Raw genomic sequence first — 72,089 nt, forward strand, 5'->3', positions numbered from 1 at the left:
TGGTCCATTGCATACTTGGTCATTTTTTCAATAAGGATGGTGTGAGATACTTTGTCAAATGCTTTGCTGAAGTCAAGATATACTATATCTACAGCATTTCCCTGATCCACCCAGTCAGTGATTCTGTCATAGTAGGAAATTAAGTTAGTCTGACATGACTTGTTAGTTACAAACCCATGCTGACTCTGGTTAATCACTTCATTCTTATCCAGGTACTTACTTACATGTTGTTTAATAATTTGTTCAAAGATCTTTCCTGGTATAGAAGTCAGACTCACCGGCCTATAGTTCCCTGGGTCCACCTTCTTCCCCTTTTTGAAGATAGGAACAACATTTGCTCTTCTCCAGTCTTCTGGGACTTCTCCTGTTCTCCAAGAATTTTCAAAGATTATGGAGAGTGGTTCTAAAATTTCTTCTACGATCTCCTTCAGTACTCTGGGGTGTAATTCATCTGGACCTGGAGACTTGAACTCATTGATGTTAGCTAAATATTCCCTCACAATCTTTCTGTTTACAGATAACTTGGATTCCTCTATTCCTTTAAAAGGACAGTGAAGATCAGTTGATGTTACATTTTCTTTCTGAGAGAAAAACAGATGCAAAATAGGAGTTAAAAAGTTCGGCCTTCTCAACATCCTCTCTTACCATTTCTCCATTTTCATCCTGTAAAAATCCTATAGCATCTTTGACTTTTCTTTTACTTTTGACATACCCCCAAAATCCTTTTTTATTGCTTTTGACATCTCTTGCAAGCCTTAATTCATTGTCAGCTTTAGCTAACCTGATACGTGCCCTACAGGATCTGCAGACTGCATTATAATCTTCTTTAGATATGCCTCCCTCTTTCCATTTAATAAACATTTCTTTCTTTCTTTTTAGCATGTGTTTAAGTTCTGTGTTCATCCATCCTGGTTTCCTTAAATGCTTCCCATTCTTCCTACTTTTCGGGATTGTTAACGATTGTGCTTTGAGAATCTCATTTTTAAAAATTTCCCATCCTTCCTGGACATTTTTGTCCTTAAGGACATCCAGCCATTGGATCCGTCCTATTCTCTTTCTGAGTCTCTTAAAATCTGCCTTTCTAAAATCTAACCTTGAAGTTTGAGTCTTCACATGTTTCCTCCTCTAGTTATCCAAAATTCTATAATAGCATGATCGCTGCCTCCTAGGGTCCCAGCCACCTTTACCTCCTCAACCATTTCCTCCCTGTTTATAAGGATTAGATCCAAAGTAGCAGATCCCCTTGTTTTCTCCCCTACCTTTTGGAAGATAAAGTTGTCAGCAAGAGAGGATAAGAATTTGCTTGACCTGTTAGTTTTACTTGAGAGAGATTCCCAACAAATGTCTGGATAGTTGAAATCTCCCATGACCACTACGTCATATTTTTTGGAGAACTTGGTCATTTGATACATAAAGAGTTCATCCATATCTTCAGCTTGCCCAGGTGGCCTGTAGTAAATGCCTACAATGGTGTCCTTTCCGTTGTTCTCTCCTTGTATTCTTACCCAAACAGTTTCCACAGAACTCCCAGTCTCTGAAGCTTCAATCTCTGTGCAGATATACGCTTTTCTAACATACAATGCAACACCTCCTCCTCGTTTATCAAGTCTGTTTCTTGCAAATAAGTTGTATCCTTTTAGCCTTTTATTCCAATCATGTGTATCGTCCCACCAAGTTTCAGTGATTCCAATGACATCATATTCCTTTTCCTGCATTAGTAGTTCCAATTCTCCTTGTTTGTTGCCCATGCTTTGTGCATTTGTATAAAAACATTTTAGTTTGTGATTGGTTTCTCTTCCTCCCATATTTTTCTTATTTAAATAGTTTTGTCTTTGTTCTTCCTTTCCACTTCCAGTAGCAGAGATCTCAATAGTATTTGTCAGCTGTATGGCTTTTTCTGGCCTTTTGCTTCCCTTCCCACATTGTTCTAGTTTAAAGCTCTCCTGATGAGTGTAGCAAGGCGACTTCCAAATACATGTACAGCGTACCAAGAGAAGGCCCGAGGCAGCCGGACAAACGTAGAGTCACTGGTGGGGCACGGCCAGAGAAGGGAAGAGAAGGGAGCCCTGTGCCACGCTCTGGAATTGCCTGGGAGTTGGTCGAGCCCCTTGCCTGGTGGACGCAGCATGGCTTGGGCAGTCACCGCCGGTACCGAGGTGACTAGGACCAGTAAAGAACTGTGAGTAAAGCATTGGAAACCGCAACCACACGTCTCTGTGCTTCTTCGCCGCGCCAGCACTACCAGTGCTGGGACGCTCGTGCACCATCACTCCCATCATCCACACTAACTGCCCTGAGGCTATACTTCTCCCGTGGGGAGTCATCCCATTCTTAGCTGCACACATAACACCGGCCTCAGCGGTCTGCCTTGCAGCGGCGGCCCCCACTGACAGCAATCCACGGTTGGCGTAGTCGGACTATTATCTCACTAATAAGACTGCCACTGAATTGACCACCCTGGGCACGGACCGGGTCAGTGCCACGGAAACTACAACCCCCAGCGATCCGGCTCCGGGTATTCCCTGTACAACACAGGCCCAGGGGGCGCGTCATAGGCAGTGAACTTGCTGGAGGCTAAGTAGTGCTTGAACCTTTCTGTGATGGCCCAGACCAAGGCCAGGAACTCTAACTTAAAGCTGCTATAGTTCTCTGGGTTCCTCTCAGTCGAGCGGTGCTTCCTGCTTGCATATGCGATGACTTTCTCCTGGCCATTCTGCTTCTGACTTAGGACAGCTCCCAATCCTTCATTGCTGGCATCAGTATACAGCAGGAACGGTTGGCTGTAGTCAGGGTAGGCTAGGATCTCATCACCTGTCAGGATCTCCTTCATTTCTTGAAATGATTCAGCCTGTTCTTTACTCCAGTGGAATGGGGGATTTCTGCCCTTGGGGAACTGTACTACAGGAGGTCTTGCAGAGGCGCTGCTTTCTTAGTGTAGTCTTGTACAAACCTCCGGTAGTATCCTATCAGTCCCAAGAACTGACGCACCTCTTTGAGGTTCTTCGGCTCCGGCCATTTCTGTATGGCAGTGACCTTCTCCGGGTCTGGTGCTACCCCTTCTGGGCTGACAATGTGCCCCAGATATTGTACCTTTCTCTTGAGCAGGTGGCACTTTGAGGGTTTCAACTTCATCCCATACTGGGACAGTGACTCAAATACGTCTGCCAGGTGCTTCAAGTGGTCCTCATACGTCTTGGAGTACACTATCACGTCATCCAGGTATAGCAACACAGTCTCGAAGTTGCGGTGTCCCAGGCAGCTCTCCATCAATCTCTGGAACGTTCCAGGGGCATTGCAGAGTCCAAACAGCATACTGTCGAACTCGCAGAGTCCCATTGGGGTGGTGAAGGCCCTCTTCTCCCGATCCTCCTCAGCCACAGCTACTTGCCAGTACCCACTAGTAAGGTCAAGGGTGGAAAAGTAATTTGCAGACTTTAAGGCAGCCAGGGATTCCTCAATACGGGGTAAAGGGTATGCATCTTTATGTGTAATGCGATTTACTTGTCTGTAATCTACACACATTCTCATGCTTCCATCCTTCTTCCTGACTAGAACTAGGGGAGCTGCCCAGGGACTACAACTATCCCTTACTACCCCTGCCTTCTTTATGTCATGCAACATCTCCTTGGCTTTCTGGTAGTGTGCTGGAGGTATAGGCCTGTACCGTTCCTTGATGGGGGGATGGTTGCCTGTGGGGATGTGCTGTTGTACCCCCTTAATCCTCCCAAAGTCAAGTGGGTGTTTGCTGAATTCCTGCGCGTATTCCTGAACCACCCAGTGTACTCCCTGTTTCTGGTGGGCAGGAGTGGTGTCTGTCCCAACGTGGAGCTGTTGACACCAATCCTCAACCTGTGTTGTAGGATCATTATCCTCCACTTGGTCTGGGGAGGTTAAGGACTCCGCCGTGTGAATAGAGTTATTATTTACAGTGTAAAGTTTGGCAACAGTGGCATAACGTGGTAATCTGACCTCGTCTTCCCCATAGTTGAGAAGACGGACGGGCATCTATTACCCCCTGGCAGTTAAGAGTGTAGGTCTGTGTTCTGAGCTAAGGGGTTCTACTACCGCCTGGTAGCTATGTCCTTTAAGACCTATTGCTGCTCTACACCAGATAAGCATTTCACTCATTGGGGGAATCACAATGGGTACGGGGTCTGTTACCCACACCACCGGTTAGCTTTACTTGCTGCTGGTACATCAGGGCTCGAATCTCCCTCTGGAGTGCTCTCCGCTGCCCCGGTCTGGCGGTGTCAGCAAGCTGTTGGAGTAAAAACACAACCTCCTCCAAACAGTTACCCACAATGTTAGTGCCTAGTACTACATTCAGTCCATTTTCCTCATTGACAGTCTTCACTACAATGAGCCCCTGGTTCTTTAACTCCACTCTCCCCACTTTTACTGCTACATTCTTAACCCCAAGTAGGTCAAGAGGGAGGCCGTTAGAGGCATATACTGAAAAGTCTGGGTTTGGGGGTTGGATACTGTCCATGGACCAGTATTTGCTATAGAGGATATCTGGTATGATTGTTACCTGGGATCCGGTGTCCAGCAGGGCAGGTATCGCAATGCCGTCCAGTATGATGGATAGGAAAGGTCTTCCTCCCACGAACCTGTGGTGCCAGTCTGAGGGGCTTGCTGAGTCTATTCCTGGGTGTTGGCCCTCGGACCCAGAGTTTGCTTGTTTAAAGGACACTGGTGCACTGTGTGACCTACCTTCAGGCAGCGGTGGCAGACGAACTCTTGGTGAGGATGGCGCTGGTTGTTGGTCCTTCCTGGGGGCAGCGTTGTCCTCCTCCGGGTTGGCGATGTCCTCCTCCGGGGTGGCGACGTTCTCCTTCTCCTCCGGTTCATCCAGGGGACATCCTCAGGGCAGTCGGCTAGCAGGATATTTCCCTCCGTCTCTGGCTTCGTCCGTAGTTGCAGGGCACTCATTACAGTGGCCAGGTTTTTGGTCAGCTGACACACTTCTGAGCGCAGACAGTCCAGCTCAGTAGGGGGCGGTGCCTGCACTTTGGCTTCAGCAGCCAGTGGGGAAAAGGTGGGTGCTGCTGGCGTTGGAGTGGCCCCACCCTGGTAACGTTGGATTGCAGTATCTGCCGTCTCCAGGGGTTGCAGTCCCTTTATACAGGGCTACAGGCCCTGGTGATGGAGCGTCTGCTCCGCCTTGCGCGGCGGCGGCCGCAGGTGCATCATCGGAGCTGTCAGCCTGGGCCGCGACGTCGGGTTGTTGCTGCAACATCTTGGCACCCCCCTAGTGAACCATGGCCTACCTTCCTTCTGTAGGCTGCAGCTCCGCAGGTGACGGTCTTCTGGTAGGACCTTGCGTCCGACGTCAGGGCGTCCTCTGGCTCCTTCCAGGACCTGACGCTTCCTGATTCGACGTCAGGGGCGGGGCGTGTCCTCGACTTCGCGCGCTTCCAGCGGTTACGCCCTTCTTCTTCCCGCGCGGCGACCGGAAAGATGGCGGCCAGTGGCGGGAAACTTCAGAAAATGGCGGGAAAAGCTTCACCACTGTGAGTTTTACAGTTTCTTAAGGCGCACAGTACCCGGTGGCAACGGGCACGCAATCCTGTTCGTGACACCAGTTAGAGAGATGTGGCGCCCAGGGGATGGGGACTACTCGGTGCCCAGGCCTTAATGCCTGTTCTTGGGGTATGTCGCGGTGGTCGGCTCCCAGGCCCGTACCCTGGGGTCTCTTAAAAAGGGGAAAATGAAATGTCAAAGTTCGTGACGCCACCTGTGGTGTCTGGTGAGGATCACCAGCGCTGCGGCCGTCCACTGAGGCCGGTGTTGTGGCAGCTTAGATGGAATCGCTCCCCACAGGCGGATCGAGGCCTCTGGGCAGCGTAGGAGTTGGGGATGCAGAACAGAGGGGAAACAGCCAGGTCAGAGCAAGAAGGGGAAGCACACACAAAAGTCACTTCTGTACCTTTACTGGAAATAGTTCAGGAACACCCCGGAGCGCTGTAGGGTGAGGGGTGCATGTCCGGATTCTCCCGAGTGAGCGAGTGTATGGCCCCCTGTCTCTTGCCTCTCTGTAGTAAGTTTCTGACCTGCATGGAGCTAGGCCTAACTTGGTTTCTGTCCTGCACCGGTTGATCCTGTGGTAGAGTCTTCTGTTGGAGTACACCCCCCCTGGTATATGGGGCCTCGGTAACTCCTGACCCTGGTATAACAGTCAGCGTTTGGTATTCCTGGGACATGTAGTTCGCCAGGGGTTTCGGTTGTCCTCTGCTGGGTGTAAAGAATCCCTTTAGACTCGGACCCGTTGTCCGCTATATGGTTTCTGCGGTGAGCTGGTAAAGTCCCTCTGCTCCCAATGCTACTCGCTCCTCTAGCCTTCAGCCTACTCGGGCCTTTACTAGGCTATACACACTGGCAGTCAGGTGCTGCCCCTTCTGCTGCTCTCTGAGCGTCAGCAACGCTCCTAGCTCACTTAACTCGAGCTGCTTGAGTCTGACTGAGCTCCACTGCAGACTGACCTGTTTTTCTGTGTCTCACTCTGCAGAAACTGGCTGTGGACTCCAGACTGTTCTGTCTCCACTCACTTCCTGAGGAGAACAAACTCACAGACCGCCTCTGCCTAGCTCCACCCTCCGTATTTATATCCCTATCCGGGCTCCCTCCGGTGGACTGTGGTAGGGTGGAGGTGTGTGTATGCTCCGAGGGCCTCTTGTGGAGAAATCCTTTAATACACCCCTCCAGGATCTGTGGCTCCATGCACAGCAGGGCACCTCAAACCCCATCCTGGTGGCCGCAACACGCCGTGTGACAGCAGAGAGAAGCTCTGAGCTGAACCACTACACCTGTGAGTAAAGACTTGGATGACTTTAACCTTTGTCTCTGTCTGTTCCTTACTCCGCGGCTCTGCACGCGCCAATGCTCTATTCCACGCTCTCTCTCTCTATGATGCCCTGAGGCCTTGCTCCACCTGTGGGTAGCCGTACCATCTGAGCTGTCTGAACACCAGCCTCAGAGTACTGCCACAGCGCTGGTGACCCTCACCAGAAACCGCAGGTGGCGTAGTCAAACAACCACTCATCCAGAAGCCCATAATTTTTTATGTGACAGCCCTGGGCACGGACCAGGCCGAGGCCACGACGGCATCTCCCACAACTACAGGCCCGCCGTCCGAGTTCACCTTCCCAGGGAGGGCTGGAGCGTCACAACTTGGCGTAGTCGGCAGGATTTCGTGCCCGTGGCAACGGCAGAAGTCTATACCCATTGCCAACGGGTACTGTGCACCTTTCTAAAGACTGTATTTCCACATTCCATGTGGCGCCCGCCCAAGAAGAACGGACGCCATTATGTGCAGGGAAAACAACAACCTCTTAAGACCTCCCATCATGGGCAAGGTTCACAAATGGCGGCAAAAATACAGACCGCCCCTTGCTACAGAGACTGTCCGTATGGATGTGTCCGTCAAAACAGATGGGACGTCCCAAGGAATGCCCGTCTGCAAGCAGCCATTGAACCGCCCCTGAAAGAGGAGGAGAGAGAGAGGGAGACAAGGCGTGGTTCGAGCAAGTCTAGACAGACCACACCTGGAGGCCGCAATGGAAGGAGACCAGGAATCACCCTCCGCCACTGGCTCACCGCCAACCACCTCCCTCACCCTGGAGGGATACAGCGTTCGATTAGCACCGGAGGAGGCCGAGTTCCTCCGCGGCGAGATGCAGAACTTGACCCGGAGATTGGAAGAGGCCCAGCAGAGAGCAGTCGAGGAATGGAGGAAGGAGATGTGGGAGAAGCTTGCAGCCCGACACCCGGAGGTTCCGCGCCCTGTCAGCGATACTCCAGCCCCGGCGGAAATGGAACAAGACCAGGAGGCCGCATCCAGCCCAGGAGCGGGTAAGGAAACAACCCCTGCCCCGGGCGCCAAATGCGTCAACCTCCTCCTAGACTTCCTGCCGCCACCTCCATCCCCGGGCGCTACCGTTTGGGAGCAGCTACTAACCCCGGACCCTGAGGCCCAAGCTGTCGCAGCCTCCGGAAGCCTGCTGCGCCTCACACTCCCGGAGCCGTCACCACCTGCCCTCGCCTCGGTGTACTCACACACCAACCCGGACTGGTCCGCCAAGATGGAGGACCGACAGCGGCCCCCGCTAACACCGTTACCAACACCCCCGGTTACAAGCCCAAAGGGAGAGGAGTTTAGATGGGACAACCGGGGGGGGGGATCTAATGAGGTTTCCCCGGGAGACCCAAGCTGAGGCTCAACAGCGGGAGGAGTATTACCGGCATGAGCTCCTCCAGCTAGAGCGAGAACGGCATGCACGGAGGATCCATTGCGAGCAGCTGGAGGTGCGGTCAAAAGCCGCTAAGGCCCAAGCCCGCCAGACGCAGGCCTCCCGCTTCAGCCCCCGGGAGGAAGGACTCATAGTCAGATTCCACCAGGAGGCGGGATGGGACTTTATCCGCAGCCCTCAGTTCGCTCAAGACGTGTTTGTAAATAGGCGGGACGTGGAGCCCCATCTGGAGGAAGGAGACCCTGACCGCAACCTATACCCGGGAGACTTGGTCTCCTACACCCGCCACCACGAGGTGCGCGGGTGGTACGCCCTGGAGGTACGCCGGGTGTTTAAGGAAGACGCCTCTCCGCGTCCGAGTTCACCTTCCCAGGGAGGGCTAGAGCGTCACAATAACAGGGCCCTACATTGCTTATTATATATAGTATAATGGCCACACAGTGCTCCATACAGAATAATGAGCCCCACATAGTCCTACATACAGTATAATGTCCCCATATAATCCTCCATACAGTGTAATGGTCTCACATAGCCCTCCATACAGAATAATGGGCCCCACATAGTACTCCATACAGGATAATGGCCTTGCATAGTCCTCCATACAGTATAATGGCCCCACATAATCCTCCATACAGTATAATGGCCCCACACAGTGCTCCATAGAGTATAACAGGGCCCTACATTACTTTCCATACAGTATAATGGCCCCACATAGTGCTCCATACAGTATAATGGCCCCACACAGTGCTCCATACAGTATAATGGGCCCCACACAGTGTTCCATACAGTATAATGGGCCCCACATAGTCCTCCATACAGTATAATGAGCCCCACATACTGCTCCATACAGTATAATGGGCCCCACATAGTGCTCCATACAGTATATTGGGCCCCACATAGTGTTCCGTACAGTATAATGGGCCCCATATAGTGCTCCATACAGTATAATGGGCCCCAAATAGTGCTCCATACAGTATAATGGGCCCCACATAGTGCTCCATACAGTATAATGGGCCCACATAGTGCTCCATACAGTATAATGGGCCCCACATAGTGCTCCATACAGTATACTGGCCCCCACATAGTGCTCCATACAGTATAATGGCCCCACACAGTGCTCCATACAGTATAATGGGCCCCACACAGTGCTCCATACAGTATAACAGGGCCCTACATTGCTTTCCATACAGTATAATGGCCATACAGTGACAGTGCTCCATACAGAATAATGAGCCCCACATAGTTCTCCATATAGTATAATGGGCCCCACATAATCCTCCATAAAGTATACAGTATAACTGGGCCCTACATTGCTTTTGTGGCGCCCCTGAGGGTTCAGTCGCCACAGGGGTACTGCACCTCAGAATGAGGTGTTGTATCTCCTCTCTTAGGTAAGGATGGAGTACTGCACAGGACCCCAACCACACACTCGACACTACACCACTCCAGTTCTGAAGGGGGCCTAATGCACCATAGTGCTGCCCCGGGCCTGAATGGAGGAGTTGGGGGGAACCAAAGATTAGGGGGAACCAAGTAGTGAGTGAGGGTGGAGAAAGCATTAATCTAGAGCACTTAACTAGAATCATATATAATCAGAGGCCATTTTAGCAACAAGGTCTTTGGTCGTGGGTCTTTCGGTCAGCAAGTCAGCACAAGGCTGCGGCTGGCTGAGGGTCCACGGTTCCCAGTCTCAGGCCTCGAGACGGGGGGTCGGGGCAGAGTTATAACTGGCTCTGTCCCCGGTCAGGGTCCAACTAAGAAGGCCTAGGAGGGGAGCAGAGGAGACAAGCTCCACAGGCAAAAGGATCTCAGGGGGGCGGACGGAACGGAGTCACCACCTGCATAACTCATTCTGGCCCAGCCAGAGAGACCCTGCCGCAAGAGGGGTACCGGTCCCCGATTATCTGACTTTGCACTTCACGTCTCTGTCGGAAAAGTCTGGAGACTTATGTGGATCCCAGGGGGATACGGACGAAGTCGCCACCTGTATTCCCTAATCTGAGTTTATCCAGAGGGACCCGGCCTTACACCACGTTCTCACCACAAGTCACCAAAAAGGGCACCGAGTCGGTCCGGGAGCTTCAAGTTACCCTAAAAGGACATTGCAGTACCCGTACGGGACTCAGTGGGGAGAAGGAGAGAGAAGGAGATGTAGGAGAAGAAAAGGGACACACTAGAGTGGGGGTCCTGTCAAGTGCTCCTGAACTACCTGGAGTGTGCTGAGCCCCACCCTGGCGGCCGCAGCTCGCCGTGTGACAGCAGAGAGAAGCTCGGAGCTGAACGATCAAATCTGTGAGTAAAGACTTGGATGACTGCAACTACTGTCTCTGTCTGCTCTTTCCTCCGCGGCCCTGCACCCGCCAACACTTTACTTCACTCTCTCTTCTCTACGCTGCCCTGAGGCCCTGCTCCACCTGTAGGGAGCCGCACCAGCTAAGCTGCCTGAACACCGGCCTCAGAGGACTGCCGGAGCGCTGGTGATCCTCACCAGAAACTACAGGTGGCGTCACGAACATTCCCCTTTTTCCCACACAAACCCCCCCCCCTTCTTTTTCCCTTTTTAAAGAGTGACCCCAGTGTACGGGCCCGGGAGCCGACCACCGCGACATCCCACCCCCCCCAAGGTCAGGCAAACAACAACTAAGGCCCGGGCGCTGAGTCGTCCCTCCCCCAATTCCCTGGTCGCGTCATCTCCCATACAGTATAATGGCCCCACATAGTCCTCCATACAGTATAATGGCCCCACATAGTCCTCCATACAGTTTAATGGGCCCCGCATAGTCCTCCATACAGTATAATGGCCTCGCATAGTCCTCCATACAGTATAATGGCCTCGCATAGTCCTCCATACAGTATAATGGTCTCACATAGTGCTCCATACTGTATAATGGGCTCCGCATAGTCCTCCATACAGTATATTGGCCCCACATAGTCCTCCATACAGTATAATGGCCCCATATAGTCCTCCATACAGTATAATGGCCCCATATAGTCCTCCATACAGTATAATGGCCTCGCATAGTCTTCCATACAGTATAATGGCCTCGCATAGTGCTCCATACTGTATAATGGACCACACATAGTGCTCCATACAGAATAATGGTCTCACATAGTCCTCCATACAGTATAATGGGCCCCACATAGTCCTCCATACAGTATAATGGTCCCACATAGTCTTCCATACAGTATAATGGGCCTCAGATAGTCCTCCATACAGTATAATGGCCCCACATAGTCCTCCATACAGTATAATGGGCACCGCTTAGTCCTCCATACAGCATAATGGCCTCGCATACTCCTCCATACAATATAATGGCCTCGCATAGTGCTCCATACTGTATAGTGGACCACACATAGTGCTCCATACAGAATAATGGTCTCGCATAGTGCTCCATACTGTATAATGGCACAACACAGTGCTCCATTACGGACCTCCCTTGAAATCCTGATTATAGCCGTGCTTCAAAGGAGACCGTGATTTTCACTAACTGCAGCAATACTGTGGCATCGCTGTATATAGCACAAGCTATAAGTTAAAAGCTATTTTAAAAAGTTTTAAAAGATATTTAAAAAAAAAAAACCATAAAAGTTCCAATCGCCCCCATTTTCCTGCATTAAAAATAAAGATATTAAAAAATGTAAAAAATACACATATGCGATATCGCTGCATTCAGAAAAGTTTGATCTATCAAAATAAAACCACAAGCAACACGATTCATAAACACCATAAAACAGAAAAATATTCAAAAACGCCAAAATGACATTATTTTCTGCAATACCCCTAAAAATGCTGTAACAAGTGATCAAAATGTCATATCCATTCCAAAATAGTATCAATAAAAATATAGAAACGTTACGCGTCTCGGAAAATGGCAACAACCCAAAAATGGTTTTATTTCAAACTTCTGATTTATTTTCACCAGTAAAATAATGAAAGAACTGGACTTGTTTGGTGTCGCTGTAATCGTACCGATGAGCAGAATCACACTGCAAGGTCATTTTTACCACAAAATGTACACTGTAAAAATAATTTCCAAGAAACTATGTCAGATTGCGTGTATTTCTCAATTTCACCGAACTTGGAATTTTTGTTTCCTGTTTTCCAGTACAAGGTGGTAAAATCAATGGTATCAATCAAAATTACAATTTGTCCCCCAAATAACAAGCCCTCATATGTCTATGTGGACAGAAAAGTAAAAAAGTTATGGCTGTGGGAAGAAGGGGAGGAAAAAACTAAAGTTCAAAAACAGAAATTGGCCCTGTCAGGAAGGGGTTAACTGCTTCTGCACTCTGGAGCCCGAGAGATTAGAGCTTTGGGTTTGGGCATATTTAAGTATTTGTTGCAGCATTTCCTCGTACCAACAAAGTGAATGAGATTCCTGAGGCCTCGTGCACACGCTGCTTCTTTTTTCCTTGCAGATTAGAAGCAGTTTTATATTTGCAGCCTGTCAATCCATTCAGCGATTTTCATCAGATGCATGGGGGGGAAAATGCAAGTAAAAAATACGGTAAAAGTGTGCGAATTTATGTTATGTTGTGTTTTTCCTGCCACAAGACGCTTTTGGTGCAGAAATGTCTGCAGAAAGTACTTAACGTGTGCACATACAGTACAGACCAAAAGTTTGGACACACCTTCTCATTTAAAGATTTTTCTGTATTTTCATGACTATGAAAATTGTACATTCACACTGAAGGCATCAAAACTATGAATTAACATATGTGGAATTATATACTTAACAAAAAAGTGTGAAACAACTGAAAATATGTGAAATCGAAGAAGGAAAATTATATTATCCAAAAGATAATAGTCCTCTTCATATAGATCAGCCTGAACAATGTACGGCCATAGTCAAATTAGACGTCCTTACAAAGGGTTTTACTCTAAACATGGGAGATGTCTCAGGTAAGGGTCATGAATGTGAATGTTTATGGTGTTATCAAAAGAATGGACCACTGGAAGGCGATGTGAAGTATATCCATAAAATACACCCAGAATGTGCAAAGTATGGTGACAGATGGTGGAAAAGGTTTGGATTTGATGATAAACTTAGTTTGATGAAATGTGAAAATTTGGTGGAAGAAATAGGAAAGTGCAGTGAGAAATTAAAAAAGTCTGGACTTACAAGTGCAAGTATATGGTTGTGTGAAGCCTGAAAGAGAGAAAATGGCAGACATGCAGAAAAATATTATAAAGACAAAAAGAAAGATAAAAAGGGACTGGTGTTAGTAATACAGGATGGGTGTGATATTGTCCTCACACAGAAAGACTTGAATGAAGAACAGGGTTACAGAGGTAGGGGAGAGGTAGAGGAAGAGGTAGGGGAGCGGGCGACAAAACATCTTGTTGGCATTGCAGGAAGATTGGGCATTTTCTTCGAGAATGCCCTGACAGACAAAAAATAACCCAGATGGCACAAATGCCACAGAATATGCAGTAGTAACTCAGGATAAAGTCCTGATGGCCAAAGCCCTCCGAAACACCTATCAGCACAAGCAGCCACCGCAACATACTGACATTACATGAGACTAGTCTTATTGACCTACAAATCCTCAAAGAGATGCAACAAGCATCCCCAAAATCTGAACAAACTACATGGGTAATAAAAGGTGCTATCTTCAAAGATGGCATATATGTATCTGCAGAAAACAAATATATATTGCCCAGTAACCTCTTTAGATATGCTGCAGTATTGAGCCATAGCACAGGAGAGATGGTAAAGATCATAAAGTATTTACAGCATGCGACTTTACTAACTACTCAAAGTTTTGTCTCACCTGCTTTCTTGTCCATTATTGGAAACATTGTCTGTCGTAAGTGTTGAAGTAGAATACACCTGAGTGTTATTGTCACCTGGCATGTTATATCTTATACCAAATCTCTTAAGATGCCTGATTGACTCATTTCACAAGTTATTATATAATATTGGCTAAGTGTCTGTATGTCAGTGTTCATGATAGATATTGATTTTTATAGTTGTTGGCTATATGTGTGATAGGCACCGGAGCACAGGGCCTAGACCCTCCAGTATGCCGGGCATGGGTCGGATACTCTCTGCGGTCCCCTGGTCGCAAGGACGGTGGTGGCTGTGCCCGACGCCTGGAGCTGCAGAGTCACATTTTAAGGCGCGCTTGAAGACATCAGGGCTAGGCATCAATCGGATTGTCTGGGGTAGAGAACTGGCGCAGCACGAGAGAAGTCTTGGAGACGGAGGACCGAGGTTCGGATTATGGGGGATGTTAGTCTTAGGTCATTTGTGGAACAGAGGGCACGTGTAGGACGATAGACTGAGATGAGAGAGTTGATATAAGGTGGTGCAGAACTGTGGAGAGTTTTGTGAGTGAGAGCAATGAGTTTATAGTGGACCCTGTAGCGAATGGGTAACCAGTGTAATGACTGGCACAAGGTGGAGGCATCAGTGAAGCGGCTGGACAGAAATACGACCCTGGCTGCCGCATTCAGGACAGATTGGAGAGGGGAAATTTTGGTAAGAGGGAGACCGATCAGAAGAGAGTTGCAGTAGTCCAGACGAGAGTGAATAAGAGCGACAGTAAGAGTTTTAACAGTTTCAAAAGTGAGAAAAGATCGGATTCTGGAGATGTTTTTAAGATGCAGGTGACAAGAGCGAGTGAGTGATCGGATATAGGGAGTAAAGGAGAGGTTAGTGTCGAATATGACCCCAAAGCAGCGGGCGTGCTGCTTGAGAGTTATGGTTGAACCCTCCAAGGTAATTTCGATGTTAGGTAGAGTTAGGTTAGTAGAGGGGGAAAACACCAGAAGTTCAGTTTTGGAGAGATTCAGTTTAAGATAGAGGGAGGACATTATGTTAGACACAGCAGACAAACAATCCTTGGTATTTTGTATTAGGGTAGGGGTGATGTCAGGGGAAGAAGTGTATAATTGGGTGTTGTCAGCATAGAGATGATACTGGAACCCAAATCACCTAACTCTGGGTTAAGTTGTCTCTCTGTTTCCGGATAAATAGACCCCATGTCATGATACACTCAGGTGGGACAATGTTGACTGTACTGAAGGTTTTGCTCCGATCCTACACCTATTCCAACACATTTGGTTACCTTACTTTCTGTTACCTCAGCGAAAACCCTTCAAGAGAATAGATGTGGAATCAGACTGTACATTAGCAGAATAATTGGCTAAAATAACAACACTCAAATAAGTCTCTACCCCTAATTTTTTCTCAGGAGAACTGCTACCGAAAACTGAGGTTGTGAAATGTGCTGACTGGGTCCTTGTGAAGGTGATAAAGAAGAAACACTGGCACCAGCCTAAGTGGGAAGGTCCTTACCAAGTCCTATTGACCACTCCCACTGCTGTCAAAATTGCTGAATGTACATCACGGATACATCTGTCCCACTATTAAAAGGGTTGACGGAAGTCTAGGGAAAGTTAGGCAGGGAACAAACCCAGTCTCCTGAAGCATAAACCCGGCTACAAAGGGGGGTTCTCCAAAAGGGAGAATTCATCTCAAACCGGTGAAGACACCCACTTCCCTTTTCCCGGTGGACGGAGACAGGGTAGGCAGTAGAAGAAAAAAAAAGATGTACTAGGGACAGTTATTTTGGGAATCCTACACATGGTTATGGGAAATTGGAAGGTAATAGATCCAGCAGGGTGGGAAAGTCCAGAGGGTTGGAGAGGTTTTGGATTTAATAATTTAAATCTCACTTTTGAAGTAGGTCAGACTGTCACCTTTTTGATGGACTTCTGCCTCTTATATAAAGGACGTGAAGATGGAGAACAAGCTGCCAAACTAACTGGGTCAGAAAAATATGTTTGTGTTATAAACCAAAATAACAGGGGAGTCCGAATGTTTACTAGTTGGTCCCTTGCTGGATGGACAACCAAGACTATGGGTATAAAATTTATGGCCACACAGATTTGAAATCCAGGTTCCTCATTAGGAAAAAATAAACTTCCCGTTGCACAAAAAAGGATGATTGTAGCAAAATTAGTATTAATCTTAAAAAAAACCTAAGATGAGAGACCAAAGGTTATATGGTATTGGATCTGATGCATCAGGAACAGACCCAATAGGACATTTCTACATAGAAGTTCAGAATAATACCAAAACACGCCCCAAGGAAAGTATGTCAGAAAGAACCATAATGGAGTCCATGGGTCCCACAGTTGGGTTCACTAACTTAATCTATGAAGATAAACTAGCTCTAGAGACAATCTATGAGGAGAAAAATGAATGGTTAGAATTGCTTAGATATACTGCAAAAAAGCCTTAACAAACTAAACTGTGTAGCTTGAGCAACAGCCAGACCACAGCTAGGTACTGTCCCTTTTCCCCTACATGATCAGGAGGACCCAGAAGGGTTACAGTACATAATTAAACTATATGGAAAACTTCCTGTCCCCTCAGATAAGGAAAGAAAATGCAAAACATTATCACTTTTATTTCCCCCACTTAAAAAAAACAGATATCCAACAACAGGTGATTGCTTATCCTGGTAACTATACTTGTTTCAGTCTTCCTGGGAATGGACATGACGAACTCCAGGACGACTTTTGTAGAGAACTAATCAATGTTTCCCACAACATCAACTACTCAGTCATATGGTCAAAACGGACCACCCTGAGAGAAGACATATGGTGGTCATGTGGTGACAAAAGAATACCAGCCAGATTGCCGTATGGTTCTAAAAGGGATTGTGCGGTTATCCAGCTAGTCATGCCCTTCCACCTATTGTCAACAGGAACATGGTCAAAGGTATGTGGTGGGAGTAGACAGAAGCGTGACACCCCCCCGAGAATCCTTAGATTTTAGTGTATACATAGATGACATTGGAGTTCCCAGAGGAGTGCCCAACGAATACAAGGCTAGGAACCAGGTAGCAGCTGGGTGGGAGTCCATCATATGGTGGGTGACAATAAATAAAAATGTAGACTGGATAAACTACATATACTACAACCATAATAACATAATACAAGGATGCCTAAAGAGATGTGCTTCTGGAGGTGTTAGATAGAAATATATATATATATATATATATATATATATATATATATATATATATATATATATAAATATAAATTATTGTACCAACCAGAATAAAGGACCAGTATAAGCGAAAAGGACAGTCGGAAAAGCATAACGAGAAACAAGGGGAAAAAGAGGAACCGACCATAAAGTCCAAAATACCAGATGTAGTGAATAATATATTTATTGGTAACAGGTGACAATAATGTATAGCAGATCAAATACAATAATTAAAAACATCTAAAAGACAGGGGCGCGTATCCAGATGGTGTGCAAAATTTATGTGGGAAAATATTAATATACATAAAGTGCACAGTATTGCAGTATATATAAATATAATAAATAGTACTTGTAAGTGCTAGTGCTTTAAAGGTTCCCCTAAATTATGTGTAAAATATATAATATAAAGTAAATCAATGTCAGTATCTTCGCATATGTGCGATGGCACAATATGTATTGCACATGAATATGTTAAAGGGGGGGAAGAAAAAACCTGCAATAATCAATAACTGCAAAAAAATTAATCTGCACTGGAGCCAAAGCAAGTCAATGTGCATATAAGATATACAGGTATATAGACACAATTGGCATGTATCAAAAGTAAAAATTACTTACAAATAGTATGCTAAATTGCTCCCACAGACCGGACTGCGTCCACCCCGACGCGCGTTACGGCAAGCGCCTTCGTCAGGGGGTCATGGTCAAAGGTATGTGGTGGGAGTAGACAGAAGTGTGACATCCCCCCGAGAATCCTTAGATTTTAGTGTATACATAGATGACATTGGAGTTCCCAGAGGAGTGCCCAAGGAATACAAGGCTAGGAACCAGGTAGCAGCTGGGTGGGAGTCCATCATATGGTGGGTGACAATAAATAAAAATGTAGACTGGATAAACTACATATACTACAACCAACAGAGATTTGTTAATTACACTTGAGATGCAGCTAAAGGGATAGCTGAGCAGCTAGGACCAACTTCCCTCATGGCTTGGCAGAACAGAATGGCATTAGGCATCCTCTTAGCAGAAAGAGAAGATGTATGTAGTATGTTGGAGGATTTTGTTGCAATTTCATCCCTAATAATACTACAGCTCCTGATGGTAGCATCACCAATGCCCTTGATGGACTGACTGCCCTATCTAATAAACTGGCTGAGAACTCTGGATATGTTGACAATTTTTCTTCCTGGATTGAAGGATGGTTTGGGGAATGGTCTGGCCAGGTCACTTCCGCGCTGATATCTCTGGCCATTGTGGCCAGTGTACTCCCTGTTTGTGGCTGTTGTGCTATACTGTGCATTAGAGGACTCGCACAAAGACTTATTGACTCTGCCATAACAAAGACTATGTATCGAGGAATGGAGACTATGGAACCTGATGATAATGATTCTGAACATTATACCTTCCCCGAAAATAACCAAGACTCTGAAACCCGATGGGTCCTGTGAAAACCGTAATAAGAGAACAAAAGCCCTGATGGGTACAGAGATGTGATATTGAAATTTACAAAAGGGGGGAATGTTAGAATCATTTTTGGAATATAATGTGTGTATATATATGTGTGTGTGTATATATATATACAGTATATATACAGTATATATAGTGTTACTGAAAGGTCCTAGAATGAGTGGAAAGTAGACAGATGTTATCTTTGCGGTCAGAAACAACTGACTCTGAGATGTGTAGAGACACTAATCATTTCTTTGGAGAAACAGGATGCTTAGAATATAATCTATAGTCGGCTGCAAGAATTCATTTCCGTTGACTCTTATCTGATTTTACATTATATATATACTAGAAATAGGCCCGATGCTATTGCATCGGGAGTGCGGTGAAATGAGCCTCTGTGTACCCTTAGTGGTGCTAACAGGAGCAGTGGCCATGTGTCACACCATTTGCGCTTTCCAACATCCCTGTTCTATATCATCCTTCCGCATTTGTGTCTTGTATTTGTTGCATCATTTGACGTCGTTCACACCTGTGCACTGTCTCTTCCTTGTTGGGTGCTGTATTTTGGGATCTGGTGTTGTGTTTCTTGAGTGATGGTCACTATGTGGTGTCTCCTGTGTGCGGGTTTACACTATATGGTCTCTTGGAAGCTGTTGTGACTATAATTGGATGTGGTCCATTGTTTTGTGTAGTTTGATGTGTGTGTGATTGTCCGTTTCCAAGGTGGAGCAAAAAAACAGAAAGGAAGTGAAAGGATCCAATTTATTATCATGTCACAAATAATGGCAAAGCTTCATACTTTACATCATAGGAACAGAAAGACAATCCATAGAAATGTTATTAGATTCTATTTTTATGTATTAGATAGATAGATGGAACTATGACACTTGAAAGACATACTGATAGGATGTTTAGATTGTGAGCCCCAATGGGGACAGTGCTGCAAATGTATGTAAAGCACTATGGAATTAATAGTGCTATATAAATGAATCAATATTATTATATGATATAAATATATTATTTATGTATCTATAATGTCTCCTCAATCTATATATATATATGTATGATATGTCTAAGGGGTAGCGTTTCTCCTTATGGAGAGGGACACACCGGCTCTGGCACGTCAAGGTAAGGAGGCTTATTCGCCATGCAATGCTTCTCTGGGAAATTGAATATGCAAATTGCCTCTTCAGAGAAAAAGACCTCAGTCCACAGCCTCTCACCAGCCAAATCAGTTCTCATACTTTGCACTGACGAGGGCCAACAGCCCGAAACGCCGTGTCTGCAAATTGAGATTCTGATTTGGCTTTTATCCTAAGTCATATTGCACGACTCGTTAAAGGGTTGATTGTGACTTGTAGGATTGCTGCTTCCAATAGGTGGCGCTATAGAGTACAAGTCCTCTTTTTCTCTGAAGAGGCAATTTGCATATATATATATAACAACATTAACAAACATATATATGTATGTGTTTAGCTATGATGTATGTACTGTATGTACTAAAAATATAGAATTATTTAAAGTATATAATATCTATCATATATCTATGTATAATATATGTCTAAAATCTACAATTTTTTAAGATATAAATAGAGATATATATGAATATATATCTATGTAGCGATGTCTCTATCCACATGAATTAGAGCCAGAGGAGGAGATATGGTGAACAGCCATCCCACACATCTCTTCAGCTGTTCACAAAAAACCCAGCCCAGTGAAAAGACAAATAAGTCTCTCAGCATCTTTGACACTGTAGTTACAAATATGGGTTTCCATCACCAACTGTTTAAAAGTTGATGATACATATCTCCTCTGTGATGACCTTAAATACTTCTATATATATGTATTTACAACAAAATTAATGGTGCAAAATATATGTTATCTATATACAGTACAGACCAAAAGTTTGGACACACCTTCTCATTTAAAGATTTTTCTGTATTTTCATGACTTTGAAAATTGTACATTCACACTGAAGGCATCAAAACTATGAATTAACACATGTGGAATTATATACTTAACAAAAAAGTGTGAAACAACTGAAAATATGTCTTATATTCTAGGTTCTTCAAAGTAGCCACCTTTTGCTTTGATGACTGCTTTGCACACTCTTGGCATTCTCTTGATGAGCTTCAAGAGGTAGTCACCGGAAATGGTTTTCACTTCACAGGTGTGCCCTGTCAGGTTTAATAAGTGGGATTTCTTGCCTTATAAATGGGGTTGGGACCATCAGTTGTGTTGTGCAGAAGTCTGGTGGATACACAGCTGATAGTCCTACTGAATAGACTGTTAGAATTTGTATTATGGCAAGAAAAAAGCAGCTAAGTAAAGAAAAACAAGTGGCCATCATTACTTTAAGAAATGAAGGTCAGTCAATGCGAAAAATTGGGAAAACTTTGAAAGTGTCCCCAAGTGCAGTTGCAAAAAACATAAATTGCTGCAAAGAAACTGGCTCACTTGAGGACCGCCCCAGGAAAGGAAGACCAAGAGTCACCTCTGCTTCTGAGAATAAGATTATCCGAGTCACCAGCCTCAGAAATCGCAGGTTAACAGCAGCTCAGATTAGAGACCAGGTCAATGTCACACAGAGTTCTAGCAGCAGACACATCTCTTCAACAACTGTTAAGAGGAGACTTTGTGCAGCAGGCCTTCATGGTAAAATAGCTGCTAGGAAACCACTGCTAAGGACAGGCAACAAGCAGAAGAGACTTGTTTGGGCTAAAGAACACAATGAATGGACATTAGACCAGTGGAAATCTGTGCTTTGGTCTGATGAGTCCAAATTTGAGATCTTTGATTTCAACCACCATGTCTTTGTGCGACGCAGAAAAGGTGAACGGATGGACTCTACATGCCTGGTTTCCACCGTGAAGCATGGAGGTGCAGGTGTGATGGTGTGGGGGTGCTTTGCTGGTGACACTGTTGGGGACTTATTCAAAATTGAAGGCATACTGAACCAGCATGGCTACCACAGCATCTTGCTGCGGCATGCTATTCTATCCGGTTTGCATTTAGTTGGACCATCATTTATTTTTCAACAGGACAATGACCCCAAACACACCTCCAGGCTGTGTAAGGGCTATTTGACCAAGAAGGAGAGTGATGGGGTGCTACACCAAATGATCTGGCCTCCACAGTCACCAGACCTGAACCCAATTGAGATGGTTTGGGGTGAGCTGGACCTCAGAGTGAAGGCAAAAGGGCCAACAAGTGCTAAGCATCTCTGGGAACTCCTTCAAGATTGTTGGAAGACCATTTCCGGTGACTACCTCTTGAAGCTCATCAAGAGAATGCCAAGAGTGTGCAAAGCAGTCATCAAAGCAAAAGGTGGCTACTTTGAAGAACCTAGAATATAAGACATATTTTCAGTTGTTTCACATTTTTTTGTTAACTATATAATTCCACATGTGTTAATTCATAGTTTTGCTGCCTTCAGTGTGAATGTACAATTTTCATAGTCATGAAAATACAGAAAAATCTTTAAATGAGAAGGTGCGTCCAAACTTTTGGTCTGTACGTGTATATTCCATGCATTATAATCAGAGGTGTATATACCATGGTTTTTTTTCTATATAATATTATACATTATAACCTTTTCTTTTTCTTTTGTTATTTTAATCTAAATTTTTCAATATTATTTGTTTTTATTCTGTTATTTCGACAACCTATAATTTCTTTACTTTGAAAAATTGGGCGTGAGGAACTATCAACACGCCCATATGATGGGGCAGTCGAACATATAAATTGTAACTCCCTACATGTATTTGTATACTAGGATTAAGAACTTTTGGTGTTCGATACGCGTAGGTTTCAGTGTCTCTTTTTCGTTGAAGAGAAGGTGACTCCTACAGGATGAGATAGAAAAATGCAATGGGCCTAAGAACTAACAGGCAGGTAATTGCTTACTACCTGCCTGTTCTACCCTGTGGCGGCTCTGATCACACCTGAACTGCTCCAACAGCGATTCTGCTGCTTCACGTCAACAGAACAGCTCTTCCTCTTCCCGGCTGCTCTGTCAATGAGGCGAGACTGCCAACTTCATTCTCATTGACAGATGGCTCCCTGCAGTTAGGCAGCAGGGAGCTAGCTGTCAAGTCAGCATGACATCGGCAGTCACACCCCATCAACAGAGCAGAGAGGGAGCTGCAAAATCACTGTCAGGAGCGATCCGTGACCTCTCTGAAATGGCAGAGATCGGCACCGGGCCCAACAGGCATATAGTTAGCAAATACTTACCTTTTAGTTCTTAGGCCCATGGTAAAAAAAAAAATAAATAGTCGCGGACAACCCCTTTTAATAATTAGGAGCAGGAATTCTCTGAATGATGCTATAATCAAGAAAACATGAAATTCTCTCCTGCCCAGTCAGTCTGCCCGGTCTGTTACACCATGATTACCGAAACCTCGACTCAGTCCACCACCCATTTGTATTACCACTTACCCGGCTCTGCTTGGCCTCTGTTACCAGGCCATTGGCTTGTCTGCCTGCACTTACGTTTCGCCCTGGTACCACTTATCTGCATCTCCAGAAGTTTCCCATTTCTCTATTATACTTTTCAAATTACATTTTGAGACTTTCTCCTTCTGTTGTTGCACATATTTTTTTCCCTTCATCTGCACAGGTATCATTAATCTATCAACTATAATGGCCGTACCAGGTCCTGCAGGTCCTGTATCCCGTACACATGACGTGGGCAGTGCACGGCATGCCGCTAGTTTTTATTCTGAGTGCTCTTATATACGGTGGTAGTTTTACACAATGTTGAGCCTGTGATTTGCAGAGTGAAATGTCTGACTGCTAGAACAGAAGTATACGGCAGATTCTACAGCATGGATACATAAAGGACGTCCTGGGGGAATATACCTCCCTCCAACACTCGTCCAGTCACTGCCTCACACTAGAGACATTTATAATAACTCCAGGACTAAGGAGCTGGTCATTTTCTCATAATCTGTGGCCATTATTAGTGATCTCGCATTGTACGGTAATATCACCCTGGAGGTTGTGATGTATTTAGTGTAATAGCGCCATCTAGAATATACAGTATATATCAGGCGATACCATGCTTTCTATAGTTAGTCGTCTTATGTGCCCTCTATAGCTATCTATTATACTTTATATTTCTTTATAATAATTTATAATAAATTACTCGATAATTTTACAGCTTTATGATGTTTATTAATCTGCTGTAATTATAAAAGAAAGTCCAACCTTACAGTGGACACAGGTGGAAGTGTCCTCCATGATGGTATAGGGTGAGGTGGAGCAAGTATATAGTCAGTGGGGGATCAGGATGACCAATATTTCCCAGGGTTCCTTGTTATCAGGGAGGGACCCGGTGTATGCAATCAAAAGATCTTATCCTCTGGCCGGCTGTGTGCCATCAACAGGTAATGATCCTCTGTCCGGCTGTGTGCCATCAACAGGTAATGACCATCCGGCAGTGCGACATCAACTGGTCATCACCCTCCAGCTGTGTGCCATCAACAGGTAATGACCATCCAGCAGTGCGCCATCAACAGGTAATGACCCTCTGGCTATGGCCATCAATAGGTCATCACCCTCTGGCTGTGTGCCATCAACAGGTAATGACCATCCGGCAGTGCGCCATGAACAAGTAATGACTATCCGGCTGTGTGCCATCATCAGGTAATGATCCTCTGTCCGGCAGTGCGCCATCAACAGGTAATGACCCTCTGGCTATGGCCATCAATAGGTCATCACCCTCCGGCTGTGTGCCATCAAATGTTTTTATCTTCTGTCCAGTTTTGTGCCATCAAGAGGTAATGACCCTCCAGCTGTGGGCCATCAACAGGTCATCACCCTTCAGCATTTAGGCTTCTTGTCTTCTGTAAGATGCGATTCTTGAGTCTCCTGATGTTAAAAAATATTTAAAAATCACCGATTAAACTAATAATCTATCTAGTACATAAGCATCACAATTTATAATCTATCTAGTGCATAAGTATGACAATTTAGCTCACAGAACATACACTATGCTAAAACATTAGACCCTACAAGCAGAAATTTGCTAAACTAACATAAATATAGCTGACAAATCAGTAGAAAAATCGCTACCAATGGCACAGCTCTCTTCACATCAACCTGTAACCATAGTAGATAAGAAATAGAGGACAATGCTCATAGTCAGTTATCAACAATTCGGCATGGGGCATCCCACCAGAGACATTATAATATCTAGTAGATTATAGATGGCAATAGAATTTACCAACAAGCACATAGTACGCCAGACTCAAGTACATAGTATGCCAAACCTCGACACGTTTTCCTAAAATAGGTTCATCAGAAGCACATACTAGACAGTGATACTTAGCAAAGCGTTCATAGATATATGCGCCATATGATAAGGTGCTAAAGTGCAAGTGTGTGACAAAATATCCAGTCGATTTCAGGTGCAATGCTGCCTTGTATGTAGTAAGATGGTGCCCATCAGACAGCATGTATAGGACTAACCTGTGATGAAAACACGAGCAATGGGAAAGTTCAAGCAGTTGCCTTCTCAATCTTCCTCGCCTCTAAGACATCTAAGGAAACATCTCCTCTTGATTTTGGGTGGAGGTGTTGTAGGCATTTCAGGCTCTGGCATTCTAGGTTCTGACATACTAGGTTCTGACATGGTAGGTTCTGGTGTTCTAGGTTCTGGTGCTCTTGGCTCTGGAATTCTGGATTGTTGGCTTCTCTGAAAAATCAGTAACCTCTCTTTATGCTCCGTGGAACTTCGAGCTCTTCTTCCTATATTGTTGTGAGGGATCGTTCTGACCCAGACAATATCACTGAACGCCACTTTATAGTTGCAACTAGGAACCTTTTTCGCATCCTGCGGTGCAGGAGCCATGGATGGAGTAGAACATTTGCCATTGGGCAGGACAGGTGTTCTCCTGGAGTCTTGCTCCTGAATCTGAGGGATGCAAATCGGCTCCTTACAAGCACTTTGTCCCTTCAGAATGGTTTTGTTCTCAGGAGTTTTCTGATTGTTTCACCAGGTTCAGACATTGCCCACTTGCTCAGGACAAGACTTAAGGCCAAATACTCTAGTATTGTCAGTAGTGTTATCATCGCAACAAAAACTGCGTCACGGAAGAGCCAAAGAGGAAGATTGATGGAAGCTTGATAGGTGCTTCTCCTGAGATCCACGGGTAGTGGGTCATCCTATAATAAAAAAGAAAAAAAACATAATAAAGTCCTGTATATTTATACCCAATCCAGTCAAACAGAGAGCCCTTGTTATTCTACAGTGATGGATACATTATCAAGCAACTTTCAGAAATATCCCATTGAGAAGATCAGGAAGAAGTTTGGGATTCACCTCCAGGGTCCATGGAATATTATTTACAGTTGGACTTTCATATGACGGACGGTCACGTGTCCAGTATGAGAAGTCCTGCAAGAGGCGATATTCTCATTAGCTGATCCTTGTGACCTCCATATTGATGAGAACATACTCGCCCTCAGTGTACTGTAATGTGGGGGGTAGAGCAACGTAAAGCACAGAAATGATAGGGTTATACTCATCATCTCCAGAGGTCTCTCAGCACCAAGGTATGGTCAATGAGATACAAGCTGCAGATGGGCCGAGGCTTCTAATATACCCAGGGGTGACATCACAAAGCCCTCTGTGACATCATTGCACAGTTCTATCCATCATGTCACTGATACTTTGGACCTAACTAAATGTCTAAAAGAGAACCCTTCCACATGATTTCCAATCACGGAGCAGCTTCAGTTTTTCAAGAAAAGTTTAAAAAATATAATCTGTGCTGTGATTGGTCACAATGGCACATGAAGCAGAACGTCTTTAGATCTTTTAAAGGGAAAGTGTCAGCAATTTTTTTACAATTGTAAAATTGTAAAGTATTTATATTTATATATAAATACACATATATATTTAAAAAGGTTTCAATGGTATAAAATCTGAAAAAAATATTTTAACTGTTTTGATGTTTTCATCTTGTAAACACTAGGGGGAGCAGCTGCTGACATTTCCATGAAAACAGAATGCAGCTAGCTCGCATTACGACTGCAGTAAAAGTGGGCGGGATCTGCTCACATGGGTGTGATGTCACTCCTCCCCTTCTGGGCATTTGCAAAAAGGTAAATGAGACTGTAGTTTAGGATCACAGTGCGGAGCGATCACTGGTGACTGCAAAGTGATATATAAGGGACAACACCAAAGTCATTAATCACTACAAGGACAAAGCAGGAATGTGGGAGTCAGAGGGGTCACCCCACACTTATATCCCCTCTGACTGTCACTTCCTAAGCTCCTTTCCCTGCCATAACCTCTTATTCCCGCAGGTAAATTCTTACAGGACCCCCCTCCCCATCCCCTTCCCCTGCCGCAGCTGATTCTAAACGTCCTCCATATGTAATAATAGACAGGTACTCACCGGCAGCCTATGGTAATTCACAGGGTAGAACAGGGTACAGCACAGAAACAATATGGCGATCCTCATTGTCTCCAGGGGGTATCTCAGCACCAAGATATGGCCAATGAGATATGAGCTCCAGGTGGATGGAGCCCCCTTATATACCCCAAGGGTGACATCACAACGCCCTCTGTGACATCATCACCCACAACATTCCGTCACATGACATCACCCAGCACCAGCATCATGTGACCCAGCATAAATAGAAAGTCCTTGTTGCCTATAGCAACTATTCAAAACAAAGTTTAAACTTTTCCAACAGCTAAAGGCGGCTCTGTGATGGCAGTTTCTTCTTGTGGACGGTTGTGATAAATCTGCAGAACATCTACATAACGCGACATGTAGAAAATCCTGTCTTTTCCCCTCTGTTCTTCCTCTGGTGCTACAGAGACCGATAGAAGGAGCTTTTCCAGACCTTACAGTGCACAATATGGGACCTAATCACTGATATCCCAGATCTCCTCAGTACAAGCATGCCGCCAACCTATGAGGACTAGAAAGAGGGCGAAACCATGCGGCACGCGTAGTCTGACCACGCCCCTATCCACACCCCAAGCCACGCCCTTTTTATACCTTGGCAGGAGGAGATGTCTGTACAAAGCGCAAGTTATCAAAAGGCTGAAGGAACACTTTATCAACATGAATGAAGGTTTTGAAGGGCATCCACTGTCCCGGCACTACCGGAAGTTCCACAACCAATCTTATAAGGACACTAAGTTTTGTGGGATCCGATTAGTCCCCAGAAAATGGAGGGGAGGTGATTACCTGAGATTAATGTCGCGGATGGAATCCAAATGGATCTTCACATTAAATAGCTTGGCTCTGAAGGGCCTTAATCACGAGAGTCAGCTGTATGCCTTCAACTCGCAGCGGTATATACTGTATGTATTTTTTATCCCAGTACCAATTGAACATTTACATTGCACTTTTATGAACCTCCTTATATTTTATCAATATAATATGTCTTTTGGATATATTCCTTTGAATCCACCTATTTTATATATGTATTTGTTTCTATACATTGATACCCCTATTGGAGATACAATATAATGTTTTTATTTTTCTACTTCATTTTTTCCTTTTTATCTCTTGATGGTACTAAGTGTCGAATTTATACTATCCTGGTAATATACACTGATTAACAGACTGTTTTTTATAGCCATCAGAAATATAAGTATATAATTTTTATTCATTTTTAACTAATTGTGAAAGTTTGAACAAAGTCTTTTTTATTATTATTTTTTTCACACACAGTCTATTCTTATTGGAATTCTATCTTAGTTCTATTGCACCTCCATATGTCCTTTTGCACCGTCTTGATAGTATTGGATCTTCCTCCATTTCTTTGGTTGTATTATCTTTGTGGGGGGCGTTTGGACTTTATTAGGTTACCAGTTTGACTACCAGCGAGAAGCTGACGAAGAGGAACTGTGAGTCCTCGAAACGCGTAGGTTTTTTTTGGCCTATACAGGACATCGAAGGAGAAGGAGAGAGTCAATGCACAGGGATAAGCCCTCCTGATATCCAGAAGATATATATAACCATATCATATTATTGATGCAAAATATAAATGCACAGAGTCAATAAAATCACTTAAAAACACCAAACCCCATCCTTACTTTGCAAGATACCTATTCCAAGGGTGTATCTAGGTTTTCTGGCACCCGGTGCAGAAGGGGCTGGCTGGCACATTTTAGCCTGGGGGGCAAGCACACAGCAGTGGCCCATGAGTAGCGGCCCATCCTTAACATGTTTATTACCAGATGCATCATAAGCCTATATTCACACGACCGTATTGTCTAAGTGTTGCCCGTGAAAAAAGCTGACAGCACTTGGACCAGTTCAGATGAGTGTTTGTAGTGGTCAGACATAGTACATATTATTCTTATGTATTACTATTTTTAAAGCAGATATACCTTTTAAGAGATGTAGTACCAGGGGCGGACCTACCGCCCGTGCAGCCGGTTCATTGAACGTGGACACCCGAGGGAGAGGGGGCCCCTCCAGCCTCCAGCAGGGCCGCCATCATGGCATGACTGCCCTGACTCCAGCATGGGGCCCGGCCGGTCGGGGCCCCCTCGGAGCCCCCCTCTTGTGCGTCTCCTCATGGGCCCCCCCCCACAGGACCCTCGCCGTCACATGACCGGAGATGTGCATGCGCTCAGCATGGGCCCCATGCTGAGCGCAGGGCCATCTCCTGTCATGTGACGGCGCCGGCACAATACTTACCCCTCCCCGTGCCTCCGCAGCGTCTGCCGCGTCCTCTGACTGTGACGTCTTTACACCGCGCGCTCTCTCCTGAGCTGTCACATCACAGAGCAGGAAGACGCGCGCAACGCTGGAGTCCGGATCAGCAGCAGGTAAGAAGTGAGGTGAGTATTTGATTTTTTTTATATATCTATGGGGGCATGGAGCATTTAATGGTGGGGGGAGAGTGGGTGTGACATCCTGCATGGGGCATTATATGGGGGAGGTGGTGTGACATCCTGCATGGGGCATTATATAGGGGGGGGATTGGCATCCTGAATGGGGCATTATATGGGGGAGGGGGGAATTGACATCCTGCATGGGGGCATTATATGGGGGTGGGGGGGGGGGATGTCACATCCTGCATGGGGCATTATAAGAGGGGAAGGGGAAGTGACATCCTGCACGGGGCATTATAAGAGGGGAAGGGGGAAGTGACATCCTGCATGGGGCATTATAAGAGGGGAAGGGGGGAAGTGACATCCTGCATGGGGCATTATAAGAGGGGAAGGGGGGAAGTGACATCCTGCATGGGGCATTATAAGAGGGGAAGGGGGGAAGTGACATCCTGCATGGGGCATTATAAGGGAGGGGGGGCGTGACATTCTGCATGGGGCATTATAAGGGAGGCGGTGTGACATCCTGCATGGGGCAATATAAGAGGGGGAGGGGGGAATTGACATCCTGCATGGGGCATTATATAGAGGGTGGATGTGTGACATACTGCATGGGGCATTATAAGGAGGGGGGGTGACCTCCTGCATGGGGCATTATAAGGGAGGGGTTGGTCTGACATGCTGCATGGGGCATTGAAAAGGGGGGAAGTGACATCCTGCAAGAGGCATTATATGGGGGGAAGAGGTGACATCCTGCATGGGGCATTTTATGGGGGGTAGATGTGACATCCTGCATAGCGCATTAAAAGACGGGTGTCATCCTGCATGGGGCATTATAAGAGGGGAACAGCCTGCATGGAGCGTTACATGGGGGCCAATATTCTGTATGGAGAGTTATATGGGGACCAGTATCCTGTATGGAGCATTATAAGGGGGTCAGTATCCTGTATGGAGCATTATATGGTGCCCATAATACTGTATGGAGGACTATACTGTCCGGTCTGCACTGTGAGCTGTGAGGATTCGCCGGTCTCTGAGCTATTGTAGAATTTACAATAGATATCGCTTGTGTAATGGGGCATTATAAGGGGGGAACAGCCTGCATGGAGTGTTATATGGAGGTCAGTATTCTGTATGGAGCGATATATGGGGGACAGTATTCGGTAGGGAGCGTTATATGGGGCCAGTATTCTGTATGCAGTGTTATATGGGGACCAGTATCCTCTATGGAGCGTTATATGGGGACCAGTATCCTGTTTGGAGCATTATATGGGGACCAGTATCCTGTATGGAGCATTATAAGGGGGTCAGTATCCTGTATGGAGCATGGTATGGTGCCCATAATACTGTATGGAGGACTATACTGTCCGGTCTGCACTGTGCGTTGTGAGGATTCGCCGGTTTCTGAGCTATTGTAGAATTTACAATAGATATCGCTCATGTAATGTAGTAAGTGAAATCCTTGGCCTTGTACTATATATATATATTTCTCTGCGGTATCTGTGCATCATGAATCATGGTATGTGTTAAAGGGGCCCACTGAAACTCTGTCACCCAGGGCCCACAAAAACCTGGAGCCGGCCCTGGGGGTAAGTATAACAAGTTGTATTTTTTTTACATACAATTAATTAACTTGGAGTGGGGGGAATCAGAAATGCACGGGGGGATGAGAGATGCACGGGGGGGGGGCCCTTCATTCCCCCTATGAAGGGCGGGGGGGCCCCCAAAAAATTCTTGCACAGGGGCCCACTACAGTCTGTGTCCGCCCCTGTGTAGTACGCTGTGTTTTTCTACACTCCTAAAATAACATATCAGCAGAGTAAAGGTGGTCACACATAAGCCCAAGTCTGCTAGATAGATACCTATGAATTATTATTTTGTATATGTTTTCAAACATACTTGATCAATGAAATCATCATTGTAAACTTCAACTCCACATAATAGTGTATGATGTAGCAGTCACTAATTATCTTGAGTGCTTCATCTGATGTCCGTGCACATAGTATACATAGTATACCACATACAGTACAATATATATAGGAGAATATACAGTATGACTGGTATATAGAGACGAGCAATTTGTAGAACCGTGGTCCAGTGGTCAGATGAATATTCTGTGGCTGCTGAACAGGAACCACCACATAGTCACCTTTTTACAGCCCCACATAGCCTTCCATATACTGTACAGTGTGAGCCCCACATAGCCTCCTATATACAATGTGAGCCCTCACACAACCTCCTATATGAGTATGAGCCCTCACATAGCCTCCTATATACAATGTGAGCCCTCACACAACCTCCTATATGAGTATGAGCCCTCACATAGCCTCCTATATGCAATGTGAGCCCTCACACAACCTCCTATATGAGTATGTGCCCTCACATAGCCTCCTATATACAGTATCAGTCCCCACACAGCCTCCTGCATATAGTGTGAGGACCCACACAGCCTCCTGCATATAGTGTGAGGACCCACACAGCCTCCTGCATACAGTGTGAGGACCCACACAGCCTCCTGCATATAGTGTGAGGACCCACACAGCCTCCTGCATACAGTGTGAGGACCCACTGTGTGAGTACAGTGTGAGGACTGGTCGTCGGATATGTTGCACGCTTATTGAGATGTGTTATTGACAGCTCTATCATTTTTCTTGCCACTGTCTTGTTAAATATACAGGTTGGATACATTTGGTGTTCATGCCATATAAATTCCTGTTTATAACGAGTACACATTTATGATAGGTAGCTTTGTTTTACTACCATTGGCAGGCATTAACTGGATTTTAGGTCCTAGTGACGTTTTATATCTTTTTTACCTACGTATTCATTAAAGGTTATGTTTTAACCTCTTTCACTACTTTAATTGCTTCATATTACCTTTATTGAGTGGTGACCTGTATGATAGTGTGTGAGCACCAGCTCCAGGCGTCCCTGAAGAGGGGCAGGGAAAAAGTAAAGGGGGCAGTGGAAAGGGGGTTTATCCAAGGAGGGGTGAGGTCAGCAGAGTATGAGAGACAGACTCATCCTAAACCAGGGGTCTCAAACATGCGGGCCGCTTGTGGCCCTTCAGACTGGTTCATGCGGCCTGTGTGCACCATAGACCCCGATCGCGGCCCGGTCCAGGAGCTGCCGACAGCTGCACTTTAGTTCAGTGTATTGCTGCGCAGAGACCGGCTCTCTGCATGATACAATACCAATGCCAGCCACCGGCCTATCAGAGGCCAGCAGCGGACATCCGCGTCCCAGCGCAGCGGTGCATGACATCACTAACATGGGTAGATGTCAGCTGCTGGCCTCTGATAGGCCGGTGGCAGGCATTGGTCTCTGCACAGCAATACACTGAACTAAAGCGCAGCTGCCGGAAGCTCCTGGACCAGGCCGCGATCGTCAAGGGGTCTATGGTGCCTGCGCCCGCATATGCAGAAAGGACACCGAGGGAACGGAGGACAGGTGAGAAGAGACTTTTTTTTTTCTTATATATGTATGTGAAGAATGGAACAGCGAACATTCCTACAATACAGGGACCTGAATGGGGACATTCCTACAATATAGGGACCTGAATGGGGACATTCCTACAATATGGGAACCTGGATAGGAACATTCCTACAATGTGGGACCTGGGTGGGGACATTCCTACAATGTGGGACCTGAATGGGGACATTCCTGCAATATGGGGACCTGGATGGGGACATATCTACAATGTGGGGACCTGGATAGGGACATTCCTACAATGTGGGGACCTGGATGGGGACATATCTACAATGTGGGGACCTGGATAGGAACATTCCTACAATGTGGGGACCTGGATAGGAACATTTCTACAATGTGGGGACCTGGATAGGAACATTTCTACAATGTGAGGACCTGGATGGGGGACATTCCTACAAGATGGGGACATTAAGACAAGATGGGGACCTAGATAGGGGACATTACGACAAGATTGGGACATGGATGGGGGACATTACGACAAGTTGGGGACCTGAATGGGGGACATTACGACAAGATGGGGACCTGTATGGGGCATTACTACAAGATGAGGACCAGGATGGTGCATTACTACAAGTTGAGGACCAGGATGGGGCATTACTACAAGATGAGGACCAGGATGAGGCATTAGATGAGGCATTACTAGAAGATGAGGACCAGGATGAGTCATTAACCCCTTTACAACCCAAGGTGGTTTGAACATTAATGACCAGGCCAATTTTTACAATTCTGACCACTGTCATTTTATGAGGTAATTACTCTGGAACGCTTCAACGGATCTCCCTGATTCTGAGATTGTTTTTTCGTGACATAGTGTACTTCATGATTGTGGTAAAATTTCTTCGATATCACTTGCGTTTATTTGTGAAAAAAATGGAAATTTGGCAAAATTTTGAAAATTTTGCAATTTTCAAAATTTGAATTTTTATGCCTTAAATCAGAGAGATGTGTCACACAAAATAGTTAATAAATAACATTTCCCACATGTCTACTTTACATTAGCACAATTTTGGAACCAACATTTTTTTTTATTGGGGAGCTATAAGGGTTAAAAGTTGACCAGCGATTTCTCATTTTTCCAACAAAATTTAGAAAACCATTTTTTTAGGGACCACATCATATTTAAAGTCACTTTGAGGGGTCTTTATGACAGAAAATACCCAAAAGTGACACCATTCTAAAAACTGCACCCCTCAAGGTGCTGAAAACCACATTCAAGAACTTTATTAACCCTTCAGGTGCTTCACAGGAATTTTTGGAATGTGGAAGAAAAAAATTAACATTTAACTTTTTTCACAAAAAAGGTTAATTTAGACCCAATTTTTTTTATTTTCGCAGGGGTAACAGGAAAAAATAGACCCCAAAATTTGTTGATCAATTTCTCCTGAGTAAGCAGATACCCCATATGTGGGGGAAAACCACTGTTTGGGCGCACAGCAGGGTTTGGAAGGGAAGGAGCGCCATTTGACTTTTTAAATGTAAAATTTGCTTGAATAATTAGCGGACGCCATATTGCATTTGGGGAGCCCCTGATGTGCCTAAACAGTGGAAACCCCCCACATGTGACCCAATTTTGGAAACTATACCCCTCAGGGAACTTATCTAGATGTGTGGTGAGCACCTTGAACCCCCAGGTGCTTCACAGAAGTTTATAACATTGAGCCGTAAAAATAAAATTTTCACATTTTTCCCACAAAAATGTTTTTCAGCCCCCAATTTTTTATTTTCATAAGGGTAGCAGAAGAAATTGCACTATGCAGTTTGTTGTTCAATTTCTCCTGAGTTAGCAGATACCCCATATGTGGGGGCAAACCACTGTTTGGGCGCGCGGCAGGGTTCGGAAAGGAAGGAGCACCATTTGACTTTTTGATTGTAAAATTTGCTTGAATAATTAGCGGATGTGCCCCTGATGTGCCTAAACAGTAGAAACCCACCACAATTGACACCATTTTGGAAACTAGACCCCTCAGGGAACTTATCTAGATGTGTGGTGAGCACCTTGAACCCCCAAGTCCTTTAAAGAAGTTTATAACATGGAGCCGTGAATATAAAAAATCAAACTTTTTCCACAACAATGATGTTTTAGCCCCAATTTTTTTATTTTCACAAGGGTAAGAGGAGAAAATGGACCCCAAAAACTTTTGTGCAATTTCTCCTGAGTACGCCAATACCCCATATGTCGGGAAAATACAGTGTTTGGGAGCACGGCAGAGTTCAGAAGGGAAGGAGCACTGTGTGACTTTTTGAGCGCAAAATTGGCTGGAATCGATAGCGGACGCCATGTCGCGTTTGAAGAGCCCTTGATGTGCCTAAATAGTTGAAACCCCCCTCATGTGACCCCATTTTGGAAACTACACCCCTCAAGGATTTTATCAAGGGGTATAGTGAACATTTTGAACCCAGAGGTACGACACAAAATTTGATGACATGAGGTCATCATATTAAATAAGTTGTCATTAGTCTTGAGCGCAAGTGCTCGCTACTTGAGCTTGCATCGGGTACTCAGGTATGCACCATGTATCACAGGTGCTCAAGTGAAATGCTCGAGTCCCCTCCCGCATGTTTCACGGTTATTAGACACCCCCAAAAAAACATGCGGGGATCGCTCGAGCATGGCAGGCAATCCCCGCGAGGTTATTTTGGCCGCGAAGCATATGGGGCGGAGACTCGAGCTCCCGTGATACTCAATGCATACCCGAGTACCCGATGCAAACTCAAGTAGAGAGCACTTGTGTTCAACACTAGTTGCCATATCGTCATTTTTTTTTTTTATAAAAAAAAAGCAACCCTTACCCCCAACCCTAACCCTACCCTAGCCCAACCCTGACCCGAACCCTAACATTAGCACAACCCTAACCACAACCCCAGCCCTAGTGTTTATTTTTTACGCCATTCCTCGTGCAGTATAAGTGATTAGACGACCTTATTCTTCGGGTCGGTGCGACTACAGAGATACCAGAATGATATCGGGTTTTTATGATTGACAGCTGTCACACACTAGAAGACACATATTTTGTAAAATCTAGTTTTTGCATCGCCATATTTTGAGAGCTATAATTTTTCCATATTTTGGCCGACAGAGTCATGTGATGGATTTTTTTTTGCGGGACAAGCTGACGTTTTTATTGGTGCCATTTTCAGGCACGTGACATATTTTGATCGCTTTCTATTCCAGCTTTTGGGAGGCATAATAAACAAAAACCTAAAATTCAGGAATTGCTTTTTTTTTTTTTTTTTTCTACTCCGCATGTGGTAAAATTGATAAGGTAGCTTTATTCTTCGGGTCAGTACGTTTACAGCGGTACCACATTTATATTGTTTTTCTATGTTTTGGCGCTTTTACACAATAAAAGACATTTTATAGAAAAAAATATTTTTTGCATCGCTTTATTCTGAGAGCTATAACTTTTTGAATTTTCGGATTATGGAGCTGTATGGCGGCTTGTTTTTTGCGGGACAAGATTACATTTTCAGCGGTACCATTTTTATTTATATTCATCTTTTTGATCGCGTGTTATTCCATTTTTTGTTTGGCGGTATGATGATAAAGCATTGTTTTTTGCTTCGTTTTTTTTTTTTTTTTTTACCGTGTTCAATGAAGGGGTTAACTAGTGGGACAGTTTTATAGGTCAGGTCGTTCCGGACGCGGCGATACCAAATATGTGTATTTTTATTGTTTTTTTGTTTTTTTCATAATAATATTTATTGATGGGTACATTATATTTTTATTTTTGGTGGATTATTTTTTTTATTTTTTTTTTAAATATTTTTACAATTTTTTATTTGTTTTTTTTCACTTTCTGAGAGGTTTTACACTTTTTTACTTTGTCCCACTCTGGGACTTTCACTTTTTTTATTCTGATCGCCTACATAGCATAGGGATGGAGCACCATCCCTGAGCCATGCAGGCAGTCAGCGTTGCACAGTGAGAAGATTGTTCGGTCATGCACTGCGCATGACCAAACAATCTTCCTGCTGTCTGGTGACCCGGATGTTGTCATGACGACATCGGGTCAACATGGCAACACCCGGGAAGCCACGGCAGACAGCGCTGGAGGCCGGAAGAGGAGGTGAGTATTGCGATCACCTCCCCTTGCCACCGCAATGCTGCGATCGACTTCGATCGCAGCATTGCGGGGGTTAATGTGCCAGGAGCGGTGCGGGACCGCTCCCTGCACATAGTACCAGGTGTCAGCTGTGACAATCAGCTGACACCCGGCAGCGATCCCGCCAAAACAGCCTGTGTGCGCGCACGATCGCCATGACGTACTAATACGGGTCAGGCTCTTAAAGCCCAGGGCACAGACGCGTATTAGTACGTCATGGGCTGTAAAGGGGTTAATACAAGATGAGGACAAATTCAAAAGGTGTATAGAAAAAAAAATGATATCACTAAAAATGTCATTTTGTCATGCAAAGAATGCGGACCATCTACCCAGCCGAGTTTGAGACCCTTGCTTTATAAAGTATCTTTGCTTAACAAACAGTTGTTTCTGAGAAGCTAATGATAGCAAATGATCAGGCAATATTTTCTGTGCATTTTCCCATTTCATTCTACTTGTGCCTCCTTTTCGCAAACATTCTGTTGCAATTTTTGGGTTAACTCCTTTATTTTGGATTTTATCTTATTGATCTCCCCTATGCATATTCCCCGTACATATGCTTTCATAGCATCCCATATAAATCTCGTAGATGACGACCCATCATTAAAACGAAAATATTCTAAGATTCTAGAGCTAAGAGTAGGACCAATTAGTTGCAGCCAAAAAGGATTGATGTGCCATGTATATTCCCCCGGAGACCTCACAACACCCATCTGCAGTTGTACCTGTATAGGCGAGTGGTCAGAGACACTCCTTGGCAGATACCTCACCGATTTAATATAGGGTATGATTGATTCAAAGCCAATAGCCTGGTCTATTCTTGACAAAGAATAATGGGAGGCGAAGTAACAGGAATATTGTCTGACATCAGGGTGCTGTATTCTCCATAGGTCCACTATGCCTACCTCCTCTAGCAGATAATGTAGAGATGTATATTGTGCATTTTGAAAAATATTTCCAGTATGGAATTTATCCCAGAAAGGGTGGAGGTAGGTGGTAAAATCCCCTCCCCCTGCGAGGTTGGGATTTAGGAGGATGTTAGTTTTAGATCAGTTGCAGAACGGAGGGCACGGGAGGGGTGATAGACAGAAATGAGGGATGAGATATAGGGTGGTGCAGAACTGTGGAGGGCTTTATGGGTGAGAGAGATGAGTTTGTATTGTATTCTGTGGTGAATGGGTAACCAGTGCAATGACTGGCACAGGTTAGAGGCGTTGGTGAAGCGGCCTGATAGAAATACGACCCTGGCTGCTGCATTCAGAATGGATTGGAGAGGAGAGAGTTTGTTTAGAGGGAGACCGATTAGAAGAGAGTTGCAGTAGTCCAGACGAGAGTGAATAAGAGCGACAGTAAGAGTTTTTGCAGTGTCAAAGGTGAGAAAATGTGGGGTTCTGGAGATGTTTTTAAGGTGCAGGTGACATGAGTGAGTGAGTGATTGTACCCCAGTCAAGAGAGCTTGTAAAAGAACTTCTATATGATGTTTCAAGGATGGAAAGAGACTGCCATCTACTGGCGAGACGCAGTCAAGCGGAACCAAGATAAGATATGCAAGGAAAGTTGCAGGGAGAGCAAGTTCACACGCTGGACCTGATCAGGTGACTTCCCGGAAGGAGTTCCGGAAAATAAGAGGCCAGCGCGCCAAACCTGAGGGGTCTTTGGCGCCAAGCAGCAGAAAGGAGCAGATGTGTTCCCTGCGTCCTGAGAAACCCCGCGTTACAGGCCTAAGCTAGAGGCTCCGGATATCTCGCGGATGTTACCTGAGTGCTGTGCCTGCTGAGGAGACTAGGAACCTGATTGCGGTGCTGAGTGAGTTCGCGGAACCCGACGTCGCCCGCCGACAGACGAGGCCTGGACCCCCCTATCCAAGGCTCGAGAGACTGCCTCCAACAGCCAAGCAGAGAGGAGTTGAGAGACGGTTGCCCCAGGAAAGTCACGCCAGCGGAAGCGGAGGAGCTGCATACGTGAACAGGGCCGTCACTTCCACTGTTCACCCACGGCACCGGGGACAATTGGGTTTAGATACTCAGGTTGGGAGAGGAACGGTTGGGACTAAAGGAGCACAACGTGATCTAATTGAATTTATGCGGAAGAGACTCACGGCCTAGCGAGAATAACCGGTGACCCCCGCTAGGGCCCAATGTACAGTTAAAGAACTTACGTGGTGTCTCCCATGACTGAGGGCATCACCCTACTTAAGAGACTTCGCCTTACTTAAGAGACTTCACCTTACTTAAGAGACTTCACCCTACTAAAGAGACTGCACCTTACTTAAGAGACTTCACCTTACTTTGAGAGGCTTCACCTTACTTTGAGAGACTGCATCTTATTGAATAATATTGAATTACTGTTCATTACCCTTGTTACTAATCCCTTGTTCAGAATACCTGTTGCATAAAATTGTTTATTTTCATCTCAGACTGTTCTCGCCTTGTGTCTTGATTACATGATTGTATATGGGGGATAAAGGAAAGTTGTGTGTCAAATATGACTCCAAGACATCGAGCTTGCTGCTTGGGGGTTATGGTGGCGCAACCCAAGAAAATTGAAAAGTCAGGTATAGGTAGGTTAGTAGAGAGAGAAAAAACAAGGAGTTCAGTTTTGGAGAGATTCAGTTTCAGATAGAGGGAAGACATGATGTTAGAGACAGCAGACAGACAATCACTGGTATTTTGTATTAGAGTGGGGGTGATGTCAGGTAAAGAGGTGTATAGTTGGGTGTCATCAGCATTGAGATGGTACTGGAAATCAAATCTGCTGATGGTTTGTCCAATAGGAGCAGTATACAAGGAGAAGAGGAGGGGACCTAGGACTGATCCTTGTGGAACCCCGATAGTAAGAGGAAGATTAGAGGAAGAAGAGCCGGCAAAAGATACCGTGAAGGAGCGGTCAGAGGTAGGAGAAGAACCAGGAGGGAGCGGTGTCCTTGAGGCCTATACAGCGGAGCATAGTGAGGAGGAGCTGATGATCTACAGTGTCAAAAGCGGCAGAGAGATCCAGGAGAAACAGCAGGGAGTAGTGACCATTAGATTTAGCTGTTAGTAGATCATTAGAGACTTTAGTGAGGGCAGTTTCAGTAGAGTGTGAGGAGCAGAAACCGGATTGTAAAGGGTCGAGAAGAGAGTTATCTGAGAGATAGCGGATTAGGCGGGAAAGGACCAGACGTTCCTGGAGTTTAGAGATGAAGGGAAGATTAGAGACCGGTCTGTAGTTAGCAGTGCAGTTCTGGTCCAGGGATGGCTTTTTCAGTAAAAGGGTTATGATGGCATGTTTAAGTGAGGAGGGAAAGATACCTGAAGAAAGAGAGAGGTCAAATATTTTAGTTAGGTGGGTAGTGATGTCAAGGTAAAATACATATATTATAGAAAATCAATTATTTTATTTTAATAGATTACCTAATCAGTGTGAATTAATATAGAGATGATGGAATAATCTATGTGTATGTATGTATGCAAATGTGTATATGCACATTGATTATGTTAATAGTTAATGATATATAACAGTTTCTGTTCTCAGGCTATGTGCCCACGATGCAGAAATGCTCTGGATTTTTCCTGAGCGTTTCTGCATCTCCCTGGCAGAAAAAATGTATGTGGATTGTACATGCGGATTGTACATGCGGATTTTACATGTTGATTGTACATGCGGATTTTACATGCGTTTTTCCGCCAGGGACAAGCGGATGTGAAGTTTTCTTCACATGCATTTCCGCATGCGCATTGAAAAGTGCTTTCCAAGCGATTTTAACATCACTTGGAAAGTGCTTGACAACTTGGTCACACTATATAAATCCATGCAAACGGCATGGATTTATATAGTGTGTCCGAAAGAATGTTAAAAAATAAATGTCATACTTACCTTCTGATGGCCCCCGGTGTCTTTATCCGATGCGTCTCATCTTGCGGTACACTGAAGGACCTGCCGTCACATGACTAAATGACGTCAGCGCAGGTCCTTGAGTCCACCGCGATCTGCCGGCAAGCCAAGACAAGCACACCGGGGGCCATCAGAAGGTAAGTATAATATTTATGTTTTATTTTATTCTTTTTTTACAGGTACTATGGTACCTGGGTCCAGAGGAGAGTCCCCTCTTCTCCAGACCCGGGTACCATCCGCACATTGAAACGCATGGAATGCGCATGTACAGATCCAGTGATGCGGATTCCATGCGTTCCAATGCAAGTCAATGGCGGCGAAAACGCAGCGCTTCCGCAAAATAATTGATCGCGCTGCGTTTTTTTCCGCAATGATAAGACGCAGCGGAAATTTCCGCAGCATGTGCACAGCACATGCGGATTATCATTGGGGAACATGGCAGGCCTTCTACCAAGCGTCTTTTAAGCGTTTCTGCAGTGGAATTGCCGCTGCGGAAACGCTTAAATAACGCATCGTGGGCACACAGCCTTATTGTAGACATGAACAACTAAATGATTTCCTGGGAATGACGTATGTATGTGCATGGCTGATAACAGAGAGATTCATGTCGAGTTGGCAAAGATGGCGCTGAGAGACGACTTCACCCCTCCCATCAGAATTCCTAAGGTGTTACTGAGGCCAGGAGATACATGGATGAGCAAATTGCAGTGTGCCAAGTTATCAGAAGGAGCAATGAATTTTTCTAATCCCACCTAGAAGTAGAATACTATATAACCCCATGTCTACATAATAAAGTATGTCATTATGCGTGGTTTAGTCTCTGAGTGAAGTTTTTCAACCATATTAGCATATTTGGTTGATTTGCATTCACTCGGACATCTTTAATTAGGAGGAGAGCAGTTACCTAGTGTATCTTAAATTGGTGAAACCTCCACAGTGACAGCTGGGGAAAGGAACTGAATGAGCTGTGAGGGAATAGGGTCACTGTTGCAGGTTGTAGGGCGGGAAGAAGTGAGGAGTCTGGTTACTTCTTCTTCTGTGACCAGCTCGAAGATGGAAAGTGAACTTGAGGTGCGGGAGGGAAGGGAATCCAGACTCTGAGGGGATTGTGTAAAAATGTCTTGACAGATATGATTGATTTTTTGTAGGAAATAAGTGGCCAGATCGTCAGCACTTAGGTTGGTGACGGGGGTCTGTACTTTAGAGCTCAGGAGGGAGTGTGTAGCGTCGGCGTCCCTGCCTCCTGATAGGCAGGGACGCCGTTCCCCTCACCTCTCCGCTCCGTGCCCGGCATTCTCCTCCCGCTCTGCTGGCAGCGCGCGCTGCTTCCCGGTCACTGTGCTTAGGGCGCGCGCTCCCTCTCTCTTAAAGGGGCCGCGCGCGCCGTCCTAAGGAGTCCCCGGCCAATGGCCGGAGGATCTCACCATATATAAGGCACCTCCTCCAAAATGGAGGTGCCCGAGCAATGTTGTTGCAAAGCCTTTCAACTCTGCTTCAGCCCTCAGGTCCCGTTGCCAGCTTGTTTTCCAGTGCTGTCTACCTGCTTGCAATCCTGCGGTCCGACAGTCTGCCTACCAGCATCTGCCAGTCTTTCTATGGATCAGTCCGCCTGCGGACCAGGAAGCACCTGCCAGATACCTGCCTGATACCTGCCTGATACCTGTCTACCTGCTTGCAATCCTGCGGTCCGACAGTCTGCCTACCAGCACCTGCCAGTCTGTCTATGGATCAGTCCGCCCGCGGACCAGGAAGCACCTGCCAGATACCTGCCTGATACCTGCCTGCCTGCCAGCCTGTCCAGAGACTCTTACCCGCTCACCTGGGAGCACTCACCTGCTACCCGCCTGCTAGTCTACCTGGAGGTTTAGCCGTCACTTGCTGTGACCACCTGACTGTCCAGAGACTCTTACCCTGCTGTCACTTGCCGTGACCACCTGCCTGTCCAGAGACTCTTATCCTGCTGTCACTTGCCGTGACCACCCGCCTGTCGAGAGACTCTTACCCTGCTGTCACTTGCCGTGACCACCCGCCTGTCAAGAGACTGTCCCCGTCACTCGCCGTGACCTCCTGCCCTTCTACCCAGATACTGTCCCTGTCACTTGACGTGACTGCCTGCCCGCTTTCCCTGGGAGCCACCCGCTTCTTTACAAGGACTGCCCCTTTGTATAGTAGCTCAGAGGTTCCACCTCCCAGACCCGTTACAGAGTGGAAGGTTTCAAAGAGTCGTTTAGGAATGTTGGCTAGAGATGTGATGAGAGTGGTAAAGTAGACTTGTTTAGCTGGATGGAGAGCAGAATTATAAGTTTTGAGCATGAACTTATAGTGGATGAAGAGAAACCAAAAACAAGAAAAATACCCAAATATTTGAAAGTAAATGTATAGTGGATGAAGTTTTCTGTCAAAAGAGATTTTCTCCACAGATGCTCCACTCACAAAATAAGAATACTTTGTATGTACAATAAGGCAGGTACATAACTCATCATAGCTCAACATTTCCCGCTCATAATAGAATAACGGAATAGATTCAGGGATAGGCATTTTTTCATAATGGTATATGAAAAGTGCTTGGAGAAAACCGCCTCAAGGAGAAGTCTCTCATCCAGCTCCATTTCGCAGAGATCTCTTTTTGGCATCTGTGGCACCCCAGGGGTCTGGTTTCCACAGTAATAGCAATATTACGTCTGTGAGCAGGTGGGAGGTCTCCTGGGCAGGAATCCTAAGCATGCCACACCTCCTGCCCAGTCCTGGGAGGGGAAGAACTTCCCCTACATAAACTGGGGCTGAGGCAGGGTTAGGAGAGAGGAGTTCCAGACAGAGACGGAGTCTGGTCTGGACACGCAGAAACAGGGACAGATAGACATCAGGAGCTCTGTAGGAGCCAAGGAGAAGCGCCAGGGGCTGGAGCTGTGCAGAGCTCACCCTGGGAGAAAGTACTAAAACCGGACACAGGAGTCCGAGGCTGTGGGGACTAAGATATACCCAGCAGCAGAATCCATCCGGCAGGGGATTCCAGGTCCTCTGGCCATAAAAGCCCGGAGGCTCAGTCACAACGAAGGGACCAGCACCGCCATCCCGGAGCGGAGGCTAACAGGAGGCCCCAGGTCACCAGCCATACGGGTGAGCACCACACGGTATACCCAGGGACGTGGGCTACTTGTAACCGCCGAAAGCAGGGTAGCCAGGAAGGGTACAGACTAACGGGAAGGCCTACAACTCCACCTGGCCAGGGGAACTCCGGCTTACTCGCAGACTAACCAGGCCCCAACTACTAGCCAGTACTCCCGGGGGAATTTGCCTTGTACCATCAGTAAAGACCCTGAACTGTACCCTCGCGTCTCCGTGCTTCCTTGTCGCACCATTAGTGCTGGGACATCCACACCATCACTCCCAACATCAACCTCATCCTCTGCCCTGAGGCCATACCCCTCCCGTTGGGGGTTATACCATCCACGCTGCACATCCGTACCACCGGCCTCAGCGGACTGCCCTGCAGCGGCGGCTTCATAGCCGCATTCAACGGGTGGCATAGTCGGACACTAATACCATCATACCAATAACTGCCACTTAGTTTGACCACCCTGGGCACGGACCGGGTCACCGCCACACGAAGACTACTACCCCCATCGGATCCGGCTCCGGGTATTCCCCGCCGCACGTGCCCGCAACCACCGGGTACTGCATGCCTGAAAAAGAGACTTTTATACTTACCTGTGGTGAAGTTTCCCGCCGTCCGGAGTCGTTTCCCGCCATCTGGAGCCGATTCCCGCCATCCGACGCCATCTTCTGCCTTCTTCCCGCCATCCGTGGAGTTTTCCCGCCATTGGACGCCATCTTCGGGATGCCGCACGGGAAGAAGAGGGGCGTGGACTCCGAAAGCCCGCGAGAACTGAAGCCCCGCCTCACGTCCGGACGTTGCGTAAGGTCCTGGAAGGAGCCCAGCAGACGCCGACGTCACAGGAGCGCGACGGAAGGTCCTCAACCCTGACGATCCACTGCGGAGCCGCGGCCTACGGAAGAGGATCATCGCAAGGTAGGCCACGGTCCACTAGGGGGGAGGAGGATGTCGGATACGGAGGAGAGCTTCACCGCCACAGCCGCCGCCAGCGCCACCGCTGCTGCGGTCATGCCTTTCACCATGCCCTATATCCCGGGGGCAGCCTGGCTACCCCAGTACTCAGGGGAGTCACATACCCTAAATGACTTCAGAGAAAGGCTGGATAGCCTCTTCCAGGTGTATCCCCTCACGGAGGCGCAAAAAGTGAGCATCCTGGTGGCCCAATTAATCGGGGCAGCCCAAAGGGAGGTAAAGTCCTGGCCACCTGGGAGGAAGAGGACTGTCAAAGACATACTAACCCGGCTGAAAGACACATTTGACACCCGCACCTCAGCCGAAATAAAACTAAGATTTTATGGGTGCAAACAACGGGCACATGAGAGTATAAGAGACTATGCTCTAAACCTACAAGAGGCCCTGAGAGCCATTAAGCAGGCAGACCCTGACAGCGTGGGAAATGAAGATAAGCTGTTGACTGAACAATTCATTGAGGGTCTACTGTGCAATGCCCACCGAACCCAGTTGCAGGCAATGGCCTTACAGGACCCTGACCTGGACTTTGCTCAGTTCAAGGACAGAGCCATCCGGGTGCTTCGAGAACCGGCACCAGGTGGCGCTGTGACCCACAGGCGCCCTGCTATCACTTATCACCAGGAGACGGTGCCCTTGTCTGCAGGGCCTGTGGGAGCTGATGCGCAGGCTTTAAACAGTGACCCGGCTACAGACCTGCACCATCAGGTCCAAGAGCTAACTAAAAGCGTTGCCGCGCTAACCCGAACTGTGCAGTCTTTACAGGTTTCTACTGCAGGGAAGATCGAGCTGGCATCCGGACCGGAGGACATCCCGTGGCGCCGACCAAGGAGGACCCCACCGGCCAGAGGAAGACCCAGCGATCGATACAACGAGGACGGACGACCTATTTGCCGCCGCTGCAATCAACCCGGACATGTGGCAAGGTACTGTCATTTAAACGGGCACAACCTGGGGTAGAGGGCCAACCCCCAGGCATAAGACCATCAGGCCCATCAAACTGGCGTGATAAATACGTAGGGGGACGTCCAATCTTGCCTGTGGTACTGGATGGCATTCCTGTGAGTGCCCTACTAGACACTGGGTCACAGGTCACCACCATCCCGTACGTGCTCTTCAAGCAGTACTGGAATGATTCGGACATAACCCGCTACCCAGATGACGACCTGAGTATCATCGCCAGCAATGGTCAGCCCGTGCCGCAGGTGGGATTCAAAAAGGTGACCATTGAGATCGGTAAAGTCGAACTGGCGGCACAAGGACTGATTATAGTGGACATAGACAGTCATGAGAGTCACCCTAGAATCACCCTGGGAACCAATGTAATTGAAAATTGTCTTGCAGAGGTGATTCTCATTTTACAGCAGGTGGCCAAGAACGCCAGTTCCGGCCAGCAGCGTGTGCTCCAAAAAGAGATCCGGGCACTGATGAAGCGGCAACAGGTGGAACTATCTGGTGGTGAGATAGGTAGCGTGAGAATGTGTGACCCGTTCCCTATTGCCATGCCCCCAAAAAGTGAGATGATGATTTGGTGCCGGGCAGCTATTGGTCTAAGAGGTAGAGACTACCAAGCAATGGTAGAACCCGTCTACTCAGACAGTAGGCCCACCATTTTGACAGCACGGGGGGTGGTCGATGTACGCCATGGGAGGGTGCCTGTTCGCATCATAAATATCGGTGAGAGAGAAGTACACCTGCCCCGGTATGCCACGCTAGCTAAATTGTTCACCATAAACCAGAATTCTGTACAGGCCGTGGAACCCTTGCCTCCATCTCAACCAGAGGAAGGTAACGGCTCTAAGAAACCAATGGAGGACTGGTGTCAGCAACTACATCTGGGTACTGACTCCACTCCCTCACACCAGAAACAAGGAGTCTATCGGGTGGTTCAAGAGTACGAGAGAGTGTTTAGTAAACACCCGTTAGACTTCGGGCGAGTAAAGGGGGTAGAACACCACATCCCCACGGGAGACCATCCTCCCATAAAGGAGAGATACCGACCCGTACCCCCTGCACACTACCAACACGCCAAGGGGATGCTTAGAGACATGAAGGAGGCTGGGGTAATCAGGGACAGCTGTAGCCCCTGGGCAGCTCCACTAGTCTTAGTGAAAAAGAAGGACAACACTATGAGAATGTGTGTAGACTACAGGAAGGTCAACCGTATCACACACAAAGATGCGTACCCGTTACCAAGGATAGAAGAGTCCTTAGCTGCATTAAAATCTGCTAACTTCTTCTCTACTTTGGATCTCACTAGCGGGTACTGGCAGGTTCCTGTAGCAGAGGCAGACCGGGAGAAGACCGCATTCACCACCCCGATGGGTCTCAGCGAATTTAACTGCATGCCGTTCGGGCTCTGCAACGCACCAGGAACCTTCCAACGGTTGATGGAATGCTGTCTGGGACACCGGAACTTCGAGACGGTCCTGTTATACCTGGACGATGTCATCGTCTATTCCAAGACCTACGAGGACCACCTGAAACACCTGGCAGAAGTGTTCGAAGCTCTGGCAAACTACGGCCTAAAGGTGAAACCCTCCAAGTGTCACCTCCTGAAACCAAAGGTGCAATACCTGGGACACGTGGTGAGTGCTGACGGAGTGGCTCCTGACCCTGATAAGATCACCGTGATTAAGGACTGGCCAAGACCCTCCAGCATAAAGGAAGTGCGGCAGTTCCTCGGGTTGGTAGGCTACTACCGAAGATTCATTCCCGGTTTCACCAAAATGGCAGCCCCTATGCAGGACCTCCTGATAGGTCAATCTCAAAAAGCCAAAAACCAGAAGCCGCCCTTCAGGTGGGAAAAGCTGGAAGAGGAGTCCTTTTGCCAGCTGAAGATGGCCCTCACGGGGGAAGAAATCCTGGCATATCCAGACTACAGCCAGCCCTTTATCCTCCACACGGACGCAAGTAACATCGGGCTAGGAGCCGTGCTGTCCCAGATCCAGCAAGGAAAAGAACGGGTAATCGCTTACGCTAGCCGAAAGCTACGACCCACCGAGAGGAACCCTGAGAATTATAGCTCATTCAAGCTGGAGTTCCTGGCAGTAGTGTGGGCAGTGACCGAACGTTTCAAGCATTACCTTGCCTCCTCCAAATTCATCGTGTACACGGATAACAACCCGTTGACACACCTGGACACTGCAAGGCTCGGTGCTCTGGAACAGAGATGGATGGCTCGCCTGTCCAACTTTGAATTCACCATCAAATACCGGGCAGGACGCTCAAATGCCAACGCGGATGCCCTGTCTAGAATGCCGAACTTACCGGACGTAGGGGAAGATCCAGAAGATCTGGAAGAAGTTGAGCTCCCTGCGTTCCACCGTCATGGGATTACCCTGTATTCCCACCGTGTGAAGGACAGGCGCTCCGCGACGTTCAATCCCTTGCCCCACTACAACTGGGCGGAGACGCAAGACAGTGATCCTGCAGTCCGCCTGGTGAAGGAAATGCTGACCCAAGCCGATGCCAGTCTGGACCCAGACGCCCCAGAGGAGACTAAGCAACTGTGGAAGGAGAAAAGTAGGCTGTTCCTCTACAGGGAGAAGTTGTGCCGGAGAATGGTTAACTCTCGAACGCATGAGTTGACCTGGCAGGTAGTGGTCCCCAGATGAGACGCGGCTATGATTCTGGAGGCGTACCACAACGGAGCAGGACATTTCGGGTGGAAGAAGCTGGAGTTCTTATTGCGTGAACGGTTCTACTGGGTAGGCATGAGAGGAGCCATCGAGAGGTGGTGCAGAGACTGTGGACCGTGCCACCTAAGAAGGAAGGACCGTGCCAGCCAGAAGACTCCCTTGCAGCCCATCATCACCCGACAGCCACTGGAACTGGTAGCCCTGGACCATGTGAAACTGGCTCCAAGCAGATCTGGGTATGTCTACGCCCTCACAATCGTAGATCATTACTCCCGGTTCCTGGTGGTGGTCCCGGTCAAGGACTTAACGGCTCAAACAGCAGCTAGAGCCTTCCAGCAGCACTTCTGCCATCCACACGGGTACCCGGACCAAGTGCTGACAGACCAAGGGCCAGCCTTCGAAGCGGAAGTCTTCCAGGAGTTCTGCAACCTGTATGGCTGCACGAAGATAAGAACAACGCCCTATCACCCACAAACTAATGGACTCTGCGAGAAGATGAACCAGGTGGTGATAGACCTCCTGAAAACATTGCCCCTGGAAGAACGCAGTATGTGGCCTGAGAAGCTGCCTGATCTGGTGGACCTATACAACCACATCCCTGTAGGTTCTACCAACTGTACCCCGGCTTACCTAATGAGAGCGAGACCTGGTAAGCTGCCTATCGACCTGGATATGGGAGTCCTGACGCCCGAGGACACCTCGCCAGAGGCAGACTGAGATACAGGGCGGCAGCAGCAGTATCGGAAAGTGCAGGAGAGCGTGGAGCGAAGTCTGTCTCAAGCTAGAGAAAGGCAAGAGAGGGCTTATAATCAGTATGCTCCCGCTGTTCCCCTGGTACCTGGAGAGCAGGTCTTGAAGAGGAAAAGACGGCTCCACAAGTTGGACGACCAGTGGGAGGAGGACCCGTACACCGTACTGCCATCAAGCCATGAGAGCCCAAAGATTTGCGTGATCAGTAAGGATGGAGGAGAAACCACAGCCGTTGTCTCCAGAGACCACCTGAAGAAGTGTCCCGAGCAGCTGCAAAGCCCTGAAGAAGAAGATCAAGAAAACCCTCGACCCGCAGAGGAAAGGGAAGAAATGATCAGGACTGTACTCGGAGACTTCCCTCGGTCTTGGACACAAGTAAACGGTGCTGTCGTGGTACCCGTCCTCACCTTTCTCCAGCCAGCCCCACAAGTGCCTACAGAAGAACCAGTAGAGCTGGAAGAGCAGCCGGCCCAAGAGGCAGAAGAGTCCACACCAGCAGTACAGGAGGATCAACCCTCTGCTAGTAGTGAGCCTGCCGTGCCCCTAGTGAGCCAAAGAGTGCGCAGAAAGCTGCCCAGCCTGCCCATAACACCTCCTACACCCTGTAGTGCAGGACCAGTTAGTGAGCTCCGTAGGTCCACTAGGGTTACCAGAGGCCAGATGCCCGTACGTTGGAGAATCTAAGTTGGCTAATTGCTTTAACTATTTTATGTTTACCTGTTTTGTTGTAGCCGTTGCTAATTATGTTTTTCAGTTACAGATTTCTTTATATGGACTGACAGGTTATGGACAGTGAGTAACCGGAACTCTGTTGTAAATATGTTTGGAGCGTAACCCAGGAATGGACTAAAGACTGTTAAAGACTCGGGGCAGGACAGACCCCTACCTGGTTACGGCTCCCTGTTCTTTGGTGAAATGGACACCCTTATTGCTTCCCGGTTACGGACACGCCGTGACCATCTCATGTATTTAATTGTTCCTGTTTATACCCTGTTATGTTTTCAAAAATATGTTTAGTCCAGGAGTACTAAATTTCACTAGGGGGGAATGTGGCACCCCAGGGGTCTGGTTTCCACAGTAATAGCAATATTACGTCTGTGAGCAGGTGGGAGGTCTCCTGGGCAGGAATCCTAAGCATGCCACACCTCCTGCCCAGTCCTGGGAGGGGAAGAACTTCCCCTACATAAACTGGGGCTGAGGCAGGGTTAGGAGAGAGGAGTTCCAGACAGAGACGGAGTCTGGTCTGGACACGCAGAAACAGGGACAGATAGACATCAGGAGCTCTGTAGGAGCCAAGGAGAAGCGCCAGGGGCTGGAGCTGTGCAGAGCTCGCCCTGGGAGAAAGTACTAAAACCGGACACAGGAGTCCGAGGCTGTGGGGACTAAGATATACCCAGCAGCAGAATCCATCCGGCAGGGGATTCCAGGTCCTCTGGCCATAAAAGCCCGGAGGCTCAGTCACAACGAAGGGACCAGCACCGCCATCCGGAGCGGAGGCTAACAGGAGGCCCCAGGTCACCAGCCATACGGGTGAGCACCACACGGTATACCCAGGGACGTGGGCTACTTGTAACCGCCGAAAGCAGGGTAGCCAGGAAGGGTACAGACTAACGGGAAGGCCTACAACTCCACCTGGCCAGGGGAACTCCGGCTTACTCGCAGACTAACCAGGCCCCAACTACTAGCCAGTACTCCCGGGGGAATTTGCCTTGTACCATCAGTAAAGACCCTGAACTGTACCCTCGCGTCTCCGTGCTTCCTTGTCGCACCATTAGTGCTGGGACATCCACACCATCACTCCCAACATCAACCTCATCCTCTGCCCTGAGGCCATACCCCTCCCGTTGGGGGTTATACCATCCACGCTGCACATCCGTACCACCGGCCTCAGCGGACTGCCCTGCAGCGGCGGCTTCATAGCCGCATTCAACGGGTGGCGTAGTCGGACACTAATACCATCATACCAATAACTGCCACTTAGTTTGACCACCCTGGGCACGGACCGGGTCACCGCCACACGAAGGCTACTACCCCCATCGGATCCGGCTCCGGGTATTCCCCGCGCGCACGCGCGCCGCACTATAGCACTGGCCCAGGGGGCGCGTCACATCCATTCATGATAAAGCATCTGGAAGGGAGTCAAACATATGAACTCCACCCTGAGCCGAGCAGGGTAGATTATAGAATAGGAAATTTGCTTTTCACAGAGCCTCCTTTTTCTATCCCAGAACTTGACCCTCTTCTTCTGAACTTCTGTTGAAAAGTCAGGATAAATAGATATTTTCCTTCCATCAAGGGTAAGTGAAGAGTGGTCCCTGGCCTTTCGTAGGATAAGGTCTCTCTCTTTAAAATTTTGTAATTTGATGAGTACAGGTCTTGGTGGAGCACCCAGTGGCAAAGGACGTGTAGGAACTCTGTGAGTTCTTTCAATTGCAAAAAATTGAGTGTCTTTGCCGAACATTGTAGTCAGCCAGGATTAAAAAAAAATCAACTGAATTACGACCCTCCGCTTTTTCATGAACCCCGACTAAACGTATGTTATTTCGCCGATGCCTATTCTCTAGGTCATCAACCTTCTTGAGAAGGGCATTGATATTCTGAAGACCTCTCCTGAGATATTTATGTATAGTAGGCATTTGGTCCGCAACAGAACTCACTCTTTCCTCCAACTCATTGACTCGGCTGTTTATTTTCTTCATGTTTTGTCTGATGAGATTAATGTCCTCTCTAAGCCCTCCCATGTGTTTGTTGAGAATTTCTAATGAGAAGCTACAGGATTTTCCAGCAGAGAAAACATCTTGTCGTGTAGGCTCTTGCCCAGAATCATTGACTTCTCCATAGGTGTTGTTAGTGCTCTGCATTTCCTGCACTTCTCTGTTTAACTGTTGCTGTGAGAGTGGTGCCACATTGCCTCTCCTGTACAGTCTCTGTATCTCTCTTCCTCTGTGAGCATACCTGATCAGGTTGTAAATCATCTGAAGGGTCAGAATCTAAGGTCAGTCTGGCAAATCTCCCCAGCTTTGCTGCAGCAGCCTCAGCATCTCTCACTCTGGCTGGTGTGGGGGAGGAGGTGCCAAGTTGGAAGGCCCACTATCTGGACTCTGCTCCTTCTGATGCTTGCTTCTGGTCATGTCTGAGTGCACTTTAAGCTTCTCTGTGTACTTTCCCCCAGCCTTTGGTGTGAAGGAATCAATATTTCACTGCTAATAGGTGGAAATGAAAGGATGCAGAGCAGGAGCAAAGCACAGAGCTTCCATGTGAAGAGGCTGTCAGCAAAAGGTCCTTTTTAAAGGGGAATCTGTAACACTCCCATCATCTGCTCCTGAGCTCACATCAAAGACAGTCTGTATTATATGTATTTTATATGAGCACTGCACTTGGCTTTTTCTGGCAAAGAAGATGACACACCCGATCTGCCGCTCCATTTTACAATAGGAATAAAAGTGCCCTGTCAGGGATAAAAATTCCCTATTCTTCCAATCAGTACAGTCCCAAATAGTCAGACCAATCAATCACTGACCAATAAGATATCACCTCTCCTGTGGAACCTATGGAGTTATCACCTCTCCTGTGGATCCTATGGTCATAACTTGTTTTCACCAACAAAGTCCTTTACTGCAAATTACCGTAATTGTACATCCCAGTAATGGTATCGCACAGTAAGAGGTGCAGGAGCCTCCTGTATTTTACAGCCGACGCTCCACTATAATCGGGATAATGGCTAACAGGTTTTCATATACAGCTGTAGTTTGGGCCCCTAGAATCAATTCCTATTGGGGCCCCAGACACCCCAGTTTGATCCTGGTTGGGGGTGGGGGGGTAATTTTGCACCCTGTCGTATAGAAAAATTGTAAAATCCAAAAAGACATCTCTGGAGAGGGGACATATCACCCTCACATTGAACATATAGGATTATAACTAGAAAAGTGAGAAAGAGCTGACACTTCAACCTCTATTGACGTAGGGCCTCCTGCCGTGGTCAGGTAAATTCAACAAAGAATCTGATGAGAACCAGCCAACAAGTCTAGAATTTGCATACTCAGAGGCGGATAAGTACATTTCCGAAGCAAGGGCTTCCTCTTTTCAAAGGACTTGTCTCAGACACTCTGAAGACTGTGGTCAGTGATGAATATTGGGGTTTGCATCGATCCAATATTCATGGGAGATGTATTTTCGACATTGTAGCAAAAGGACGATCATAACGCATTCACTCACATCATTGTAAGGCCAGCCGAACACCCCCAACTTAATATCGTTTAGATGGATAATGCTATCCATGCCATGTTTCATCTCTATAGAAAGGTAAAATCATGATAGAAAACATGACCATGATATTTCCCGCCCGAGACCTCCATGGGCGAAGATATCCTGAAAGTTGGGGATCTCATAAACTTCTTAAAGATCTAGCACACCTATGACAAGTCCTCATATGAGCTCACCAATAGAAGGTATGTGGGTGTAACCGTGATCTTATTAAATCAGAGCTTGGATTTTGGTCATTGGTCAGTCCTGGAAGGTACAGCTTGCTGTAGTTGTATCTGTTTTCCTAAGGAGTTCTTCTAAGGAGTGCTTCCTTGCGCTAAGCTCTGAGCTATTTCTCTGACACAGGTTTAGCACTTTTCTTTTATTATCTTTTTGATCTTATGTTAATGTATATATCATATTGTTTGTATCATCTTTGTGTATTTTTTATACACACAGCCTACTTTTCAAGATTAGATCACTTGTTTTTATTCTGTTATTCCCACACCCTATCATTTCTTTAATTAGAAAATTGGGCGTGAGGAACGATCAACACGCCCATATGATGGCGCGGTCGAGCATGTAAATTGTAACTCCCTACATGTATTTCTATAGCAGGACGAAGAACGTTTGGCGTTCGAAACATGTAGGTTTCACAGAGGTCTCCACCTTTATTTATTTTATTTTTGCAATGTGTATATCTTTTTAATGGATTAACAATAAAATCATAATTTTATCTGCAATTGGATCTGGAAGCTGGCGTATCACAATGTCGGTGGATATGCACCTTCTCTTTTTGGTTGAGGAGAAGGTGACTCCTACAGGGTGTGATAGAAAAATGCAATGAGCCTAAGAACGGTCAGGCAGGTAATTGCTTATTACGTGCTTGTTCTACCCTGTGGTGGCTCAGATTGCTCCTGGACCGCTCCTAACAACGATTCTGCTGCTTCACGTCAACAGAACAGCTCTTCCTCTTCCCAACTGCTCTGTCAAAGAGGCGTGACTGCCAACTTTATGCTGATTGACAGATGGCTCCCTGCAGTTAGGCAGCAGGGAGCCAGCTGTCAATCAGCATGACACCGGCAGTCACATCCCATCAACAGAGCAGAGCGGGAGCTGAAAAATCACTGTCAGGAGCGCTCCATGACCACTCTGAACCAGCAAATATCGGCGCCTGGCACAGCAGGCACATAGTTAGCAAATACTTGCCTGTTAGTTCTTAGGTCCATGGTAAAAAAAAAAAAAAAAAGTCCCGGACAACCCCTTTTAATATTAAGGAGCAGGAATTCTCCGCATGATGCTATTATCAAGAAAACATGAAATTCTCTCCTGCCCAGTCAGTCTGCCCGATCTGTTACACCATGATTACCAAAACCTCGACTCATTCCACTTCCCACTTGTATTACCACTTACCCGGCTCTGCTTGGCCCCTGTTACCAGGCCATTGGCTTGTCTGACTGCAAGTGCACACTTCTGAACCGGGAGTCCCTGTGGATTTTCACATCCCCTCCATTTGACATAATGAATTTCAGTGACACAGAGGATTGTTCGGCTAGACTGAACAAACTAGCATCTATTTTTGATAATAAACCGTCAGTGGTGACAACAGAACCGGATGAATTTAAAGATCTCATGTTCCAGATGAAAAACAAAATGACCAGAGAACTTAAAGTTTGGTGGGATCTCACAACCTTGGACACATATATAAAAAAGGAAATGATCCCTAGAGGTCTGCGTTTAAAAAAAAGTCGCCACCACTATATACAATGACGGTTTTCAAGAAGATCAGAATGCGATTCTTAGTCAATGTTCACTGAATCTTTTGCACCTCATAATCAAACATGAGGAACTGGAACTGACTTAAATTAAATTGGATATTAAAAATATACAATCGTCTTTGGGGAAATATGTGCAACTAAAAGAATTTAATATTTGTAATGACAAACTGAAATCTAATTTGGCCAAATTGGAGAACACCATTATGGATATAAAAAGATCCAAGTTCAAAAGGGACAGTGAGGACTATGCGCAGAACAAGATTTAAAGTTGGAATAAACAATTACCATCCATCTTAAAAAAACGCTCCCACAAACGTTTTCAGAGATCTGGAAGAGGGAGTTGTAAGGAGCATGATGATGTTACGGATAATTCTTTTGCTGCCACCTCTGATGATTACTCAGATTCATCTATGAGTTCAATGGGAGAAATGCAACAATTGTGTTTTGTCAAAAATAAATTATCTAGTGCTGGTGGAGCGATTGCAAAAAACGGAGGAAGAGGGTGTGGCGCCCCTGAGGGTTCGGTCGCCACAGGGGGGTACTGCATCTTGTGAAAGAGGTGTGGTATCTCCTCTCCCAGGTTAGGATGGAGCACCTGTCAGGACCCCACCTCATCACTCAACACTACACACTCCGGTCCTATGGGGGGCTAGTATGCACTAGGGTGCTGCCCCAACAGGATAATGGAGATGGGGGAACCAAAGATAGGGGGAACCATGTAGTGGGTGAGGGTGGAGGACGCATCTTTAGGTTACACTTGTAGATACATATTTAATAGCCAGCCATCTTAAGTTCAAGGTTGTTTGATTGTGGTCTTCACAGCTGGCAGTGGCCTTGTGTAGGAGCCTGCAGCGAGCTGGAGATGCACGGTCCTCATGCTCTGGCCTTGAGACGAGGAGCAGGATAGAGTTAACAGAGGTCTCTACCCGGTCAAGGTCCCTGCTTAAGAAGGCCTGGAGGGGAGCTGAGGAGGAGAGCTCCGCAGGCAAAAGGATCCCAGGGAATACGGACGGATCGGCATACGCCACCTATACTCTCCATTCTGGCCTAGTCAGATGGACTCCTGCTGCAAGAGGGGTACCGGCCCCCGATATCTGACTTTGTTACTTCACGTCTCAGTCGGAAAAGCCTGAAGGCTAAGTGGTTCCCACCGGGTAACAGACGGAGCGGAGTTGCCACCTGTGCCCTTGTTCTGTGTATAGCCTGAGGGAGACCCAGCCTTGCAACACGCACCGCACACGGACAGCAGAGGCCCAAGGGGGAGATTTCTAGGAACACACTGGTGCTGGGGGTCCTGATAGACGCACCTGAACTAGCGGGGTGTGCCGAACCCCCTTCTCTGGTGTCCGCAGCACGCCGTGAGGAGCAAGGAGAAGCCTTGCAGCTGACCTCTAACAACGTGAGTAAAGCTTGGAAGACTACATCCATTGCCTCCGGTCCATTATTGCAGCGGGACACCACACCGCAAAACTGCACCTACTACGACTCCACTCATCCTCCTGTTTCCTCTGCCCTGAGGCCCTGCTCCGCCTGTGGGGAGTAGTACTACAGTCGGCTGCCACAACATCCCGCCTCAGAGGACTGCAGTAGCGCTGGTGGCGCATCACCAGACACCACAGATGGCGTAGTCGTTTATCCACTCATAATTGCCACTCATCAACTAGCCCCTATTTTTAATGTGTGCGCCCTGGGCACGGACCGGGCCGAGGCCGCTACTGCATCCCCATTCTACCAACTGGGCCCACCGTCCGAGTACACCCCTTTCCCAGGGAGGGCTTGCCGTGCTGAAACAGCTAGTGGCGGGTCAAACATCACTGGCGTAGTCGGCAGGATTGTGTGCCCGCAGCAACGGAAGAAGTGATTCCCATTGGCAGCGGGTACTGCGCGCCTTTACAACAGACTGTCTTTAACACCCAAGATGGCGCCCGCCCAAGAAGAAAGGACGCCATTGTGTGCAAAAAGGACAACCACCCAGCACCTCCCATCGTGGGTCTGGCTTTCCCCATGGCACCAACAGCTAGGACCGGCCCTTGCATTAGAGACTGTCCGCGAGGTAGTGTCCGTCAAGACGGATGGGACGTCCTAAGGGCTGCCTGTCAGCCAGCCACCCTGGAGCCGCCCCAAGAGAAGGAGGAGTAAGCAACAACAAGGTGTGGCCACAAAAATCCTAGAGACTCCACACCCAGCAGCAAGGATGGAAGCAGTGCAGGAGAGATGCTCCGATGCCGCCCCACCAACTGATGCCTCGCTCGGAATACGGGGGATTCACCTGACCCCGGAGGAGGCCGAGTTCCTCCGAGTGGAGTCACAGGATCTGACCCGGAGGGTTGCGGAGGCCCAGCGTACGGTGTCCGCAGCATGGAGGGAGGAGGTGCTGCAGAAGATCCGGTCCCGCCTCCAAGGTGCTGCAAGCCAAGAAAGCGGAGCAGCAACCCAGGAGGAAGAAACCTCAGAGGCCGCGTGCAGCACAGGACTGGGTAAGATACAAACCCCTGTCCCGGGTGAGAGACGCACGGAGGCCCTAGTGGATCTAATGCCGGCACCCCTGTCCCTGGGCGCCGTTGTTTGGGAGCAGATCTTCGCTCCGGACCTGGAGGCTTACGTGTCATTCTCCGCCGGAGGCCTGCAATGCCTCCAAACTCCCGGCCTAGAAGAGCCTGTGCTTAGTGGGGACACCACCTGCCCCAACCCGAACTGGTCCGCGCCACCGAAGGACCTGCAGCAACCCCTGTTGTCGCGACAGCCAGCGCCACTGGTTACCTGCCCGGCGGCGGAGGAGATGGTCTGGGACAACCAGGGGGGACCTAATGGGCTTCCCCCAGGAGACCCGGGCGGAAGCGCGGAGGCGAAAGGACTTCTGCCGCAAGGAGCTCCTTCAGCTGGACAAGGAGCGGCGCGAGAGGCGGGTACGCTGCGAGCGCCTGGAGGTGCGCGCTAAGGCCGCCAAGTCCAAGGCCTGCCAGGAGGAGGCAGCCCATCCAAGCCCCCGGGAGGAAGGGCTGATCGTCCGCTTCCACCAGGAGGCGGGGTGGGGCTTCATCAGGAGTCCCCAGTTTGCTCAGGACGTATTTGTGAACCGCAGAGGTTCGAGCCACAACTGAGGAGGGATGACCCTGGCCGGAATCTCTACCCGGGTGACTTGGTGTCGTACACCCGCCACCATGGGGAGCGTGGGTGGTACACCCTGGATGTGCATAGAGTATTCCAGGATGAGGCCCCTGCGCACCTGCCGGTAGGGGACCGGTCTGGCTCCGTGAGCAAGAACGAGCCTTTCCCTAGGTGGAGGTACCTGGACTAAGCGGCCCCGGAGGCTGTATCTTTGAGTTGACTTGTTGATTGTTTATGTTTATTACCATGTTTTCCTCCCGGTTTAGAGAGACATTTGTCCCTGCGGACTGGCAATAGACAGACTCTATTGTATATAGTTATGCATCTATTTAGGTGCTCCCTATTGGTTTTATACAAAACCCACTTCTACTTCTACCTCAGACCTCAGAAGCAAAACCTGTCTGGAGTGGCTCTCCTGGAGGTCCAACACAGGATCTCCATGCCCTGCAGCCACCCCAGGGCCTACGTTGAGGGTTTGGGACAGGTCCCTCTTGCTGCTGAACTGCCTCTTTTTCTATTTTCCTACCAAGCTGTCTACATGCATAATGTCTCTTTGATGTTTTTATACTTTTGTACTATTTATCTGCAACGTTTAAGAATCAGAGCCTCCCATAATGGGAAGATTGTTGATTGTTGTGAAAAAGCATATAAAAAGTCTGTACCATGTTTTGCTCTCTTTGCAGCCCGCGGACGTGCGGTGTTTCACCAGGGGGGAATGTGGCGCCCCTGAAGGTTCGGTCGCCACAGGTGGGTACTGCATCTTGTGAAAGAGGTGTTGTATCTCCTCTCCCAGGTAAGGATGGAGTACCTGTCAGGACCCCACCACATCACTCAACACTACACACTCCTGTCCTATGGGGGGCTAGTATACACTAGTGTGCTGCCCCAGCAGGATAATGGAGATGAGGGAACCAAAGTTAGGGGGAACTATGTAGTGGGTGAGGGTGGAGGACGCACTTTTAGGTTACACTTGTAGATACAGTACATATTTAATAGCCAGCCATCTTAAGTTCAAGGTTGTTTGATTGTGGTCTTCACAGCTGGCAGTGGCCTTGTGTAGGAGCCTGCAGCGTGCTGGAGATGCACGGTCCTCGTGCTCTGGCCTTGAGACGAGGAGCGGGATAGAGTTAACGGAGGTCTCTACCCGGTCAAGGTCCCTGCTTAAGAAGGCCTGGAGGGGAGCTGAGGAGGAGAGCTCCGCAGGCAAAAGGATCCCAGGGAATACGGACGGAGCGGCATACACCACCTGTACTCTCCATTCTGGCCTAGTCAGAGGGACTCCTGCTGCAAGAGGGGTACCGGCCCCCGATATCTGACTTTGTTACTTCACGTCTCAGTCGGAAAAGCCCGGAGGCTAAGTGGTTTCCACCAGGTAACGGACGGAGCGGAGTCACCACCCGTGCCCTTGTTCTGTGTATAGCCAGAGGGAGACCCAGCCTTGCAACACGCACTGCACACGGACAGGAGAGGCCCAAGGGGGAGATTTCTAGGAACACGCTGGTGCTGGGGGTCCTGATAGACGCACCTGAACTACCGGGGTGTGCCGAACCCCCTTCTCTCGTGGCCACAGCACGCCATGAGGAGCAAGGAGAAGCCTTGCAGCTGACCTCTAACAACGTGAGTAAAGCTTGGAAGACTACATCCATTGCCTCCGGTCCATTATGGCAGCGCGACACCACACCGCACCACTGCACCTACTACGACTCCACTCATCCTCCTTTTTCCTCTGCCCTGAGGCCCTGCTCCGCCTGTGGGGAGTAGTACTACCATCGGCTGCCACAACATCCCGCCTCAGAGGACTGCAGCAGCGCTGGTGGCGCATGACCAGACACCACAGGTGGCGTAGTCGTTTATCCACTCATAATTGCCACTCATCAACTGGCCCCTATTTTTAATGTGTGCGCCCTGGGCATGGACCGGGCCGAGGCCGCGACTGCATCCCCATTCTACCAACTGGGCCCGCCGTCTGAGTACACCCCTTTCCAAGGGAGGGCTAGCCGCTACTGAAACAGCTAGTGGCGGGTCACACAAGGGCGGGACGTAAGCGCAAATTCAAACAAGTACCCAACACAGAGCAAAAAACGCCATTATTAGAGTCACCTGTTTGGAATCTCTCTAGCTACATCTTATCTGAGAGTCAAATTTCTCTCCTGGCTAAAGGCCTGAGCTTTTCACCTTCTAACGAATTCGACATTTCCAGAACAATTCTGGATGTTAACAAACTAGCACGTAACCTCACCATCCGATGTCATTTTATGGACATGAAAAATCCACAGAATACAGCTTCAGAAGAAGTTTCTCCTAGGACAAGCCAGGATTCCATGTTATTATTCACAGAACAACAGTCTTTATTACAAATGAAACAATTCGAGACGGAATCTTTAATTCCAAATGTAAATTTAAATGACGACTTTCGGGCTGGCAATCCTTTCTTTTACCCACTTCAGTCCAGACCATTGGTTCTGGATCAGTTCCAGGACTTAATTGAAAAAGAACTAGTGGAATTAAAGAATGAATTATCTTCTACTAATCATTTGGACTCTAATCTGACATATAGAGAAAAAGAGGCTCTGAAAAAATTAAAGGATAATTCAGACATACTAGTCCGCTCAGTGGATAAAGGTGGCACTATAGTACTGAATGCAGGATTGTATAAAAAATTGAATTTGATGGATTTAGAAAATAGGGATGTTTATTTGGAGTTAGCTAGAGATCCTACTGTTGAGTTTAATGCTGCTATGTATAATCTATTAAACGAAGGTTTGCACTGAGGGGCCCTAAAAAAAAAATTAATGGAATATTTTTAAGTAGATCACCCAATTGTTCCAGTTTACCATTCGCTGCCAAAAATACATAAAAATATTTTCCCACCACCTTTAACCCCTTTACTACCCAAGGTGGTTTGCACATTAATGACCAGGCCAATTTTTACAATTCTGACCACTGTCACTTTATGAGGTAATTACTCTGGAACGCTTCAACGGATACCCCTGATTCTGAGATTGTTTTTTCGTGACATATTGTACTTCATGATTGTGGTAAAATTTCTCTGATATCACTTGCATTTATTTGTGACAAAAACTGAAATTTGGCGAAAATTTTTGAAAATTTAGCAATTTTCAAAATTTGAATTTGTATGCCCTTAAATCAGAGAGATATGTCACACAAAATAGTTAATAAATAACATTTACCACATATCTACTTTACATCAGCATAATTTTGGAACCAATTTTTTTTTTTATTAGAGAGCTATAAGGGTTAAAAGTTGACCAGAGATTTCTCATTTTTCCAACAAAACCATTTTTTTAGGGACTACATCACATTTGAAGTCACTTTGAGGGGTCTTTATGACAGAAAATACCCAAAAGTAACACCACTCTAAAATCTGCACCCCCAAGGTGCTCAAAACCACATTCAAAAAAATTATTAACTCTTCAAGTGCTTCACAGAAATTTTTGGAATGTGGAAGAAAAAAATTAACATTTAACTTTTTTCGCAAAAATGTTACTTTAGACCCAATTTTTTTTATTTTCACAGGGTTAACAGGAAAAAATGGATCCCAAAATTTGTTGTTCAATTTCCTCTGACCACACAGATACCCCATATGTGGGGAAAAACCACTGTTTAGGTGTACGGCAGGGTTCAGAAGGGAAGGAGCGCCATTTGACTTTTTGAAAGTAAAATTTGCTTGAATAATTAGCGGACGCCATGTTGTGTTTGGGGAGCCCCTGATGTGACTAAACAGTGGAAACCCCCCACAAGTGACACCATTTTGGAAACTAGACCCCTCAGAGAACCTTTACAGAAGTTTAAACATGGAGCCATGACAATAAATAATCAAACTTTTTCCACAAAAATTATGTTTTAGCCCCAATTTTTTTATTTTCACAAGGGTAAGAGGAGAAAATGGACCCCAAAAACTTTTTGCAATTTCTCCTGAGTACGCCAATACCCTATATGTGGGGAAAATACAGTGTTTGGGTGCACGGCAGAGTTCAGAAGGGAAGGAGCACTGTGTGACTTTTTGAACGCAAAATTGGCTGGAATTGAGGGCGGACGCCATGTCACGTTTGAAGAGCCCCTGATGTGCCTAAATAGTTGAAACCCCCCACAAGTGACCCCATTTTGGAAACTACACCCCTCAAGGATTTTATCAAGGGGTATAATGAACATTTTGAACCCGGTACGACACATAATTTGATAACATTAGGTCATCATATTGAATAAGTTGTCATTAGTCTTGAGCACAAGTGCTCGCTACTTGAGTTTGCATCGTGTACTCGGGTATGCACCATGTATCGCACGTGCTCGAGTGACATGCTCGAGTCCTGCCCACATGTTTCAAGGTTATTAGACACCCAAAACAAACATGCAGGGATTGCTGGTGCATGGCAGGCAATCCCCGCACGTTTTTTTTGACTGTGAAGCATAACGGGCAGAGACTCATGCACCCGCGATACTCAATGCATACCCGAGCACCCGATGCAAACTCAAGTAGCGAGCACTTGTGCTCAACACTAGTCGCCATATCGTCATCTTTTTTTTTTTTTTTTGCTTTGGAAAAAAATCCCAACCCTAGCACAACCCTAACCCTAGAGTTTATTTTTCACACCGTTCCTTGTGCAGTATAAGTGATTAGACGACTTTATTCTTTGGGTTGCTACGATTACAGCGATACCAGAATCCTATCGGGTTTTTATGATTGACAGCTCTCACACTAAAAGACGCATTTTTTTGCAAAATCTAGTTTTTGCATCGCCATATTTTGAGAGCTATAATTTTTCCATATTTTGGCCAACAGAGTCATTTGACAACTTGTTTTTTGCGGGATGAGTTGACGTTTTTATTGGTACCATTTTCAGGCACGTGACATTTTTTAATCGCTTTCTATTCCGATTTTTGGGAGACAGAATAAGCAAAAACCAACAATTCAGGAATTGTTTTTATTAATTTTTTTATGCTGTTCCGCGTGTGGTAAAATTGATGAGGTAGCTTTATTCTTTGGGTCTGTACGTTTACAGCGGTACCACAGTTATATCTTTTTTTATGTTTTGGCGCTTGTACACAATAAAAGCTATTTTCATCACTTTATTCTGAGAGCTATAACTTTTGACGTTTTCAGTGGTACCATTTTTATTTATATTTATCTTTTTGATCGCGTTTAATTCCATTTTTTGTTTGGCGATATGATGATAAAGCATCGTTTTTTGCTTTGTTTTTTATTTTAATTTTTTACCGTGTTCACTAAAGGAGTTAACTTCTGAGACAGTTTTATAGGTCAGGTCGTTCCGGACGTGGCGATACCAAATATGTACTTTTATTGTTTTGTTTGTTTTTTTTCATTATAATATTTATTGATGGGTACATTATATTTTTATTTATGGTGGATTATTTTTTTTCTACATTTTTTTAACACTTTTTTTTACTTTTATACTTTGTCCCACTATGGGACTTTCACTTTTTATACTCTGATCGCCTGTATAACAAAGGGATGGAGCACCATCCCTGTGCTATACAGGCTGTCAGCGCTGTAGATGCAGAAGATACTTTGGTCATGCACTGTGCATGATCAAAGTATCTTTCTGCTGTCTGGTGACCCGGATGTTGTCATGACGACATCTGGGTTACCATGACAACCACGAAACCCAGCATCAGACAGCGTGCGACGGCGGGGAAGAGGTGAGTATACAGTACTTACCGCCGCAATGCTGTGATTGACTTCGATCGCAGCATTGCGGGGGTTAATGTGCCGGGAGCCGTGCATGACCGTTCCCAGCACAAAGCAAAAATCAGCTCACACCCGGTGGCGATCGCGCCCGCACAGCCTGTATGTGGCCGAAATCAACAGGGCGTACTAATACGTACCTGGCTCTTAAAGCCCAGGGCGCAGGTACAGTACGTATTAGTACACCCTGGGCTGTAAAGGGGTTAAGACCCATAGTGGTGGGGATTGGTTCCCATGGTGAAAAATTAAGTGCCTGGATGGATTTTTACCTACAGCCTCTGGTTCAGGAAACTCCGAGTTTATTTTTTACACCGTTCCTTGTGCAGTAAAAGTGATTAGACGACTTTATTCTTTGGGTCGGTGCGATTACAGCGAAGCTCATCAAGAGAATGCCAAGAGTGTGCAAAGCAGTCATCAAAGCAAAAGGTGGCTACTTTGAAGAACCTAGATTATAAGACATATTTTCAGTTGTTTCACATTTTTTGTTAACTATATAATTCCACATGTGTTAATTCATAGTTTTGATGCCTTCAGTGTGAATGTACAATTTTCATAGTCATGAAAATACAGAAAAATCTTTAAATGAGAAGGTGTGTCCAAACTTTTGGTCTGTACTGTACGTATTAGTACGCCCTGGGCTGTAAAGGGGTTAAGACCCATAGTGGTGGGGATTGGTTCCCATGGTGAAAAATTAAGTGCCTGGATGGATTTTTACCTACAGCCTCTGGTTCAGGAAACTCCGAGTTACATTAGGGATTCAAAATTCATAGTGACCATTTTTGATAAATTTGAATGGCCAAAAAACTTTGGATGATTGTCCTGTGATGTGGTGGCATTATACCCCCTCAATTCCACCCCATATTGCTTTAGCATGTTTAACCTACCACCTTGACACATACAGTTCGTACACTATAGAAATAAAAGAATTTCTGGTCATAGCAGTACAGTTCCTCTTAGAGCGTAATTATTTTAGCTTTGATAAAAGTTTTTTTTTACAGAAAAGAGGAGTCAGCATGGGCAGTAAATTTTCTCCTTCGCTAGTGAACATAGTGATGTGTAGGTGGGAGGAGCTTTTCATTTACCATAATGATAACACATATAGTGGACACATTGTGTGGTACGGTAGATTTATTGATGACCTCCTCCTGGTGTGGGGGGGCACACAGGAGGAGGTGGTACAATTTGTACAGTACATCAACTGCAATCATTTTAATCTTAAATTCACTTAGTTCTACCATTCATCCAAAATTACTTTTTGGATCTCGAACTTGAGGCTACCAAGGAGAAAGAATTGGTCAAAATTAATCCCCACAGAAAATCTACAGCCTCAAATTCTATTCTATCAGCTAAATGTTGTCATCCGCCACATATTAAGAGAAATATCCCTTACGGTGAGCTAATACGAACAATACGAAATTGTTCAGATAACATCACTTTTCAGAAGGAATCAGAAAAAAATTGTAACAGACTATCCAATAGGTGCTATCCCGAGTGGTCTTTAAGAAAAGCGAGTAGAATTGTCTCCAATATAAATCGGAAAGATATACTCCGAAATAAACAGAAAAATAACATTAACACATTGGATACTAGGGTAACGTTTTCTACCACCTATAGTCCTCAGTATAATAAAATTACATCTAGAATTAAAAAGTATAACCCTATTATATATCAGAACAAGAAACTAAAAAACCTACTTTCTAATGACATCCGCTTTGTAGCCAGGAAAGCGCCCGCTCTGGGAACCATCCTTTCTCCTAGCTTATACACCAGTGAGACTAATACTGTACAACCAAATTGGCTCAGCACAAAAGGTTTCTTCAGATGTGGAGCCAATCGGTGCAAAGCGTGTCTACATGCGGTTAAAACAGATAGTTTTATGTCCTTAAGTAATGATACAGAATCAAAACAGATAGTTTTATGTCCTTAAGTAATGATACAGAATCTAAAATTCATGATTTCCTCAATTGTAATTCATCAGGGGTTAAATACCTTATAGAATGCACCTTGTGGAAGGTCCACTATGTGGGTTGTACCACAGGTGCGCTGAAAGTCCGTATCAGAAGACATCTTTCTGATGCGATTCATTTGGAAGCCATAAATACATCAGCAGTATCGAGGCATTTTGCGAGAGTTCATAAAGGTGACACCTCATTCTTTAAATATATGGAGATAGAGAAGGTATATAGATCCACATGAGGGGGGGATCATAAGAGCAAACTTCTGAACCGGGAGTCCCTGTGGATTTTCACATTGGATACCACAGGGGTTAAATTCAAGACAGGATCTGATACTGCAGTATTAAGAAATATAATTCTGCATTTATTTCCATGCATGTACACTGGGTACGGAAAGTATTCAGACCCCTTTACATTTTTCACTCTTTGTTTCATTGCAGCCATTTGGTAAATTCTAAAAAGTTCATTTTTTTCTCATTAAAGTACACTCTGCACCCCATCTTGACTGAAAAAAAAACAGAAATGTAGAAATTTTTGCAAATTTAATAAAAAAGAAAAACTGAAAGATCACACGGGCATAAGTATTCAGACCCTTTGCTCAGTATTGAGTAGAAGCACCCTTTTGGGCTAGTACAGCCATGAGTCTTCTTGGAAATGATGCAACAAGTTTTTCACACCTGCATTTTGGGATCCTCTGCCATTCTTCCTTGCAGATCCTCTCCAGTTCCGTCAGGATGAATGGTAAATGTTGGTGGACAGCCATTTTCAGGTCTCTCCAAAGATGCTCAATTGGGTTTAGGTCAGGGCTCTGGCTGGGCCAGTCAAGAATGGTCACATAGTTGTTCTGAAGCCACTCCTTTGTTATTTTAGCTGTGTGCTTAGGGTCATTGTCTTGTTGGAAGGTGAACCTTTGGCCAAGTCTGAGGTGCAGAGCACTCTGGAAGAGGTTTTCATCCAGGATATCTCTGTACTTGGCCGCATTCATGTTTCCTTCAATTGCAACCAGTCGTCCTGTCCCTGCAGCTGAAAAACACACCCATAGCATGATACTGCTGTTATGATCTGCTACAAGAACTAAGGAAAGAGAGGAAATCTGTCCATACAATAGGACTAAGCTGATCCCCTACGATGCAGCGGGCAACCTGTTCCTTGTGAACAGACCCGCCTTCGGATAGTCTGAACGCAGACCTATAGATTAAAGGGAGGGGTCCCTAAAAGAACTAAGGACTGAGACAAAATTGGACACCTCCTGGCAGAAGTAGTAGCAGAAGAAGACAAACAGACAAAAGTACTTAGTGGTCCAAGGACCAAACAAACTAGAGAGATACAGTAGGTACAAAGCACCTGGCTAGATTAAGAGTCAAAGTAACACTGAAGTCCAGCAAAGCCTGAAGGGCGGAGCTGGAATAAATAGGCAGAAGGTCACGTGACCACAAAATAGAAAAAACTAACAGGAGGGTTCTAACAACTGCCACCACCATGTTTCACTGTATTAGGCAGGTGATGAGCAGTGCCTGGTTTTCTCCACACATACCACTTAGAATTATCACCAAAAAGTTCTATCTTTGTCTCATCAGACCAGAGAATCTTATTTCTCATAGTCTGGGAGTCCTTCATGTGTTTTTGAGCAAACTCTATGCGGGCTTTCATATCTCTTGCACTGAGGAGAGGCTTCCGTCTGGCCACTCTGCCATAAAGGCCCAACTGGTGGAGGGCTGCAGTGATAGTTGACTCTGTGGAACTTTCTCCCATCTCCCTACTGCATCTCTGGAGCTCAGCCACAGTGATCTTGGGGTTCATCTTTACCTCTCTCACCAAGGCTCTTCTTCCACGATTGCTCAGTTTGGCTGGACGGCCAGGTCTAGGAAGACTTCTGGTGGTCCCAAACTTCTTCCATTTAAGGATTATGGAGGCCACTGTGCTCTTATGGACCTTGAGTAATGCAGAAATTCTTTTATAACCATGGCTAGATGTGTGCCTTGCCACAATTCTGTCTCTGAGCTCCTTGGGCAGTTCCTTTGAGCTCATGATTCTCATTTGGTCTGACATGCACTGTGAGCTGTGGGGTCTTATATAGACAGGTGTGTGCCTTTCCAAATCAAGTCCTATCAGTTTAATTAAACACATTTGGACTTCATTGAAGGAGTAGAACCATCTCAAGGAGGATCACAAGGAAATGGACAGCATGTGCCTTAAATATGAGTGTCTGAGCAAAGGATCTGAATACTTATGACCATGTGATATTTCAGTTTTTCTTTTTTAAGAAATTTACAAAAAAATTCTACATTGCTGTTTTTTTCAGTCAAGATGGGGTGCAGAGTGTACTTTAATGAGAAAAAAATGAACTTTTTAGAATTTATCAAATGGCTGCAATGAAACAAAGAGTGAAAAATTTAAAGGAGTCTGAATACTTTCCGTACTCACTGTATGTATCTATATACACTGCTCCAAAAATAAAGGGAACACTTAAAACAACAGAATATAACTCCAAGTAAATCAAACTTCTGTGAAATCAAACTGTCCACTTAGGAAGCAACACTGATTGACAATCAATTTCACATGCTGATGTGCAAATGGAATAGACGATAGATAGAAATTATTGGCAATTATCAAGACACCCTCAATAAAAGAGTGCTTCTGCAGGTGGGGACCACAGACCACATCTCAGTACCAATGCTTTCTGGCTGATGTTTTGGTCACTTTTGAATGTTGGTTGTGCTTTCACACTCGTGGTAGCATGAGACGGACTCTACAACCCACAGAAGTTGCTCAGATAGTGCAGCTCATCCAGGATGGCACATCAATGCGAGCTGTGGCAAGAAGGTTGGCTGTGTCTAGAGGCTGGAGGCGCTACCAGGAGACAGGCCAGTACACCAGGAGATGTGGAGGGGGCCGTAGGAGGACAACAACCCAGCAGCAGGACCGCTATCTCCGCCTTTGTGCAAGGAGGAACAGGAGGAGCACTGCCAGAGCCCTGCAAAATGACCTCCAGCAGGCCACAAATGTGCATGTGTCTGCACAAACGGTTAGATACCGACTCCATGAGGGTGGTATGATGGCCCGACGTCCACAGATAGGGGTTGTGCTCACAGCCCAACACCATGCAGGACGCTTGACATTTGCCACAGAACACCAGGATTGGCAAAGTCGCCACTCGCGCCCTGTGCTCTTCACAGATGAAAGCAGGTTCACACTGAGCACATGTGACAGACGTGACAGAGTCTGGAGATGCCGTGGAGAGCGACATCCTTCAGCATGACCGGTTTGGCAGTGGGTGAGTAATGGTGTGGGGTGGCATTTCTTTGGAGGGCCGCACAGCCCTCCATGTGCTCGCCAGAGGTAGCCTGACTTCCATTAGGTACCGAAATGAGATCCTCAGACCCCTTGTGAGACCATATGCTGGTGAGGTTGGCCCTGGGTTCCTCCTAATGCAGGACAATGCCAGAGCTCATGTGGGTGGAGTGTGTCAGCAGTTCCTGCAAGATGAAGGCATTGAAGCTATGGACTGGCCCGCCCGTTCCCCAGACCTGAATCCAATTGAGCACATCTGGGACATCATGTCTTGCTCCATCCGCCAACGTCACGCTGCACCACAGACTGTCCAGGAGTTGGCGGATGCTTTAGTCCAGGTCTGGGAGGAGACCCCACAGGAGACCATCCGCAACCTCATCAGGAGCATGCCCAGGCGTTGTAGGGAGGTCATACAGGCACGTGGATATATATATATGCCTTTTTGTCATTCTAGTAGTAGGGCCATAATTAAGACATGATTTGTTGAAACGCGTAGGTCTGTAAGCTATGATAGTTGCACATTTGCTGTATTCTTTGTGGAGCAGTGTTTTATATGGCTAATAAAAGCTAAGTTTTAATATTTTTTCTACTAAACAAACCTTTACGCTGGATCATTTGCACTTTTCCCTTGTCTGACTACACTTACGTTTCGCCCTGGTACCACTTATCTGCATCTCCAGAAGTTTCCCATTTCTCTATTATACTCTTCAAATTACATTTTGAGACTTTCTCCTCCTGTTGTTGCACATATTTTTTTCCCTTCATCTGCACAGGTATCATTAATCTATCAACTATAATGGCCGTACCAGGTCCTGCAGGTCCTGTATCCCGTACACATGACGTGGGCAGTGCACGGCATGCTGCTAGTTTTTATTCTGAGTGCTCTTATATACGGTGGTAGTTTTACACAATGTTGAGCCTGTGATTTGCAGAGTGAAATGTCTGACTGCTAGAACAGAAGTATACGGCAGATTCTACAGCATGGATACATAAAGGACGTCCTGGGGGAATATACCTCCCTCCAACACTCGTCCAGTCCCTGCCTCACACTAGAGACATTTATAATAACTCCAGGACTATGGAGCTGGTCATTTTCTCATAATCTGTGGCCATTATTAGTGATCTCGCATTGTACGGTAATATCACCCTGGAGGTTGTGATGTATTTAGTGTAATAGCGCCATCTAGAATATACAGTATATATCAGGCGATACCATGCTTTCTATAGTTAGTCGTCTTATGTGCCCTCTATAGCTATCTATTATACTTTATATTTCTTTATAATAATTTATAATAAATTACTCGATAGTTTTACAGCTTTATGATGTTTATTAATCTGCTGTAATTATAAAAGAAAGTCCAACCTTACAGTGGACACAGGTGGAAGTGTCCTCCATGATGGTGTAGGCTGAGGTGGAGCAAGTATATAGTCAGAGGGGGATCAAGATGACCAGTATTCCCCAGGGTTCCTTGTTATCAGGGAGGGACCCGGTGTATGCAATCAAAAGATCTTATCCTCTGACCGGCTGTGTGCCATCAACAGAAAATGATCCTCTTTCCGGCTGTGTGCCATCAACAGGTAATGACCATCCGGCAGTGCGACATCAACTGGTCATCACCCTCCAGCTGTGTGCCATCAACAGGTAATGACCATCCGGCAGTGCGCCATCAACAGGTAATGACCCTCTGGCTATGGCCATCAATAGGTCATCACCCTCCAGCTGTGTGCCATCAACAGGTAATGACCATCTGGCAGTGCGCCATCAACAGGTAATGACCCTCTGGCTATGGCCATCAACAGGTCATCACCCTCCGGCTGTGTGCCATCAGCAGGTAATGACCATCCGGCAGTTCGCCATGAACAGGTAATGACCATCCGGCTGTGTGCCATCAACAGGTAATGATCCTCTGTCCGGCTGTGTGCCATCAACAGGTAATGACCCTCTGGCTATGGCCATCAATAGGTCATCACCCTCCGGCTGTGTGCCATCAACAGGTAATGACCATCTGGCAGTGCGCCATGAACAGGTAATGACCATCCGGCTGTGTGCCATCAACAGGTAATGATCCTCTGTCCGGCTGTGTGCCATCAACAGGTAATGACCCTCTGGCTATGGCCATCAACAGGTCATCACCCTCCGGCTGTGTGCCATCAACAGGTAATGACCATCCGGCAGTTCGCCATGAACAGGTAATGACCATCCGGCTGTGAGCCATCAACAGGTAATGATCCTCTGTCCGGCTGTGTGCCATCAACAGGTAATGACCCTCTGGCTATGGCCATCAATAGGTCATCACCCTCCGGCTGTGTGCTATCAAATGTTTTTATCTTCTGTCCAGTTTTGTGCCATCAAGAGGTAATCACCCTCCAGCTGTGGGCCATCAACAGGTCATCACCCTTCGGCATTTAGGCTTCTTGTCTTCTGTAAGATGCGATTCTTGAGTCTCCTGATGTTAAAAAATATTTAAAAAATCACCGATTAAACTAATGATCTATCTAGTACATAAGCATCACAATTTATAATCTATCTAGTGCATAAG

Source organism: Phyllobates terribilis, unplaced genomic scaffold, assembly GCF_046119375.1.
Source record: "Phyllobates terribilis strain yellow unplaced genomic scaffold, ASM4611937v1 Scaffold_98__1_contigs__length_5973952, whole genome shotgun sequence".
Taxonomy (NCBI): Eukaryota; Metazoa; Chordata; class Amphibia; order Anura; family Dendrobatidae; genus Phyllobates; species Phyllobates terribilis.